The sequence below is a fragment of the Astyanax mexicanus genome, chromosome 21 (assembly GCF_023375975.1).
Source record: "Astyanax mexicanus isolate ESR-SI-001 chromosome 21, AstMex3_surface, whole genome shotgun sequence".
NCBI classification, from domain to species: domain Eukaryota; kingdom Metazoa; phylum Chordata; class Actinopteri; order Characiformes; family Acestrorhamphidae; genus Astyanax; species Astyanax mexicanus.
This window is the reverse complement of record NC_064428.1, coordinates 36,210,932-36,283,020: the sequence shown is the minus strand read 5'-3', so window position 1 is coordinate 36,283,020 and position 72,089 is coordinate 36,210,932. Positions and strand designations below refer to the sequence as shown.

At 38.0% G+C, this 72,089-nt stretch overlaps 1 protein-coding gene and 2 long non-coding RNA genes across 5 annotated transcripts in view; 1 reads left to right on the top strand and 2 right to left on the bottom strand.

Annotated features, from left to right (window-relative positions):
- Positions 1-9,326, bottom strand: part of LOC125785815 (B-cell receptor CD22-like) — an 18,101-nt gene extending 8,775 nt beyond the window's left edge. The window contains exons 1-2 of the mRNA XM_049469987.1: positions 9,235-9,326; positions 8,754-8,909 (exon numbers count right to left, since the gene is read on the bottom strand). Of these exons, the coding sequence (XP_049325944.1) occupies positions 8,754-8,909; positions 9,235-9,289 (211 nt within the window). The 5' untranslated portion in view covers positions 9,290-9,326. The remainder of the gene's footprint in view (positions 1-8,753; positions 8,910-9,234) is intronic.
- Positions 9,327-22,581: 13,255 nt separating this feature from the next.
- LOC125785819 (uncharacterized) lies at positions 22,582-43,631 on the bottom strand. The gene is made up of 3 exons (XR_007428165.1): positions 43,577-43,631; positions 22,971-23,036; positions 22,582-22,616 (listed from the first exon to the last, which is right to left on the bottom strand). It is a non-coding gene; the product is annotated as an uncharacterized LOC125785819 (long non-coding RNA).
- LOC107197582 (uncharacterized) lies at positions 26,222-34,124 on the top strand. Of its 3 annotated transcripts, none has more exons than XR_007428162.1 (2): positions 26,222-26,405; positions 33,743-34,124. It is a non-coding gene; the product is annotated as an uncharacterized LOC107197582 (long non-coding RNA). The 3 variants fall into 3 exon arrangements; XR_007428160.1 differs by lacking the exon at positions 33,743-34,124 and adding an exon at positions 26,522-26,903; XR_007428161.1 differs by lacking the exon at positions 26,222-26,405 and adding an exon at positions 33,370-33,626.
- Positions 43,632-72,089: the final 28,458 nt, after the last annotated feature.

Here is a 72,089-nt window from a genome sequence, read left to right as displayed (position 1 = left end):
AGCACAGATAGATTTAGATCTGTAAGTCACATCCCATTTTTCCTGAGCTCCAACTCCTGCAATACAGAATCCAGAAGAGAGTAAATGGTGAGTCTGTGGGGGTCAGTCAGTAAAAATGCTGCAGAAAGTTTCACTTCAGCTCATTTCTAAACCTGTTCATTTCAGCTGAGTGTGGAATAATCAGCAGCAATAAGCTGAGATCATTTGGAGCTAAAAACACAAAGTGAGAAGCTCCACACACACAGCATGACACAGTGCGTACAGTAAAGTCACATAATTAAATTTTTTAAAGCTTTGTGTAGAAATGTCTCATTATGAACACAGACTCACCATTAACTATGAGAAGAATAATGAGAGTGGGCGGGGTTATTTGAAGTGACATCATCATTGCAAAGTCTATGAACACAACATGCAATGCAATTTATGTTTTTGTTGTTTATTTTTATGAACAACTGCAAATATAATCAGAAAATTAATCCCGGATTCAACCAATTAAACCCCCTCTCTCCTTCTGCTGAACTACAAGCATAATTCCTGCTTTACACTCAAACTGCAGCCCTTAAACACACTTTTTCAAAACATTATACATAATTTTCATTAAAAACATCTGTTTTTCACAACTCTAAAATTAATTACCCCACTATACATACTATGAGGGAGAGTGTGTGCGAGAGAGACAGAGTGTGTATGAGAGTGTGTGTGACAGAGTGTGTGTGTGAGAGAAAGAGAAAGTGTGTGTGTGTGTGTGTGTGTGTGTGAGAGAGAGAGAAATTGTGTATGTGAGAGAAAGAATGTGCTTGTGTTAAAGAGAGTGACACGGTGTGTGTGTGTGAAAGAAAGATAGAATGTGTGTGTGAGAGAGACAGAAAGATGTGTGTGTGTGTGTGTGTGTGAGAACGTGTGTGAGTGTATGTGTGTGTAACAGAGACAGAGAGTAAGTGTGTGTGTGTGTGTGAGAGAGAAACAGATGGAGTGTTTGTGTATGAGAGAGCGTGTGTGTGAGCATGTGTGTAAGAAAGCAAGGGTGTGTGAGAGAGTGTGTGCATGAAAGAATGTGTGTGAAAGAGTGTGTGAGAGTGTGTGTCAAAGAGTGTGTGAGAGACTGTGTGCATGAGAAGGAGAGAGTGTGAGAGAGAGAGTGTGTGTGTGAGAGAGTGTGTATGTTTTTGTCAGAGAGAGGATCTTAGGGAGAGGGGCCCATGAAAATCCTGATTTTTATGTTTTTGCTCACGTTCCTTGTGTACTGGCATGGATAGGGGACCACTGACATTGAGAGTGTACAGGGCCCAGATTTTTCTGCTATGACCCTGTGTGTGTGTTTGCGTGTGTGTGTGTAAAAGAGTGAGCCAGAGAGTGTTTCTGTGTGAGAGAGAAAGAGTGTGTGTCTGTGTCTGTGTGTGTACACACCCCAAAAAATATCAAGATAAGCATCTAGCAGTGTCATAGCAACCACACAGCGTCTACCTTCAATAGTACAGCATCCACCTACCAACAGCCTACACTCTATTCAGCAGCACAATCAGCCCCTCAGTGTGTCTCCATTAATCCCCCTATGAGTGAAGCTGAATGTACAGAGTGTGTTCAGGTGGGTCTGTCCTGCTCTCCATATGAGCTCTTATCTACCAGAGTATCTAACTTAATGTTTTATAGTAGAAACTTCCACTGGAGACCAACAGTCCAACTCCACTTCTTAACCCAGTTCATTTCTACACTCTTTAGGCCTTAATCACCAACTGTTCTTAAGAAGACATTTAATAAACATCATGAATCTGATAGAAACTGACTTTTTTAAGACAATATCGGTTAATAAAGTGCATTAATCTAAATTCCTGACTCTGTACTAAATCTAAAAGCACTGAGAGAGTTCTCCTACCTTCATCAAGCGACGATCATCTCCTGAACCCAGAGGACGAATGCAGAGAACTGGAGGGGCTTCACCAGTTTAAACTGGCAGGCGGGATGTGGTTAAGATGTCGTCGTTGGGTACGGTCAGTGTCAGTGACTTCTGCCCCCTTTCTCACACTACATCTTATTTTATACCTGATCTACTCTGACCACGTCTCTCTAGATGATCAGATAAGGCCGGCCAGGTGCTGAGAGTCAACGCTAAAACCACACTACAGCTCACACACTCTTATGGGTCAGAGGTGAAAAGGACTCTATTCAGATTCTCCAGTGATGATGAGCACTAAAACCTGAAAATCATCATTATCATCATCCTTATCTTCATCAGTGACTGAGGAAGATGAAGATGAAAGTGGGCGTGTCCTTCCAGAGAGCTGCAGTAATGGTTCAATCATTGTTTACATGCAGAAGCTATGACGTTTTTAGTTTTGCACTGATGTCACTGTGTGTGTGGAGCGCAGACGTAGCCTGATTTAAATTTAGAGCGTGGGAGAAGCAGAGGCTAGAACAGGCCTCAACACAGCAGATAGAAATCACACTCAGTATAAAGTTATAAAGCTTAGCATCTGTACCAATGTAGCCTACATATAAATTACAATAAAGTATTTATTACCTGGTTAATACAAGTCTCCTAAATTCTTACTGTGTGAACAGCAAATAAACAATGCAGCAATCAGCAGCTTTATAGTGCAACACTTTCTGTATGTTCTTATCATCATATCATCAGCCTATTTAAGAATTATTATATAAGATGCCTTTAGAAGTTGTTGCTTCATGGCAAAAGAAAAAAAAGAGGAACATCTGACTCTACAATCTTTAAATATAACTGGTGGCTAATGACAGCAATACCAATAGACATTGAGTAGCCATAACATTAAACCCACTGACAAGGGAAGTGAATAACATGGATGACCTGGTTTTAATGGCACATTATATATTATAAGGGCTGTAATACAATAAGCAGAGCATCTCCAAAAGTAGTTAAGTGTTTTTTTAATGTTATGGTTCATATACTGGTGCATAGAGGAAGGTCATGTTCATTATTTTTAGTAACAGGTCCTTAAGCCCAAATGGTCAGAAAAAGAAAGAGCTGACCTTCACAAACTGATGTACGCATGATGCATTTATTCCTTACTCTTCTTGTTTATTTATCTTATTTAGTCCATAAACAAAGCTAATTAAATTATTTATTTAAAATAATATAAATATAAAATATAATTTCCCATATGTATTCTTGTCCCTTCAAGTGGCTCCAAACTCTGCTTAATCTTTAATTGATTCATGTATAAGAACAAAGCACTGTATATTAATACTAATCATGTTTTTAGGCTAAAGCTGTTTGAGTTTATTGATATTCTAATGAAATATAGCCTAATTACAGTCAATATAATTAATACTTTTATTAATTGAGGTTGGGGCATTTTTTACCTGATGAGGTGAATGAAGTGTGTCTGATAAAGGGGTAAATAGTAAATAACGTTATTATACATTTATTACAGCAGTGAATGGAGATACTGGGTTTTTTGTAATCAAGGTTTACGTGTACCGAGACTGCCCTCTTGTGGCTAAAAGCTCTACATTAAGAGATTCTTTAAATCAGATCAAATCTGATTTAAAGTTAATTTGTTACATGCAGTCAGACACTGTGTAATTAATAAGCAGGCAAATATAATTAAAACTGTCCTGTCAAACAGAAAATAAAAATAATGTTAAATATAAACACAATTTAACCTACTTAGTTTGGATTTTGTCATAAAATGATCCTCTTAATGGTCTCTGATGATGAATTTAAAGTTATTATTTTAAACTACCTTAACAGAAATGCTAGCATCTGTACTGCTTAAAGCTGCTCGTTTACTGTAGAAACACTAACAAATTTAGACGTTTTCTTTGCTGTTTATCGAAATACATAATTTTACATTCTAAAATTAAAGGATTATTCTAGTTAAGTGTAGAGTAACTATTTTTAATTAGTGTTTTTAGCCGTTTAGCTCCATTCACCCCCATTCATTTTGGTCTCTCTCGCGGGCTCCCTCTAGCGTTCTGCAGTGATTTAGTGTGAGGAATTCTTCCCCATAAACTCTGTAGAACAGGTGAGGCATTTCAGGCAGGTGTGTTTGAGTGAGCTGATCTTATATGGAGAGAAAAGCGGCTCTGAATCTGAGAGGATTTGCTGTGGAAAGTCGTGTTGTTTGGAGCTAACCTGCTCTGAATCTTCACCATTAGCCTACAGGCAGCTGCTTTCCCGCGCTTTATCAGCCGCGCGCGCGGCGCCGTTGCTCAGCAACCGAACTCGCACCTCCTGACAGGACATCAGTAATGGAGGAAATGTGAGTGATTTAGAGAGTTTTCTGTAAATATTAACCACTAAAAGTCTGTCAGAACCGCGCTGTGAACTGCTGACCGCTTTACACAAAGCTTACAAAACATCATTTCAACTTTCTGACGGAATTTCTCTCCTCCTACAGTGTAAACATGGAACTGGGCTAGTTAGCTAACGCTAATCTCCTCAGCTTCCATCCTGAACGAGTGGAAGAAGAACTAAAATAATCATCAGATTAGCTCTTTAATTCTCTTCATAATGCACATTTTAGGAGAGATAGAAGTGATAGAAGTTAATCATAATACTGCCGTGTGAAAAAAAAATCTAAATAAAGGAGAATAAACTGTTAGAACACATAAATGAAGGTAATCTACCGTCAGTTAAAAGAGCTCTAATTATACGGTCACTTTTAAAGCGTTTTTGTAGAAGGTATTTTCCACAAGAAGGTAACAAGTGAATGCTGTTTTGATAAATTGTATAAAAGATCCTGCTTTATTTCGTTTAACACATTTCAGAGTGAAGAGAAATTTAATTATATTAATATTAGCCTACTTACAGTTACATTTGCAGTATTCAGTGTAACCCTGACAGAGGACATTAAATGCTCATAGACAAGAATATAAATGTGTAGTTTAAAAAAAGTAACCATAAATTATATTAAAACAAAATCTGGTCTAAAAAGTAAATCCTGTGAGAAAATTAAATAAGGCACAAAAGCATGATTGATTTTATGAGTATATGGAAATGATTCATTTTTTCCCCTCATACAAAACACTTAAATATAAAATAAGATAAAACGCATTTTATTAAAAAAAAAACATGTTTTTTTTTTAATCACAAAGGCACAAAAATATGATTTTAACATGATTTTAATATATAATATATATGTTTTAAACAATAAAGAAGAAATAGCATTTTAAAAAATCCAAATAACTTCTTAAATTTGTTTAGCTAATTGGCTGAGAGAATACTCCACAATCTGCCAGCATGAGCAGTTCCCAAGGTCACCTGTAGTACGCACTGTTTTTATAGGAATTTATAATTTATTCTGTTTAACATGGATACACTTGTTAAAAGCTTAGTATATTTTAACTGGTTATAGTAATGAACTCATGCACTCTTAAAATTACCCAGCTCTGCTTATGAAGTAGAGGCCTTCACAGCTATGTAAATTATTTGTTTTTTTTATTCAACACAGTAAACATAAAATATAAAATGTAAAAAAGATGAAAAGCATTAAAAACCCAACCACCACTTAAACACATTTAATAAACATTTAAAACGAATACTAATTTAGTGCTCTACTACCTCCCAAGTTTGCTAACTTGAACAGTTCCCAAGGTCACCAGTAGTAGGCACTGTTTAAGCATTTATAATGATATAATGATTGTTTAGTTGGTTGGCCAGCATGCCCAGGCTTGTTGACTATTGCAAATAATGACCATGCTGGTTCAGCTGGCCAAAATGACAAAAGGGCTGGTCCATCAAATTCAAATGAGCCTAGGTGTTGACCTCAAAATGATGTTTAATTTGAGCTTGATGGTCTAGCTGGACTAACAACGTGTGGTCTGGCCAAGCTTGTTGACAAGCATGACCAAGGTGGTTGACCAGAATGGCTAATGAGGTCAACCAGCATATTAATCTTGTTTTTTTCTGGTCAACCAGCATGTTAATGTTAGTCAACCAGAATGTAAATTCACTGTAAATTGAGGTCATAGCGTGAGCCATGAAAAGATCTTCAGGTGATTATTTCACCCCACTGTAGATCACAGAGGGATCCTCAGGTGCAGTAGACCTGTAAACCAGAAATGATCTGATTGTGATCTAGAAGCATATTAAAGATCTCTATGTTTAGGTTCATATTCAGGTATTTGTTGTTTTAACTCACCTGTAATCCGGAGTAGTACAGGAAAAGCTGACACTAGCATACTGAACATCATCTTCTCCTCCAGTCTTTTCCACTTGTTGAACATGGTGGTGCTGGATGGTACTGTACTGAACTTCCTCATGGGAAACTGCAGAGCACTCTTCGGTCCTGGATTTCTGGGGTCTGAGGAGTTCTACTCTAGAATAAAGACCATCATCTTGATTGGCTGCATCTGCTGGTGGGTCATTTGATGTTGCTTCAACTTCTACACTGCTGTTGATGTTTTCCTGAGATTTGAGAAAATAATACAGGGGACAGCACAGTGGGTGGTACTGACGAGTGAAAAAAAACACATCCACATTTAATATAGGAGACCCTACACATGTCCCACAGGTCAATACAGCATTCATTAACTTCCAATGGATGTAGTACCAGTCCTATATCCTGTGACATAAGGTATATTAGTTTATATAACCAGATAATCAGTGATATTCAATTTAACGTCAATGGTTTTATTGTTATTGCTGATCAGTGTGTATAATGCTAATGATGATTGCAATGATGTGCTGAAGTCTTTGAGACTTACCTCTTTTGTTTTGGGGTCTTCAGTTACAGGACCTCTTCTCTTTCTCCTGAAAAAAAAAATCAGCAACAGCAACATTAGAGAAGTAATTATACTTAAGCTTCTTGTGTAGCATCTATTAATCAAAAGTTCATTATAATATACTTAAAATAAGAGCAAACTCTACCAAAGTATATATGAGGTACAGTGCTCTCTAGTATAGAACATGTACTCACCTTATAAACAAAACGACATGAAGGAGGATCAAGCCTACACCCCCGACCACGACTCCACCAATCACATACAGAGTAACACTCGGATTCGCTGTGTAAGAAACAATCATTACTGTTCCATATTTAATACTAACATTCTAATATTAATAATGTTGTATTAAATAGGAGTGATCAATCAATCATACCTTTGAAACTAAGCAGCACTGCTTCTGATATTTTAGACCCGTGTTCATCCTGAGCCTCACAGTAGTACTGACCACTGCTTTTAGAGTCCAAGGTAAAGCTGTAACTGTGTCCAGATCCTACAGGTGAGCTTCCACCATCTTTAAACCAGGTGTATTTCTGTACAGGTGGGTTTCCATCACTGCTGCAGGTCAGAGTCACTGAACTGCCCTCCACTATTTCACCAGAGGGACTGATGGACACTGAGACGTTCTTTGGAGGACCTAGAAAAAACAAAATATCAGAATATACAAGAGATCTGTGAGTGTTCCCTAAAGATAAATGACAGTTAGTGAGTTTTCAATTACTGAAAATCAATGAATTACTCACACAAAACATTCAGAGTAACAGTATCAGAGTATTTTACTCCATGTTCATTAATGCATTTACACTTGTATTCTCCACTGTTCACAGAGCTGATGTTGGTCAGTGTGAAGGTCTCTCCTTTAGTTACTAATGATTTTCCTTTAAACCAGTTATATTCTACAGGTGGGTTTCCATCACTGCTGCAGGTCAGAGTCACTGAACTGCCCTCCACTATTTCACCAGAGGGACTGATGGACACTGAGACACTCTTTGGAGGATCTTGAGGTAAAATAACACATTACACTTCACAAGTGAATTCCTGCAGAACTATGTGAAACTTTATATTACATATTTGTCATTAACAGGATGTGAACGAAACTGTGGTACTGTTAAATTGTAGGGTAAATTTCAGCAAATTACTTTTATCGAGTTAAAAATTATTAGATTAAGATGAGTAATACAAATACATTAAAAATATCTATTTTTTTTACTATTAAATCAGGAACAACAAGTAATTAATACTTACATAAAGCACTTAGAGTGACTTCAGGAGACTGAAGTTTCTGATCCAGTACAGCACAGCTATACCTGCCTGCATCCTCCCTGCTGACCGACTGCAGGTAGAGTTGTTCAGTACTGGAGGATAAAGAAGCTCCATTTCTGTACCAGGTGAATGATGGACTGTCAGTCAGATTGCAGGTAGTTTTACATGTGAGAGTGACTTTATCTCCCTCCATCACTCTCTCAGGAACCTCCACCTGGAGACCTGCCAACAAGAGATAACACACTTCTACTGTACCGTCCTCACATTAGCTGAATGAATGCTTAGTCTTAATCAGCAGGAGTTCATTAACACTGAGAATTTACTAGAATGCAGCTAAATCTGATCTGATATTCAGTGAGAATACTGATCTAGGATCAGATCCAGTCCTGATTATGAAGATCTCAGTCCCAGAAACTGACCCTAGATCAGCACTCTTACTCTGAAATGCTGTGTGGATTCTGGATCTGCAGTTCTAAGCAGTGTTCTTCAGGTGTGGTTTGAAGGACTGATGTGATTATATTACAGAACTGCTGGAGGAATCCTGTTCAGCAGTGAATGAAGTACAGTGTGTTATTTCTGCTGATGGAGCTTACCTGTTACTGAAAGATACACTCCATCTGTACCCTGATACTTTCCTCCTCCTTTATCTGTTATAAATCTGAAGTAGTAATTACTCTGGTCGCTTTCTCTCACATCTCTGAGGCTGAGGCTGCAGTTGTGTTGATTATTTCTAATATACTGAGCCCTGCTTTTGTACTGTTCTTCCTTTAACAGATCAGGGGGTTCTACACCTGCAGCTGGTGGCAGGGATTTTGTCCAGAAAGCTGTTTTGACTGTGTGACCCGCTGGATATGAGTAAGTGCAGTCCATGATCACTGTAGACCCCTTTAGAGCACAGATAGATTTAGTTCTGTAAGTCACTTCCCACTCATACTGAGCTCCAACTCCTGCAACACAGAATCCAGAAGAGAGTAAATGATGAGTCTGTGGGGGTCAGTCAGTAAAAATGCTGCAGAAAGTTTCACTTCAGCTCATTTCTAAACCTGTTCATTTCAGCTGAGTGTGGAATAATCAGCAGCAATAAGCTGAGATCATTTGGAGCTAAAAACAGAAAGTGAGAAGCTTCACAGATCTTGCAGTAGAGTGGAGGAGGAGCTGAGAATTATAAAAATAGACAGAGAACAGCCGAGCACAGTGCGAACAGTAAAGCCATATTTTGAAATATTTTTAAAGCATTGTGCAGAAATATCCGGTAATGTAACAAAGACTCACCATTAACAATAAGTAGACCAATGAGAAGGGGTGGAACTAATTTAAGTGACATCATCGTTGCAAAATCTATAAACACAGCAGGGAGAGAAATTCTTTAGATTTTTTTTTTTTAAAGAAAACTGTACATTTACCATAGCATACACCATTTATCATACACTGCAAATACAGTATCAACACCATATATCAGCCACCAATCAAGTACCTCCCTAACTTCTAACTCTCTTCTAGATTTGATTTAACCAGTCAAACTCCTCTCTAGCTCTGTTTCATATTGTCCCAGCTAATCAGACACATCTTAACCTTGACCTCTTAACACCACCCCTTCATCGTCTTTCTTCCAGATTATCATCACCCTTTCCCCAGCTCTCTTCCAGATTAACACCACCCCTTATCCAGATTTCTTCTAGATTATCACCACTCTGTCCCCAGCTCTCTTCTAGATTAAATCCTAACTCTTCCCAGCTCTATTCTAGATTAACACCACCCCTTATCCAGATTTCTTCTAGATTATCACCACTCTGTCCCCAGCTATCTTCTAGATTATCACCACTCTGTCCCCAGCTCTCTTCCAGATTAACACCACCCTCTCCATAGCTCTCTTCTAGATTAAACCCAACTCTTCCCAGCTCTATTCTAGATTAACACCATCCCCATCCCCAGCGATCTTCCAGATTAAATCCCAATCCTTCCACAGCTCTATCCTAGATTAACACCACCCTCTCTCCAACTCTCTTCTAAATTAACACCACCCTCTCCACAGCTCTCTTCTAGATAAAATTACAACTCTTTCCAGCTCTATTCTTAATTAGCAACACCCCATCCCCAGCGCTCTTCCAGATTAACACCACCCCTTTCCCCAGCTCTTTCCCAGAATAAATTCCAACCCTTCCCAGCTCTATTCTAGATGAACACCACCCTCTCCTCAACTCTCTTTCAGATTTACACCACCCCCTACTCAGATTTTCTCCACCCCTTCCTTAGCTCTTATTTATATTATCTCCACCCCTTCCCTAGCTCTCTTCCAGATTAACTCCATCCCTTCCCCAGCTCTCTTCCAAATTAATTTAGCTAATTTGAACACGATCACAATGACTCCCTTTAAAGACTCTAGATTAACTCAACCAATCAAACATAATCAGTGTTGAGCAAATAATTGCACATTAACTTCTCGATATGACAACCATAATCTCCAAATACAGTAAAACAGCTCAAACAGTCAACAGACAGAAAAGCAGAACCCTAAATTTTAAATTTAAATAATTATACGTTTGGATTATCATAAATAATAAAGTATTTCACACCTGGATGATGGCGATCTCCTCACTACTTACTGTAGCAACTAGAAGCAGCTTTGAGGTTTTCAACTGCAATATACAACACACACACACACACACACACACACACACAGTTTTAGCATTGCTCTTCTGCTTTTCACTGCATCAGTCCTGTTCTTTGCTGTCACACACCACTCTACCAGCAGATACACATTTTCAAATACATTACAAAAGTTAGAAAGTCAGCTGCCTTTAGGTGGCGCTGTGTCTTGGTCAGTAATGTAGAAAAAGGGAAAGAGCGTGATTGACATACAGGCTAACAAACAGGAAAATAAAGTAATGAGACAAAGAGAGAGTAGAAGAGAGTCATGAAGAAAAAGGAAGTCTGGATAAAGACACCCCCTCCCCCCCCCCCCACCCACTAACATAACCCACCGCAACCCACATCCCACACGGATACACACTACTGTTGAGACAGACCCTTGGCAGGGGGGGTTAGTCATGTTGCCATAGAGATGCAAGCAATGTACAGGCCTTTAGGCCTTCTGTGTAATCGATCATTTACAGTTCATCTATATAGTTCACTTTAACCATGTACCCTCTTTATATCACCATGTTTGAATAAAGTTATGAATGTTATTGTATAAAAATGTTCACTACAATAGAAAACAATACACTAATGAGAGTTTAACCCTCTAGTGCCTGGCATTAGGCATCTTCCAGATACTGTGATGCATCATGAGAAAAAATAAACACCTAGCAGCATTCTAGTAGCCACCTATGCGATCATAGCAACCACTGTTACCTTCAATAGTAAAGCACCCACCAACCAACATCCTACACTCTAGTCAGCAGCACACGAGCAGCACAATGAATAGACAGGAGTGTGTTCGGGTGGGTCTGGCCTGCTCTCCATATGAGCTCTTATCTACCAGAGTATCTAACTTAATGTTTTATAGTAGAAACTTCCACTGAAGACCAACAGTCCAACTCCACTTCTTAACCCAGTTTATTTCTACACTCTTTAGGCCTTAATCACCAACTGATCTTAAGAAGAAATTTAATAGACATCATGAATTTGATGTAAACTGACTTTTACCAACGAGAGGTTCTTAAGTAAATAAAGTGCATTAATCTAAATTCCTGACTCTGAATCTAAAAGCACACCTAAAGTTCTCCTACCTTCATCAAGCGACGATCATCTCCTGAACCCAGAGGACGAATGCAGAGAACTGGAGGAGCTTCACCAGTTTAAACTGGCAGGCGGGATGTGGTTAAGATGACGTTGTTGGGTACGGTCAGTGTCAGTGACTTCTGCCTTCTTTTTTTATCACTGGTCTACTCCGACTACGTCTCTCTAGATGATCAGATAAGGCCGGCCAGTTCAAAAACACACTACAGCTCACACACTCTTATGGGTCAGAGGTGATAATGACTCTCTTCAGATTCTCCAGTGATTATGAGCACTGAAAACTGCACCGTCCTCTATTCTGTTCATCATCACCGCAATCGTTATCATCCTCTTCATCATCATTATTATCCTCGTCTTCATCAATATCATCTTCCTCATCCTATTCATCATCATCATCATCCTCCACATCATTATCACCTTTATCATTATCATCGTCCACATTCTCATCAACCTCCTCACCCTTATCATCCTCATCTTAATCATTATCCTCTGCATTCGAATTATCTTCCTCATTCTAATCATCATCCTCCTCCTCATTCTAATCATCATTCTCCTCATCCTAATCAACCTCCTCCCTATCCTAACCATCATCCTCCTCCTCATTCTAATCACCCTCCTCCCTATCCTAACCATCATCACCCTCCTCATTCTAATCACCCTCCTCCCTATCCTAACCATCATCATCCTCCTCATTCTATCATTCTAATCACCCTCCTCCCTATCCTAACCATCATCATCCTCCTCATTCTAATCATCTTCCTCATCTTAATCATCATCTTCTTCTTCACCCTTATCATCATCATCCTAATCATCACCATCACCTTCTTCACCCATATCATCATCCTCCTTATCATCATCATCCTCATCCTAATTATCATAAACTTCATCTTCATCAGTGACTGAGGAAGATGAAGACAGAAGTGAGCGTGTCTTCTCTGGACAGTAGAGACAGTTACTCCATTAAATTTAAACATACATAAAATTACATAAATTTAATTATTTTTATTTCAGAAGAAACAGTTTAACAGCAGGTGTCCCATTACTTTTGTCCATATAGAGTATGAAGCTCTTCTGATTTTACTGTTTTCTCTTTCTGTCTGCTTCTCCTTTTTTCTGTTGTTCTGTTCTGATTGGTCGCTGTAGTGATTATGTCAGAGCTGGGTTGTGATGTACGGTTGGTTGATGCTGCCCTCTAGAGGACTGTAGTTATAATTACATGCAGACTGTCCATCAGACCATCACTGACTGACTGATATCTGGAGCTCTGTAGTGAATCACCTGACTCTTCATCATCTTCCTCTTCTGCCGGCTCATATTTCAGTTATTAATGAACAGCACTGTCTCTGTTTCAGTAATTAATGAATTAAATGTGTCTGTAGGGAACTTGTAGATTCTTGGGTGAGATTTTCCTCTAATCTAATCTAAATGTCCTGCTAAACTAATCTAATCTAAATAATTTAATATGTGTATTACATGATTCCTTACTGAGGTTCTGATCTGGTGCATTATTTTATATATTGTTTTGTATTGTCTGTAAGCCGTGCTGTTTAATTCTATTCACCAGTGTTAATGTTTATACTGAAAAGTACAGACCCAAGAACTGAGCCCTGGGGAACACCATAAGAGAGAGAGATGTTCTTCACTTCTTAAAGAAAGACTCCTGGTGAAAATGAACAATGTCTTTATTTATGCAAACCAGACAGTAGTTCCTACAGTAGATAATAACACTTACATAATAAAAAAAGTACAAATTAAAGATCACAAGGATAATATAACCATAAACATAATATGACCAATGTATAGAAGTCTATATAAGTATATATTAACAAAAAGAATTTAAAATACATTTTCAGAGGATTACTTATCGTTTTATTCACTTTTGATTACAAATAAATGTAAAATGTACAAAATAACAAAAATACCTTTTTTAATAATATTTTGTACTACTACTACTACAAACAATAATAATAATAATAATAATAATAATAATAATAATAATAATAATAATAATAATAATAACATTTTATTTAAACATTTTATTTCAACCTCACTGTTCAAAAAGAAAAAAATATATATTATTAGTATTGGTGAAATAATTAAAATGCGCACTGTCAAATTAAAACTCAAAAACATAAATTTCCAAGTGAAATTATTAAGCAAAATATTTTGCATCAGGATAAAATTGTAAATTGATTTTTCCCTAAGGTTTACAAAAAAAAATTAAAAAAGAAAAACATAAACATACATACATGTTATTGTATAATATAGTAAAACTACTACAGATATTAGTTTCTGGTTAAAATAGTAAATAAAAAAATACTAAAACACTAAAAGAAAATAACTTTAACACTACATTTTAGAATAACAACTCTTAACAAATCTACACACACTGATCACACTAAACATAATAAGAAAGAGAATATTTAAAAGAAATGATTTCTGATTTGTAAGTTATTTATTATCTGTAACTGATAAGTGTGTGTATTAATTTTAATATTAATGAAATACATTAGAGAAAGAAGATGTCCAAAGCAGATCTCTAAAAGATGAACTCTAAAAGCTCTTAAAGCTACTTAATTTATCTTTTACATTTTCTACCCAGTAAATCACTGCAAACCCCCATAATCTCTTTTCTTTCTCAGTGTGCTACACTGTGGATCAACATGCTGGACTATAAAGTAAAGGGGTTTAGGGAAGCGTCTGCAGGTTTAGACTCCCAGTCCTGGATTTGAACTGGTGATCTCCAACAAGTTGTTCCAGTTAAGTGAATTCAGTCACTGCTAGAGTTTGGTACTCAGGAGATCTGCTCTGAGGATCCAGAGCTGTGTACACATCACCAGAAGGACTGGAATGAACAGTCTGTTTGAGGGAAAGACAGAATGAAGCAGAAATGAAGACTATTAGAGTTTGTAGGAGTTCTTTCTTTATCTAAATTATTGAAGATCTAGATCTACTTACTGCAAGTGTGTCGTACACATCATTAGAGGATCTGGTCATGGGGTTAAGAGCTGTGTACGTGTCGTCCTGAGCTTTAGAGTCAGTGTTCTGGAGAGAAAGGAGGGTTAGAGAACAGAAACAGTTTTAGTTTTCACTGATTAACTAAAGATACATTGTGAGTTTAAGTCCCAAAATTTCCTCCTGTATTATCTGAATCTCCCTCTTGGTGTCTGTGTTAAACATAGACTGTATATAAGTATGGACAGGACGTCCCCATTCACTCTCATTAAGGAGTTTTGAAGCCAAAATATGGTAAGTAGAGGCAAGTTGGAGCCAGAACTGTAACGCAAGGCAGGTAGGAGTGACGCTTGCCGAAAAAATGGTAAAGACTGGTTTATTTACAGAACCGTAAACAGAATAACACAGCCAGGTTGAACAACACTCACAGTGTAAACAGGAGACGTAGTACAGAAAACAGTCCAAGATCCGAAGCAAGAGAGACAGTCCGATAATACAACAAATCCGATAAGGGCAAATACAAAAGGCAAAATCCGTAATACAGAAAAATGGGTCATAACAAAAAGGCAGACAGAAAAGGGTTTGGAAAAAACGCTCAGCACGCAACATGAGTCGACAATACCTCGCAAAGAACAGACGCTAACAGAACCCTATATATACAAAACCTAGAATTACTATGAACCGGAACTTCCTAGAATACAGGTGACTCTGAACGGGGGAGCGTAACGCGATTGGGTGAGGGTGAACGGCTGACGGTGACGTCATCGCCAGTGGGATTTTGGGAAATGGAGTTCGGGAGTGTGAAAGGAGAGCCTAGAGACAAGAACTGGCGCAGCAGAGGTGGAAGGCAGGGCCGTGTGACTGCCAAAACCCCGCCCTCTCCCTCAATTACTCTTTGCGTTTCACCGTCATTTTTACCAAACAAGTTACTTAACTTAGCTAACCTGAGTTGGCTAACTTGGTTAACTAGTTAGTTAGCGTTAAGTAGCTAACGCTGGGTTAAAAACCTAACCTAGATGCTAAAATGAGTGAGAAGAACAAAGTATGAATACTAATGAGTTGATGGAAGGAAATTATCCACTTACAGAAAAAACTGCAGAGAACGTTTCCCTGAGGCTCTGTTACAACAGTTAACTGCTAAATAAGTCATTGCTTTACTTCAGAAATGTCATTTTTAAACTTTAAAATCTGAATGTCAGAAAGATCTGACTGTGAGCTCCGCGACCGAGCCACAGTGGCGGTGCGCGTTCACACTCTCAGGCGACCTGTCAATCAACCTGCCCTCAGCTGTCAATCACCACATCGCCACACCCCTTTAAATATCACAGAATAACTTCTATAAAACGTATTAACTGTAAAGAAAAACACTGGGGGTTATTAACACAGGAGAATTGCAGAATGTAAAGAACCCAACTTCCAAAAAAAATCCTGAATGTGTAATTTTAGATTAAAGATTACGCCATCTTTCATTAAGTTGAATGGAAATAGGCAGGGTTTAAAGTTGTACTGGAGCCAGCCACCAGAGGGCGTTAGAGATGTAGTGGCTTCACTTTTCAACCCCTGTCTGCTGTCCATACTTATATACAGTCTATGGTGTTAAAGCCCTGATTAAATCACATAAACGACTCACAGTGAGAGCCAATCAGACTAAAGACCAGCCTCCACACCGGATGGTTAGTTTAATACAGTGGTAAATAATAATAGAAGATATTTCTGCTTCATGTGAATTTAAAACAAACCCAAACATTTTACTGTTAAAATGCTGTCACATTTAACCCCACTTATTGGGTTAAAATTAACAATTAACACAGCTCTTCCCAAATACCACAAAAGCTACAACAGATTCAGAGCTCAGAGGAAGGAACGGTGTGTCTTACTGCATTAAGTGTGTCGTAAACATCATTAGAGGATCTGGTCATGGGGTTAAGAGCTGTGTACGTGTCGTCCTGAGCATTAGGGTCAGTGTTCTGGAGAGAGAGGAGGGTTAGAGAACAGAAACAGTTTAAACACAGAACTAAATAAATTCACTCCTTCATTAAATCAGAATATTAATCAGAATATCCTCCTTTAACCAAAGCCTAGTTCTTCTGATCTGTTCTTCATTAAGTCTGCTTAATATCAGCACCTTGGACAGAGCTCTACTCTACACCTGTGCTTCTCTACACACAGGTCTTAGATCAGTACTGCCATCTACAGGTGAAGATCTGTAATGACTCCAGCTGCTGGAGTTCCTCTACACTGCAGAGTGGAGGGTTTACCCTGCTCTAACCCACTGAATCAACTCAACAGATCAGAAACAAACCCTTCAGGATCTCAGTCAGATCAGAGAACTCTACAGCTTCACTCCAACAGCAGCAAATCTTTAACAGCTCACCTGGTAGTCGTGTTCATCCTTCTTTCTTCTCTTGTTCTTCTTCTTCCTGCTTTCAGAAAAAAGGTCATCACTACAGGAAGGAACACTGACAAATAACTGATTAAAATATAATAAAATAACACAGGAAAACATGTACTCACCTTATAAACAGAATGACAGGAACAGGGATCAAACCTATACACCCGACCAAGACTCCACCAGTGATATACAGAGTAACACTCGGATTCCCTGTGTAAAAAACATTCATAACTGTTATAAATTTAATATTATTGATTATGAAACTTTATGTTATAGTAGTTCTCTCTCAATCATACCTTTGAAACTAAGCAGCACTGCTTCTGATATTTTAGATCCGTGTTCATCCTCAGCCTCACAGTAGTACTGACCACTGCTTTCAGAGTCCAAGGTAAGGCTGTAACTGTGTCCAGATCCTACAGGTGAGCTTCCACCATCTTTAAACCAGGTGTAGTTCTGTACAGGTGAGTTTCCATCACTGCTGCAGGTCAGAGTCACTGAACTGCCCTCCACTATTTCACCAGAGGGACTGATGGACACTGAGACGCTCTTTGAAGGATCTAGAAAACATAGAAAAACAAGAATTGAGAGTATCATCACAGACCCTTTAAAGCTCACCTTCCGCGAAAATCCGATTTTTCTTGTTTTTTGTGGAATACAGTAGGTCTCTCCGAGTTGAATGTGTACACCTGCACATTAAACTGTTTTGCAGCCCCCATTGTCTGCAGGAGCTAAGCAAAGAAATCCCCCCTCCCCCCCCTCCGAAAAACGGGTGAATTTTGAATTATCTTTCTGCCTACGTAGGCAGAAACTCACAGACCAGCCCACCTTGGCTCGAGAAACTCCCAGAGGCGGAGCTGAAGCGACACAACATCACCGCTCATCAGTTAGGAGGTGGAAGGCAGTGAGCGGCAGAGCGGTGGAGGGGCGTCGCAGTGCTCCTAGCCAATCAGAGGAGAGATATTTGCATGCTGTTTGCATGTATGAATATTCATGAGCAAAGCTGGAATCCGGTCATTTTGGACACACCCCTAAAACAGTCCATTAAAAAAGAGCTATACAGAGACACCTGAGCACTTTTTTTTTACAAAAACGGCTCACATGTCATTCATTCATACTAGAGACCACAACTAGACATTTTAAAATGAAAGAAAAAACGACGGAAGGTGACCTTTAAAGTAACGAGCTGTTATAACAAGATACGAAATAAAATCAATAACTACAACAAGTAAAAAGAACTCACACAGAACATTCAGGGTTACAGTTTCAGAGTATTTCTCTCCATGTTTATTACTGGATCTACACTTGTATTCTCCACTGTTCACAGAGCTGATCTTGTTCAGTGTGAAGGTCTTTCCTGTTGCTACTAATGATGATCCTTTATACCAGGTATATTCCACAGGTGGGTTTCCATCACTGCTGCAGGTCAGAGTCACTGAACTGCCCTCCACTATTTTACCAGAGGGACTGATGGACACTGAGACGCTCTTTGGAGGATCTACAGGCAGATTGACACATTGCAGTTATTGAGTCTGGTACCAGATTTCCTGATACAAATACATGAGATTTTAATTATTTTTTATTTTAATTAGAAAAAAAACATTTGTGAATATGCACCATCTTAATATTTAGTAATTACTGATCTTAATTTGTAAAATGTCTACATTAGAAACAAAGAATAAGAACTTACATAGAACAGTTAATGACTTGTACTCTGATGATTGAGACCCTTGTGTGTTGGTTGCCATGCACAGATATTCTCCACTGTCTGCAGATCTGATGTTTGTGATGCTGTAGATCTGACCGGTCCATTTCTGCTGAACGTCTTTATCTACCTTCTTAAACCAGGTGTATTTCTGTACAGGTGGGTTTCCATCACTGCTGCAGGTCAGAGTCACTGAACTGCCCTCCAATATTTCACCAGAGGGACTGATGGACACTGAGACGCTCTTTGGAGGATCTAGAAACCAGAGAACAACAACAGTGAGAGTATAATCACTGACTGTTAGACACTTGAAGTAAAGCTGGTATAGAAAACAGAATCAATAACTGAAACAAGTAAAGAAGCACTCACACAGAACATTCAGAGTTACAGTATCAGAGTATTTCTCTCCATGTTTATTACTGGATCTACACTTGTATTCTCCACTGTTCACAGAGCTGATCTTGTTCAGTGTGAAGGTCTTTCCTGTTGCTACTGATGATGATCCTTTATACCAGGTATATTCCACAGGTGGGTTTCCATCACTGCTGCAGGTCAGAGTTACTGAACTGCCCTCTACTATTTTACCAGAGGGACTGATGGACACTGAGACGCTCTTTGGAGGATCTAGACAAAAATAACAATGTAGACCATCTTAACATACAGAGATGAAATTGTCTAATTTATACATTAGAAACAAAGATAGAGAACTAACGTTGAACAGTTAATGACTTGTACTCTGATGATTGAGACCCTTGTGTGTTGGTTGCCATGCACTGATATTCTCCACTGTCTGCAGATCTGATGTTTGTGATGCTGTAGATCTGACCGGTCCATTTCTGCTGAACGTCTTTATCCACCTTTTTAAACCAGGTGTATTTCTGTACAGGTGGGTTTCCATCACTGCTGCAGGTCAGAGTTACTGAACTGCCCTCCACTATTTCACCAGAGGGACTGATGGACACTGAGATGCTTTTTGGAGGATCTACAGGCAGATTGACACATTGCAGTTATTGAGTCTGGTACCAGATTTCCTGATACAAATACATTAGATTTTAATTATTTTTTATTTTAATTAGAAAAAAAACATTTGTGAATATGCACCATCTTAATATTTAGTAATTACTGATCTTAATTTGTAAAATGTCTACATTAGAAACAAAGAATAAGAACTTACGTAGAACAGTTAATGACTTGTACTCTGATGATTGAGACCCTTGTGTGTTGGTTGCCATGCACTGATATTCTCCGCTGTCTGCAGATCTGATGTTTGTGATGCTGTAGATCTGACCGGTCCATTTCTGCTGAACGTCTTTATCCACCTTCTTAAACCAGGTGTATTTCTGTACAGGTGGGTTTCCATCACTGCTGCAGGTCAGAGTCACTGAACTGCCCTCCACTATTTCACCAGGGGGACTGATGGACACTGAGACGCTCTTTGGAGGATCTAGAAAAAATATAAAGTTTGTAGAGTATCTTAAAATATAGAGGTGACTGATTTTTATATTTTAGAATTTATACATTAGAAACAAAAAACAAAAACTTACATAGAACAGTTAATGACTTGTACTCTGAGTATCGAGACCCTTGTGTGTTGGTTGCCATGCACTGATATTCTCCACTGTCTGCAGATCTGATGTTTTTGATGCTGTAGATCTGACCAGTCCATTTAGGCAGAGATTCTTTTTTCTCGTTCTTAAACCAGGTGTATTTCTGTACAGGTGGGTTTCCATCACTGCTGCAGGTCAGAGTCACTGAACTGCCCTCCACTATTTCACCAGAGGGACTGATGGACACTGAGACGCTCTTTGGAGGATCTAGAGGTAAAAAGACACATTACACTTACTGAGTCTGCTGCCAAATTGTAAAATTTATTTGAGGTATTTTCTATTTATTTAGTTCTTAAAAAACATAGTGTTTTATTGCAGATATTCAAAATTAACTTCAGCATATGAATATTATTGTACTGCTGTTTTAGCTTCACAATTCATTTCACCAATTAACTAAAATCTACAGTCGACAGTAAAAATGTGTTTTTACTGCATGAGACAGGAAATCATGATGACACTAAACAGTTACCATATTTATAGGATTTATTGACTTATTTATTACAGGTTAAATAAATATTGATGAAGTAACTGAAGCTGCAGTAATTTTGGGTTTTATTAGACCACAATTAGTTCATCATGAATCCAGAATCTGTACTTACATCTGACATTAAGAGTGACCTCAGGAGAGTGAAGGTTCTGATCCAGTACAGCACAGCTATACCTGCCTGCATCCTCCCTGCTGACCGACTGCAGGTAGAGCTGTTCAGTTCTGGAGGATAAAGGAGCTCCATTTCTGTACCAGGTGAATTTAGTTGTGGAAGGCAGAGTTGAGCTTGGTTTACATGTGAGAGTGACTTTATCTCCCTCCATCACTTCCTCAGGACCCTCCACCTGCAGATCCACCTTCAGATCTAGAGTAAACAGAAAACAGAGGACAGTGCACTGTGTAAATCAGCTCAGACCTGATCATTAATTCCAGTTCTAGACTCTTTATACTTCTTAGAATCGGCTCTAGATGATTGTAGATCAGATCTACTCCCTGTTAAATATGTTAACAGTTTTACTGTTCTTTAGGACTAAGTAAATTGATTAATACTTACCTAAAACATTAAGAGTGACCTCAGGAGAGTGAAGGTTCTGATCCAGTACAGCACAGCTATACCTGCCTGCATCCTCCCTGCTGACCGACTGCAGGTAGAGCTGTTCAGTTCTGCAGGATAAAGCAGCTCCATTTCTGTACCAGGTGAATGATGTTCTGTCAGTCAGTCTGCAGGTAGTTTTACATGTGAGAGTGACTTTATCTCCCTCCATCACTCTCTCAGGACCCTCCACCTGGAGACCTGCCAACAAGAGATAACACACTTCTACTGTATCATCCTCACATTAGCTGAATAAAGAGAATTTATACAAGGGGATCTTTGGGTAGTGTGAGAATCATGTGAAAAATTATTTTGATATAGGGATGTGCTCTATTGAATCATACATGATAATATAATAATTTTATTTGAATTAACTGTGATAATAATCTTGACAATTATATACGTTACAATTCCAGCAAAATTAAGAAAAAATCAGATTACTGAAAGCTTAATACTGTTATATGATATAAAACTTCATCCTATATATTATATAATTAATAAGAGTAAATAAATATTATTCCGGGTTTTGGCAGATAGCCAAGAATATTGTTTTCGCAAAAGAAAATGTCCTAAAAAATTGTGATATTATTGTAGAGCCATTCATTTTCTGTAAAATTAAATTTTTAATCCTGCTTATGAAGATCTCAGTCCCAGAAACTGATCCTAGATCAGCACTCTTACTCTGAAATGCTGTGTGGATTCTGGTTCTGCAGTTCTAAGCAGTGTTCTTCAGGTGTGGTTTGAAGGACTGATGTGATTATATTACAGAACTGCTGGAGGAATCCTGTTCAGCAGTGAATGAAGTACAGTGTGTTATTTCTGCTGATGGAGCTTACCTGTTACTGAAAGATTAACTTCATCTGTACCCTGATACTTTACTCCTTTATCTGTTATAAATCTGAAGTAGTATTTACTCTGGTCGTTTTCTCTCACATCTCTCAGGCTGAGTCTGCAGGATTTATCTCTGTGGTACTGAACCCTGTCTCTGTACTCTGGATCATCTAACAGATCAGGAGGTTCTACACCTGCAGCTGGTGGCAGGGATTTTGTCCAGAAAGTCTTTTTAACTGTGTGACCCCATGGACTTATGTAATCGCAGTCCATGATCACTGTAGACCCCTTTAGAGCACAGATATATTTATTGTAGTAAGTCACTTCCCACCCATACTGAGCTCCAACTCCTGCAACACAGAATCCAGAAGAGAGTAAATGATGTGTCTGTGGGGGTCAGTCAGTAAAAATGCTGCAGAAAGTTTCACTTCAGCTCATTTCTAAACCTGTTCATTTCAGCTGAGTGTGGAATAATCAGCTGCAATAAGCTGAGATCATTTGGAGCTAAAAGCACAAAGTGAGAAACTTCACAGGTCTTGCAGTAGAGTGGAGGAGGAGCTGCAGAGAAGCAGAAATCAACACACTGTGCACAAACTGATAAACACACACACACACACAGCATGGCACAGTGCGTACAGTAAAGTCACATTTTTAAATAATTTAAAGTTTTGTGTAGAAATGTCTCAGAATGAACAAAGACTCACCATTAACTATGAGAAGAACAATGAGAATGGGCGGAGTTATTTGGAATGACATCATCATTGCAAAGTCTATAAACACAACAGGTAATAAGTGCAGTTTATGATTTTGTTGTTTATTTTTATAAACAAACTGTTTTATCATACATACAGCAAATATTGTATAATCAGATAATTAATCTCAGATTCCCTTTTAGATTAACTCCACCAATCAAACCCCTCTTTTATAGATTATCTCGGCCAATCACACACCTCCCTCTGCCCACTCTATTTCAGATTAACTGAACCAATTAAACCCCCTCTCTCCGACAGACTGTCTAATTCAATTACACACCTCCCTCTTCCTAACACTCTTTCAGATTACAGTTTTCTCCATTGTTTAAACACAAGTATCGGTACTTGAGACACAATGACCACAACATATAACTCATTTACCCCTAAACCAGTTCTGCTAAACTACAAACACAATTCCTGCTTTACCCTCAAACTGCAGCTCTAAAACACAAATTTCATTAAAAAATCTGTTTTTCACAAGAAACACACTGTTAATTACGTTAATTACCGTTAATTACCCTACTATACACACTACACTCTAAAAAACAGAGGTACGATATGAGTACTTTTTTGTACTCAGAGGTACACTCTTAATAATTGTACCCTCAAAGGTACAATACTGGTCTTTACAGGGTCAGATTTGTTCCCTCTGAAGTACAAAGTCATTTCTAACAGCAATAAGTACAAATTTGTACCATTTAACCTGCAGCCAAAAGGTACATTCAGTATTCTGTATCACTGCACTAATAAACAATATTTATTTTAATTGCACATGTTTTTTGAAAGCCAGTAAATTACGGATCATTAAGTTCTTGACACATATTTAGTTGATGATAATGTTTATAAAATTTATAATCTTTACTGGCACAAAAAACATGGTTACAAAAATTTACTTTTTATTTAAAGGTACTTTTTTGTACCTCAATATAAGGTACAGCCCCAGCGAAAAGCTCTGTACTCCTTTAAGTACAAATCTGTACTTATTTTTCTTAGTGTGTATGAGAGAGTTTGTGTACATGTGAGAGAGTGTGTGTGTGTGTGTGTGTGAGAGAGAGAGAGAGAGAGAGAGAGAGAGGGTGTGTGTGTGTGAGAGAGTTTGTGGGTGCGCTGTAAAAAAAAAACATTTTTTTTAACCAAAAATAACAGTAGAAAAAAAAATATGTATTTTATGTTAAAAAAAGAATATACCTGAAAATCACTGTAAAAACATCTGTTTCAATAAATCCTCTGTAAAAGCTCAGTTGAAATCTGTAAATTTAAATGACAAGAATCCCTGTTTTTAAACTCAACTGTACAATTTTTTAAGGGGGTTGAATGTTAATTTATGGGGTTTCAGCGTAAAAACACTTACTGATGTATAAACGCAGACTGTGGTGTAAATACAGAGCAGTAAAGTAGTTTTATATTTTTTACATTAGTTTTTATGGTTGCCGTGGCCCCTTTTATAGAGGTACTCGTCCACTGGCACTTTTCTTTAACTCATGTTTCTGTGCAGGATCTCTCAGCTTACCGCCTGTTGGAGTGTCTGTGATGTTTTTAATTCAAGTGAACCAACAGAAGAAGTCAATTAAAAGTTTAATATTTTAACATTTTAATCAGCCTCACTGTAATCTATAGTTCTATAAATCCACATTCCGCCATTTTCAGCTTCTCTGTTAAAAAGAGCTTCTGAAGGTGCAGTCTAACATTGCTTTTTCTAGATGATTGCCACAGTGTATGTTGATTAAAATACATGTTAAATACATGGTTTAGAAAGCTTGTGAGTTAAAAGACAAATAAATGAGATTCCTTTTGTTGAAAAAATGTTATTTATCTTTAAATGTAAAGAAAAAAGACCCTTATTGACAAATTATTGTAAATTTATTTTAATTTACTTCAAGATATATGTAATTTAACATTTTCATTCTTGTAAAATTAATAATTATTCTGTTTTATATAGAGTATGATACTTTTTTAAGATTTAAAATCTGTTGAAAGTTAAAGATTTCATGTAAATACAGGAGAAGTTCTCGTAAAATGACAGGAATAGTTGTTAATTATAGTAAATACAAGAACTTTTTTTAAAATGTGACAGTATTTTTCAGTTTTTTTTACAGACATATTCTGGCGTCCCCCTGCTGCCAGAAAATTACTGTTTTTTTTTACACTTTTTTAACAGTGTGTGTGTGAGAGTGTGTGTGTGTGTGAGAGTGTGTGTGTGTGCGTGGGTGAGAGTGTGTGTGTGTGTGTGTGTGTGTGTGCGTGGGTGAGTGTGTGTGTGTGTGTGTGTGTGTGAAAGAGAGAGAGATAGAGAGTGTGTGAGTGTGTGTGTGAGACAGACTGTGTGTGTGAGAGAGAGAGAGACAGTGTGTGTGTGTGTGTGTGCACTTAAAACCAAACAGAATTTCAAGATACACAACTAGCAGTATCATAACAACCACCTTTACAACCACATCATCTACCTTCAATAGTACAGCATCCACCTACCAACATCCTACACTCTATTCAGCAGCACAATCAGCCCCTCAGTGTGTCTCCATTAATCCCCCTATGAGTGAAGCTGAATGTACAGAGTGTGTTCAGGTGGGTCTGTCCTGCTCTCCATATGAGCTCTTATCTACCAGAGTATCTAACTTAATGTTTTATAGTAGAAACTTCCACTGGAGACCAACAGTCCAACTCCACTTCTTAACCCAGTTCATTTCTACACTCTTTAGGCCTTAATCACCAACTGATCTTAAGAAGAAATTTAATACACATCATGAATCTGATAGAAACTGACTTTTTTAAGATAATATTGGTACATAAATTCCATTAATCTAAATTCCTGGCTCTGTACTAAATCTAAAAGCACTGAGAGAGTTCTCCTACCTTCATGAAGCGACGATCATCTCCTGAACCCAGAGGACGAATGCAGAGAACTGGAGGAGCTTCACCAGTTTAAACTGGCAGGCGGGATGTGGTTAAGATGTCGTCGTTGGGTACGGTCAGTGTCAGTGACTTCTGCCCCCTTTCTCACACTACATCTTATTTTATACCTGATCTACTCCGACCACGTCTCTCTAGATGATCAGATAAGGCCGGCCAGGTGCTGAGAGTCAACGCTAAAACCACACTACAGCTCACACACTCTTATGGGTCAGAGGTGGACTCTATTCAGATTCTCCAGTGATGATGAGCACTAAAACCTGAAAATCATCATTATCATCATCCTTCATTGTAAATGACAGCTGAATATTTTATTTATTTATTTATTTTTCTTTGGTAAATGATGCAGTTCTACCACTCTACATTTTGGGCTTTTATTTTGAAGAGCTCCGCTCTTATTCTACTACCTCCTGTTATTACTGACGCTAAACCTTCTGTTCGAGTTCTCACCATAATGCTGTGCACGTTGCTCCAGAAACGGTAAAAACATGAGAACAAATTAATTATTTATTATTTTCTGTGTTGACACTTTTGAAAGATATTTTATTGTAGTTTGCTCCGTTTTTTTTTTTGTGTCATTTGTATGTCACGCATAGACTGTCACTGAGAGGTGTGTGGAAGATAGGCTGTTGGCAGACAAAGCTCAAACTTAGCGCCCTTGGAAGCAGAAGGAGGTATGAAGAGACAAATTGTGCATTAATTCAAATGAGTGATTTATTTCATTTAAGACAAAGAGAAATGGTTATTATTATTTTATTTTCAGTAGGAACTGTAACTCATAATAACTTAAAAGGTTAAATTCATGTGGAAGTTTGCTAAGAATTACTAATTTAAAAGTTTAAATACTGTTCTATTCATTATCTGTGAAATATGGTACTATGGCATTTGTGTTTTGTATCTGTTATGTAGTTTTCACGGTGTCAAAACGTCTGTGGTGAGAAGAGGAGAGAAATAAAGTTGCACCAGTAGAAGCTCCGAGCATTGTCTTGTGATTAATCCAAGTGGGCCGCTACAGTGAAAACTCCTTCACTACAAGAGACCATCAGAGAAGCTGACACCTCATCTGAGATCCAGCTACCCAACTGATACCAGCCAGCTGATTCCGCTCACACCAATATCCTGCACAGGCAAGATTAAAAAGGGACAGCACACTTAAGGTACAATTACGGATTCTGAAAAGGACATTGAGTGCTAAAGAGCAAAGAGAACTATTTACAAATTGTATGTGTTTTCGTCTCAAAAAAAAAAAAAAAAAAAAAAAACGCTGAAGCTATTAATGTTTACAATGATTGTTTATGACACTTGTTACTGTTTCATGCTAAAATTCCTTTGAATGTCCATGATTTGTAAATGCTTGATATAGATTTACTCTGTGGTAAAAGATAACTACAGCTCATAGGTGTGAATTCAGGCATAGGGTAATCAAAGCCACGCTAGACGTGAAACAGTTGCACAAAGATGTCACTCCCAACAGAAGTAACAGACAAGCCCATAGACATGCCACTCAGGTCTAGCTCACGAGAGAGAAAGCTAACAGAAAAAGGCCAAGAAATGTATGACCAAGATACTAAAAAACGGGAAAAAACATTTAACAAGGCCTATGACTCTTGGAAGCTAGCAGCAAGGGAGATTAGGACAAAATTAAAAACCTTCTGCTTATTAGAAGACCTCAATAAACTGCACGAAGATATTCAAGCAAAGTATGATGCTGTTAAACTGCAGTATGAACCTATTCTACGTAACTGTAACACCACGCCAGAGATTGTAAAAAAAATGGACGCTTGTGTTGTGCTGACAAAGGAAATTTGTGACCTCATAAGCAACCGTCAAGAAGCTATTGATGAAGATTATAATGATCAACTTGAAAAAGAAAGAGTAAGAGAAATGTTGAACAAAAAGGAATATGGGTCGGTCTTTGGCTTAACTAAAACTGAAACTGTAAGTTCATCAGAGTCACCAGAGAAATCAAGCAAACTCTCCAGCTCAACCAGTATCCATAACAGTAGAGTAGATGCAGAAGCAGAGCTTGCTGCTAAGCTGGAACAGTCAAAGGCCATGGAAGAAATTCAAGCACAACGAGCACATCTTCACAAGTTAGAAAGCGAATGGAAACTCAAAGAGGCAAAAATGTTGTCAGAAATTAAACAAAGAAAAGTGGAAATGCGACAACAGTTGGAACAAGAGAGAGCAAAACTGCAGCAGTTGCAAGCAACAAAAGAGGTCGCTATAGCCGCAGCTCGTGTCAGAGCATATGACAGTTTTGAAGAAGAAATTGACAGCAGAACTAGCTCAGCTCATAACAGAACACAAACAGAGCCTCGGTTGAATCCAGATGCTGCCTCGTTCCGACCTCACCAAGCAGTGCCTGAGGTGACTATGACACAAGAGTCGGCCAGCTTAGCACAAGCAATTGCTAGTTCACTGAGTATGAACCGCTTGCCAGTCCCTGAACCCACCACATTTAGTGGTGACCCTTTAAGGTTTACAGATTGGAAAATGTCATTCATGACTCTGATTGACAGAAAACCACTTCCAGCAAGTGAGAAAATTTTTTATCTTAAAAATTATCTTGCTGGAGAGGCCCGTAAAGCTGTTGAGGGTTTCTTTTATAGAGATTCAGAGGATGCATACAATGGAGCATGGAAAGTTTTACAAGACAGATATGGTAACCCTTTCATCATACAGAAAGCTTTCCGTGATAAGCTCATGAAATGGCAGAAGATCAGCACAAATGACCCGCTAGCACTACGAGAGTTCGCCGACTTCCTCCAAAGCTGCACTGAGGCAATGCCATACGTCAAAGGATTAGCTATTCTTAACGACTGTGAGGAAAACCACAAGTTGCTCAGAAAACTGCCAGAATGGATTGTTCGAAAGTGGAGTCGAATTGTTGTAGATGAACTTGACACATCTGGCAGCTATCCAGATCTTGCATGCTTCACAGGGTTCCTTAGCAGAGAGGCACGGATAGCTTGTAACCCTATTGCTTCTCCACTGGTGATAAATTTCAAACCTGTAGATGATAGAATTCCAAAGAGAGCCAAAGCTTTCAATACAAGCATACAACCAAACAGTTTTGTTAAAGAGAAACAAGAAACTAACAGTAGCAAACCAAAATTGCTTTGCTCTGTCTGTAAAAGTGAAACTCATGGCATCACAAGGTGTCCCACTTTCACAGCAAAGAGTGTTGAAGATAAAAGGGCATTCATTCATGAAAATCGGCTTTGCTTTGGATGCTTAAGAAAGGGTCATATGACCAAGGACTGTAAGAGGCGACACACATGCAACACCTGCAATCGTCGTCACCCAACCTGCTTGCACGAAGACAGGAGCCAAAGACCTGTGGAAGCAATAACGAACCGCTCCACTTCCACAGAAGAACGTGCAAGCCAGGAAACACACAAGGTCGTGTCCCATACATCAACACAACGCTCTTCTGCTACCTCAAGTATCGTTCCAGTCTTTGTATCATCAGTACAAGAACCACACAGAGAAATACTTACATATGCAATACTTGACACACAGAGTGACTCATCATTTGTCCTAGAAGATGTAGTTGATAAGCTCAATGTGGATGTTCAGCCAGTAAAGCTGAAACTTAGTACCATGACAGCCATCGACACAATCATATCAAGCAAGAGTGTTCATGGTCTACAAGTTCGAGGACTCTACTCTGAGAGTTGTATTCAACTACAGCAGGCCTACAGTCGTGACTTCATCCCGGTGGATAAGTCCTACATTCCAACGAAAGAAACAGCATTTCTGTGGCCTCATCTCAGAAATTTGGCAGACAAGTTGCCACCCCTTCAAGACTGTGATGTAGGGCTCCTAATAGGATATGACTGTCCTTCAGCCCTGGCTCCTCTTGAAGTTGTCTTAGGTGACAAAAATCAACCATTTGCACAGAGATCAGAACTAGGATGGAGTGTAATAGGCTCGACAAACCCCCACCTAGACAGACAAGGAAGTCAAAGCTTTGTACATCGGCTAACAGTAAAAGAACTGCCAATGCCATCTGCAACAGATGTTCTAAAGACCTTGGAATCAGACTTTATTGAGAGAACCTATGAGGATAAATATGTGTCACACGATGATGTTCATTTCATACAGTTCCTTAGTGACCACATCAGGCAGAAAGAAGACGGGCATTATGAGATGCCCCTCCCTTTCAAAGGCAAAAGTCCACCCAACCTGCCAAATAACAAGAGGTTAGCCACAGTTCGCCTACAGTGTCTTAAGAAAAAATTAAAAGCCAACAAACAATACTATGATCAGTACAAAACATTCATGGAGGAAACCATTAACAAGGGTGATGCAGAGCTTGTCCCTACAACATCTGAGGGAAAGACGGAGTGGTACCTTCCGCATCATGGTATCTACCACCCCAGAAAACCGGATAAGCTGAGAGTTGTTTTTGATTGTTCGGCCAAATTCCGTGGTATTTCTCTGAATGACACCCTGCTAACTGGGCCTGATCTAATTAATCCACTGATAGGAGTGCTTTGTCGCTTCAGAAAAGAAGCTGTGGCCATTATCTGTGACATTGAACGAATGTTCTATCAGTTCTCTGTCACGCCTGAATCCAAGAATTATCTAAAGTTCCTCTGGTGGAAAGGTGGAGATTTGGAGAAGGAACCACAGGAGTACAGGATGACTGTCCACCTCTTCGGAGCTGCTTCGTCTCCAGGATGTGCCAATTTTGGTCTGAAGCATTTAGCGCGACAACACAAAGCTAACTATCCTCTGGCATCAGCGTTTGTGGAGAAAAATTTTTATGTTGACGACGGGTTAGTCAGCGTCTCCTCAGTTGAAGAAGCCAAGAAACTGATAACTGAGGCCCAGGAGCTGTGCAAAAGAGGAGGCCTACGCCTTCACAAATTCAACTCAAATGAAGAAGCTGCTCTGTCATGCTTAGACCCCTCTGAAAGAGCAGCAAACATTGAGCCTCTGGGATTCGATCCAACACCATCAGAAAGTGCTCTCGGCATTCAGTGGTTGATAAAGGATGATACTTTCAGCTTTAACATCAGTTTGAAGGATCAGTCCTCAACCCGTCGTGGGTGTTTGTCTGTCATCGCCTCTCTTTATGATCCACTCGGATTCATTGCTCCTTTCAGCCTAAGTGGAAAACGTATCCTTCAAGAGCTTTGTCACAGAGGCATCGAATGGGATGACCCACTTCCAGAAGATATAAGGCCACGGTGGGAGGAATGGATAAATGGTCTTGTCAAGCTAAAGGAGGTCTCAATCCCGAGATGTTATCACCCACATAACTTCCATAGCATTGTCAGCGTAGAACTACACCATTTTTCAGATGCCAGCTGCATTGGATATGGTGCATGTTCTTATCTCCGGTACAAAAATGACAAAGATGAAGTCCATTGCAGTCTCGTGATGGCAAAAGCAAGGGTTGCTCCCTCAAAGGTCACAAGTATCCCGAGATTGGAACTCGCAGCGGCGGTGGTTTCTACAAAAGTAAGCGTCGTGTTAAAGGGTGAGCTTGACATGAAAATTGATCAGGAATTCTTCTGGACTGATTCGCAAGTTGTGCTCGGGTACATCAACAATGATGCCCGTAGATTCCACATATTTGTTGCAAACCGTGTTCAACTGATCAGAGATAATAGTGATCCTAATCAATGGCATTATGTGGACACCTCAGAAAACCCGGCGGATCACGCATCCCGAGGTCTTAATGCTTCAGACATTCACTCAACGAACTGGCTGCGAGGACCAAAATTTCTCTGGGAGCGTGAATTACATCTAACACCCAGGAGTCCAGCAGACTTACTTGTTGGTGATCCTGAAGTAAAGAAAATCCAGGTTCTTGCAACCGAGACCAATAGCTGCAATGACATCCTCCAGCGTCTGAGTCGGTTTTCTTCATGGACAACACTCGTAAAGGTGGTTGCAAGAATCAAGAGACTTGGGTCTAAACAAAAACAGCATAGTGAACATGTAACTGTCGAGGAGCGTGTGAAGGCTGCAGAGACTGTGATTAAGATTGCACAACAGCAAGCCTTTCCCCAGGAGATAAAGATACTTCAAGGTCAAAAGGAACTTCCAAGCTCAAGCTCTCTCTTCAATCTTAATCCCATCTGGTCAGAAGGACTACTCTGTGTTGGTGGGAGATTGAAACAGTCATCTCTCTGTCACAAAGTCAAGCACCCAGTCATTTTACCAAACAATAGTCCTGTAACTAAACTCATAGTGTCTCACTACCATGCTAAGACATGCCATCAAGGTCGAAACCAGACACAAATGGAGCTTAGGGCCAATGGATTCTGGGTCATTGGTGGGAGCAAGCTGGTCAGTAAGCTGATACACGCATGTGTGCTTTGTAGGAAACTTCGACGGCCGACAGAGAACCAGCAAATGGCTGAACTACCTAAAGAACGTCTTGAAGCCTCAGCACCTTTCACGTATAGTGGCATGGATTGCTTTGGCCCATTTATTGTCAAGAAAGCCCGCAAAGAATACAAAAGATATGGACTCATTTTCACATGCCTGTACTCTAGAGCTGTCCATATTGAGATGCTCGAAGATTTGTCGACAGACTCCTTCATCAACGCATTGAGATGTTTCATCAGTCTCAGAGGAGCTGTTAGACAACTTCGTTGCGACCACGGCTCCAATTTCATTGGTGCCAGAAATGAATTTAAGGAAGCCCTTAAACAGTGCGACACCAAACTACTGGAAATCTTCATGACTGAAAGGCAGTGCGAATTTGTCTTTAATTCCCCCTCTGCCAGTCACGCAGGTGGTGTCTGGGAACGGCAAATTAGAACCATTAGAAACGTGCTAAATGCTACTTTTGCACAATGCCCAGGTCGACTTGATGACGCTTCTCTTAGAACACTGTTCTATGAAGCCACGGCTATCGTTAACAGCCGCCCATTAACAGTAGATGGAATAAATGATCCTCAAGCTATGGAACCTTTAACACCAAATCACCTCATCATGATGAAATCGAAAGTTGCACTTCCTCCCCCTGGAGTATTTGTTAAGGAGGATTTGTATGCCACAAAGAGATGGAGGAGAGTTCAGTATCTCATTGAACAATTTTGGGGTCGTTGGAAAAGGGAGTATCTGCTCAACATATCCATAAGACAAAAATGGCACTTACCTCAACGCAATCTCAAAGTCAATGACATTGTCATTATTAAAGATGACAACTGCCCAAGAAATCATTGGCAACTAGGACGGGTAGTGGAAACTGTTCAAGAAAGTGACGGCTTGGTACGCCGAGTCAAAGTCCAAGTAGGAGAACGAAAGCCTCACAGAAAACAAGATCCTCACTCTAAACCTTCAGTTATTGAGAGGCCTATACAAAAATTAGTACTTCTCCTTGAGAATTAATTGAAGCAGACACTGCTTGATTGATTGTGATATACAGTTCACCTGTATACTTCTGATCACTTCTGTCCTTTATTAGAGTCAAGAAATCCTGTACAATTCATCTAGTTTTGTTTATGTATTATTTTATTCATTGTAGCAGGATTTGGTGGGAGTGTAAATGACAGCTGAATATTTTATTTATTTATTTATTTTTCTTTGGTAAATGATGCAGTTCTACCACTCTACATTTTGGGCTTTTATTTTGAAGAGCTCCGCTCTTATTCTACTACCTCCTGTTATTACTGACGCTAAACCTTCTGTTCGAGTTCTCACCATAATGCTGTGCACGTTGCTCCAGAAACGGTAAAAACATGAGAACAAATTAATTATTTATTATTTTCTGTGTTGACACTTTTGAAAGATATTTTATTGTAGTTTGCTCCGTTTTTTTTTTTGTGTCATTTGTATGTCACGCATAGACTGTCACTGAGAGGTGTGTGGAAGATAGGCTGTTGGCAGACAAAGCTCAAACTTAGCGCCCTTGGAAGCAGAAGGAGGTATGAAGAGACAAATTGTGCATTAATTCAAATGAGTGATTTATTTCATTTAAGACAAAGAGAAATGGTTATTATTATTTTATTTTCAGTAGGAACTGTAACTCATAATAACTTAAAAGGTTAAATTCATGTGGAAGTTTGCTAAGAATTACTAATTTAAAAGTTTAAATACTGTTCTATTCATTATCTGTGAAATATGGTACTATGGCATTTGTGTTTTGTATCTGTTATGTAGTTTTCACGGTGTCAAAACGTCTGTGGTGAGAAGAGGAGAGAAATAAAGTTGCACCAGTAGAAGCTCCGAGCATTGTCTTGTGATTAATCCAAGTGGGCCGCTACATTCATCAGTGACTGAGGAAGATGAAGATGAAAGTGGGCGTGTCCTTCCAGAGAGATGCAGTAATGGTTCAATCTGTGTTTACAAATAGAAGCTATGATGTTTATAGTTTTGCACTGATGTCACTGTGTGTGTGGAGAGCAGACGTAGCCTGATTTAAATTTAGAGCGTGGGAGAAGCAGAGGCTAGAACAGGCCTCAACACAGCAGATAGAAATCACACTCAGTATGAAGTTATAAAGTTTAACCTCTGTACCAATGTAGCGTACATATAAATAACAATAAAGTATTTATTTCCTGGTTAATATGAGTCTCCTCAGTTCTTACTGTGTGAACAGCAAATAAACAATGAAACAATCAGCAGATTTATAGTGCAACACTTTCTGTATGTTCTTATCATCATATCATCAGCCTATTTAAGAATTATTATGGAAGGTGCCTTTAGAAGTTGCTGCTTCATGGCAAAAGTCAAAGAGGAACATCTGACTCTAAAATCTTTCAGTATAATTGGTGGCTAATAACAGCAATACCAATAGACATTGAGTAGCCATAACATTAAAACCACTGACAAAACCTCGTTTTAATGGCACAGGATATATTATAAGGGCTGGGATATATTAGGCATATCCCAGCCCTTATAGACTTAAAAATAGTTAAGTGTTTTTAATGTTATGGTTCATATACTGGTGCATAGAGGAAGGTCATGTTCATTATTTTTAGTAACAGGTCCTAAAGCCCAAATGGTTAGAAAAAGAAAGAGCATACCTTCACAAACTGATGTACAACTAAGCTAAATGCATAATGCATTTATTCCTTACTTTTCTTGTTTATTTATTGTATTTAGACCATTATCAAAGCTAATTAAATTATTAATTTAAAATAATATAAATGTAAAATATAATTTCCCATATGTATTCTTGTCCCTTCAAGTGGCTCCAAACTCCAAACTTTATCTTTAACTGATTCATGTACAACAACAAAGCACTGTATATTAATACTAATCATGTGTTCATGGCAAAGTTGTGAGAGTTTATTGATGTTCCAATGAAATATACCCTAACTACAGTCATTATAATTAATGCCATTGCTAAATAAAAGTTGGGGCTTTACCTGATGAGATGAATGAAGTGTGTCTGATAAAGGGGTAATTAGTAAGTAACATTATTAAATATTTATTATAGCAGTGAATGGAGATACTGGGTTTTTGAAATTAAGGTTTAAGTGTACAGAGACTGCCCTCTTGTGGCTAAAAGCTGTACATTAAGAGATTCTTTAAATCAGATCAAATCTGATTTAAAGTTAATTTGTTACATGCACAGTCAGACACTGTGTAATTAATAAGCAGGCAAATATATTTAAAACTGTCCAGTCAAACAGAAAATAAATATAAATATGTATAGATTCTACTTAATGTTGAATATAAACACACTTTCACCTACTAGTTTTGGATTTTGTCTTAATTGCTACTTTTAATGGTCTCTAGTGATGAATTTAAAAGTTAAAATGTTAAACTACCTTAACAGAAATGCTTTAATATTAAGCAACCAGTCAATCAGCTCACAGTAGCAGCAATGCTAGCGTCTTTACTACTTAAAACTGCTTGTTTAGTGTAAAAACACTCACAAATTTTAGAATTTTCTTTGTTTTTAACCAAAATACATCATTTTACTTTCTAAAATTAAATGAATATTCGAGTTAAGTGTAGAGTTACTATTTTTAATTAGTGTTTTTAGCCGTTTAGCTCCATTCACCCCCATTAATTTTGGTCTCTCTCGCGGGCTCCCTCTAGCGTTCTGCAGTGATTTAGTGTGAGGAATTCTTCCCCATAAACTCTGTAGAACAGGTGAGTCATTTCAGGCAGGTGTGTTTGAGTGAGCTGATCTTATATGGAGAGAAAAGCGGCTCTGAATCTGAGAGGATTTGCTGTGGAAAGTCGTGTTGTTTGGAGCTAACCTGCTCTGAATCTTCACCATTAGCCTACAGGCAGCTGCTTTCCCGCGCTTTATCAGCCGCGCGCGCGGCGCCGTTGCTCAGCAACCGAACTCGCAGCTCCTGACAGGACAGCAGTAATGGAGGAAATGTGAGTGATTTAGAGAGTTTTCTGTAAATATTAACCACTAAAAGTCTGTCAGAACCGCGCTGTGAACTGCTGACCGCTTTACACAAAGCTTACAAAACATCATTTCAACTTTCTGACGGGATTTCTCTCCTCCTACAGTGTAAACATGGAACTGGGCTAGTTAGCTAACGCTAATCTCCTCAGCTTCCATCCTGAACGAGTGGAAAAAGAACTAAAATAATCATCAGATTAGATCTTTAATTCTCTTCATAATGTACATTTTAGGAGAGATAGAAGTGATAGAAGTAAATCAGAATACTGAGAATAAACGATTAGAACACATAAATGCGGGCACAACTACCATCAGTTAAAATAGCTTTAATTATACAGTCAATATTAAAGTGTTCTTGTTGAAGGTATTTTCTACAAGAAGGTAAGAAATAAATACTATTGGGATAAATTATGTAAAAGTTCCTGCTGATTTAGGTTAAACACACACCAAAGTAAAGAGTAATTAAATTATATTAATATTAGCCTACTCATATTACATTTAGAGTATTCAGTGTAACCCGTACAGAGGACGTTAAATGCATATACACACGAATATAACTGTGTAGTTTACAAAAACGAATCTAAATTATATTAAAACTAAATCTGGTATAAAAAGCAATACCTGTGCGAAAATAAAATAAAGCAAAAAAACACGAATGATATTATGAGTATATGGAACTGATTTATTTTTCCCCATACAGAAAATCTAAAATCTAAAATATGAAATAATATAATTATAAATAATTATTAAGATAAAACGAATTTTAGAAACTAACAATATCTGTTAATAAACAAATAATAAACACCAACATATATATTTTACTTCAATCAAAATAAGGCACAAAACATGATTTTAACAATTTTTAGTAAAAAAATAAAATAAAAATAAGGAAGAAATAGCATTTTTTAAAAATCCAAGAAACTCCTTGTACACATTTAATAAAGATTTGTATAACTAATTTGCTGCTCTATTACCTCCCTGATCTGCCAACATGAACAGTTCCCAAGGTCACCAGTAACAGGCACTATTTAAGAATTCATTATTTATACTGTTTGAATATGGATAAACCTGTAAAAAATTAAGTATTAAAATTATATTTTATATATTTTATTATATTTTTATAATGATCAGATGTACTATCAAAATTACCCAGTTCTGCTAATGAACTAGAGCCACAGCTATGTAAATTGTTTCTATCTTTTACTCCACACAGTACACATAAAATATGTAAAAGAATTTAGATTAAAAGGCATTTAAAAAATCCAACAACCTCTTAGACACATTTTGATAATCATTTTATATTAATCTTAATTGCTAATTGATAATTGCTGCTCTACTACCTCACAAGTCTGCCAGCATGAGCAGTTCCAAAGGTCACCAGTAGTAGGCACTGTTTAAGCATTTATAATACTGTTTAAATGTGGAAACATCTGTAAAAAAAAAACTGGCGCAGTACTTCAGGTGAGAACGAGGGGTGTTGCTGGCGGAATATGAAATAAAATAGCGCGTGCATCGCGTGGGGGACAAAAACTTTACAATGTGTCCCAATTTAGGGGCTGCATCCTTCAGAGGCTGTATTCGAAGACAGATTGCGTCACAGCTGCGCAGTAATACACCGCCTCTGTGGGTCGCATCCTTCAGAGTATGCTGCCTGTGAATTGGGACACACCCCGACACGAGCTGACTCTGGAAAGGAAATATGCACGTGAGGCGCAATATTTTGACGGCACCCCCGATGAAGCCAGACGGCACGGTTGAGAAACACTGGCGTAAGTCATAAAAAAATCTTCAGCTGATTATTTCACCCCACTGTAGATCACAGAGGGATTATCAGGTGCAGCAGACCTGTAAACCAGAAATTATCTGATTGTGATCTAGAAAGCAGATAAAAGATATTTATGCTTAGTTCAAATTAAGGTATTTGTTGTTCCAACTTACCTGTGATCCGGAGTAGTACGGGAAAAGCTGACACTAGCATACTGAACATCTTCTTCTCCAGTCTTCTTTGCCTCTTTAACATGGTGGTGCTGGATGGTACTGTACTGAACCTCCTCCTTGGCTGCATCTGCTGGTGGGTCATTTGATGTAGCTCCAGCTTCTACAGGACCTTTTCTCTTTTTCCTGAAAAAAATCAGAAACAGCATCATTAAAGAAGTAAATATACTAAAGCTTCTTAAGTAGAATATATCAATAAAAGTTAATCATAATATACTTATAATACGAACAACCTCTACCAAAGTATATATGAGGTACAGTGCTCTCTAGTACAGTACATGTACTCACCTTATAAACAAAATGACAAGAAGGAGGATCAAGCCAACACCCCCGACCACGACTCCACCAATCACATACAGAGTAACACTCGGATTACCTGTGTAAGAAACAATCATTAGTGTTCCATATTTAATACCAATATTATAATAATAGTGTTGTATCAAATAGGAGCAATCAATCATACCTTTAAAACTAAGCAGCACTGCTTCTGATATTTTAGATCCGTATTCATTCTGAACCTCACAGTAGTACTGACCACTGCTTTTAGAGTCCAAGGTAAAGCTGTAACTGTGTCCAGATCCTACAGGTGAGCTTCCACCATCTTTAAACCAGGTGTATTTCTGTACAGGTGGGTTTCCATCACTGCTGCAGGTCAGAGTCACTGAACTGCCCTCCACTATTTCACCAGAGGGACTGATGGACACTGAGACGCTCTTTGGAGGATCTAGAAAACAGAAAATATCAGAATAAATGAGAGATCTGTGAGTGTTTCATAAGGATAAATGACAGTGAGTTTCCAGTTACTGAAAATCAATTAATTACTCACACAAAACATTCAGAGTTATATTATCAGAGTATTTCTCTCCATGTTCATTAATGCATTTACACTTGTATTCTCCACTGTTCACAGAGCTGATCTTGTTCAGTGTGAAGTTTTCTCCTTTGTATACTAACGATGTTCCTTTAAACCAGTTACATTGAACAGGTGGGTTTCCATCACTGCTGCAGGTCAGAGTCACTGAACTTCCCTCCACTATTTCACCAGAGGGACTGATGGACACTGAGACGCTCTTTGGAGGATCTAGAAAACAGAAAATATCAGAATAAATGAGAGATCTGTGAGTGTTTCATAAGGATAAATGACAGTGAGTTTCCAGTTACTGAAAATCAATTAATTACTCACACAAAACATTCAGAGTTATATTATCAGAGTATTTCTCTCCATGTTCATTAATGCATTTACACTTGTATTCTCCACTGTTCACAGAGCTGATCTTGTTCAGTGTGAAGTTTTCTCCTTTGTATACTAACGATGTTCCTTTAAACCAGTTACATTGAACAGGTGGGTTTCCATCACTGCTGCAGGTCAGAGTCACTGAACTTCCCTCCACTATTTTACCACAGGGACTGATGGACACTGAGACGCTCTTTGGACGATCTAGAGGTAGAATAACATATTACAATTCACAAGTGAATTCCTGCAGAACTATGTGAAACTTTATATTAGATATTTGTCATTAACAGGATGTGAATAAAACTGTTGTACTGTTAAATTTTAGGATTAATTTCAGCAAATGACTTTTATCAAGTTAAGCATTATTAGATTAAGATGAGTAATACAAATACATGAAAAAAATCTATATTATTTTAGTATTAAATTAGAAACAAGTAATTAATACTTACATAAGGCACTAAGAGTGACTTCAGTAGAGCGAAGGTTCAGATCCAGTACAGAACAGCTAAACCTGTCTTTATTCTCCCTGCTGACCGACTGCACGTAGAGTTTTTCAGTACTGGAGGATAAAGTAGTTCCATTTCTGTACCAGGTGAATGATGGACTGTCAGTCAGTCTGCAGGTAGTTTTACATGTGAGAGTGACTTTATCTCCCTCCATCACTCTCTCAGGACCCTCCACCTGGAGACCTGCCAACAAGAGATAACACACTTCTACTGTATCATCCTCACATTAGCTGAATGAATGCTTAGTCTTAATCAGCAGGAGTTAATTAACACTGAGAATTTACTAGAATGCAGCTAAATCTGATCTGATATTCAGTGAGAATACTGATCTAGGATCAGATCCAGTCCTGTTTATAAAGATCTCAGTCCCAGAAACTGATCCTAGATCAGCACTCTTACTCTGAAATGCTGTGTGGATTCTGGTTCTGCAGTTCTAAGCAGTGTTCTTCAGGTGTGGTTTGAAGGACTGATGTGATTATATTACAGAACTGCTGGAGGAATCCTGTTCAGCAGTGAATGAAGTACAGTGTGTTATTTCTGCAGATGGAGTTTACCTGTTACTGAAAGATTAACTCCATCTGTACCCTGGTACTTTCCTCCTTCTTTATCTGTTATAAATCTGAAGTAGTATTTACTCTGGTCGCTTTCTCTCACATTTCTTAGGTTTAGGCTGCAGTTGTGTTGATTATTTCTAATATACTGAACCCTGCTTTTGTACTGTTCTTCCTTTAACAGATCAGGAGGTTCTACACCTGCAGTTGGTGGGAGGGATTTTGTCCAGAAAGCTGTTTTAACTGTGTGACCCTCTGGATATGAGTAAGTGCAGCCCATGGTCACTGTAGACCCCTTTAGAGCACAGATAGATTTATTGTAGTAAGTCACACCCCAATCAGACTGAGCTCCAACTTCTGCAACACAGAATCCAGAAGAGAGTAAATGATGAGTCTGTGGAGGTCAGTCAGTAAAAATGCTGCAGAAAGTTTCACTTTCAGCTCAAAAGACAAAGTGAGAAACTTTACAGATCTTGCAGTAGAGTGGAGGAGGAGCTGATAATCATAACATTAGACAGAGAACAGCCGAGCACAGTACAAAGAGTAAAGCCATATTTTGAAATATTTTTAAAGCATTGTGCAGAAATATCCCGTAATGTAACAAAGACTCACCATTTACAATAAGTAGGCCAATTAGAAGGGGTGGAACTAATTTGAGTGACATCATTGTTGCAAAATCTATAAACACAGCAGGGAGAGAAATTCTTTAGATTTTTTTAAAAAAGAAAACTGTACATTTACCACACCATGCACCATTCATCATACACTGCAAATACAGTATCAACACCATATATCAGCCACCAATCAAGTACCTCCCTAACTTCTAACTCTCTTCTAGATTTGATTTAACCAGTCAAACTCCTCTCTAGCTCTGTTTCATATTGTCCCAGCTAATCAGACACATCCACCTCTTAACACCACCCCTTCAGCGTCTTTCTTCCAGATTATCATCACCCTTTCCCCAGCTCTCTTCCAGATTAACACCACCCCTTATCCAGATTTCTTCTAGATTATCACCACTCTGTCCCCAGCTCTCTTCTAGATTAAATACTAACTCTTCCCAGCTCTATTCTAGATTAACACCATCCCTTCCCCAGCTATCTTCTAGATTATCACCACTCTGTCCCCAGCTCTCTTCCAGATTAACACCACTCCTTATCCAGCTCTCTTCTAAATTAACACCACCCTCTCCACAGCTCTCTTCTAGATTAAATCCCAACTCTTCTCAGCTCTATTCTAGATTAACACCATCCCCATCCCCAGCGATCTTCCAGATCAAATCCCAATCCTTCCACAGCTCTATCCTAGATTAACACCACCCTCTCTCCAACTCTCTTCTAAATTAACACCACCCTCTCCACAGCTCTCTTCTAGATAAAATTACAACTCTTTCCAGCTCTATTCTTAATTAGCAACACCCCATCCCCAGCGCTCTTCCAGATTAACACCACCCCTTTCCCCAGCTCTTTCCCAGAATAAATTCCAACCCTTGCCAGCTCTATTCTAGATTAACATCACCCTCTCCTCAACTCTCTTTCAGATTTACACCACCCCCTACTCAGATTTTCTCCACCCCTTCCTTAGCTCTTATTTATATTATCTCCACCCCTTCCCTAGCTCTCTTCCAGATTAACTCCATCCCTTCCCCAGCTCTCTTCCAAATTAACTTAGCTAATTTGAACACGATCACAATGACTCCCTTTAAAGACTCTAGATTAACTCAACCAATCAAACATAATCAGTGTTCATAACTTCTCGATATGACAACCATAATCTCCAAATACAGTAAAACAGCTCAAACAATCAACAGACAGAAAAGCAGAACCCTAAATTTTAAATTTAAATAATTATACGTTTGGATTATCATAAATAATAAAGTATCTCCTCACTACTTACTGTAGCAACTAGAAGCAGCTTTGAGGTTTTCAACTGCAATATACAACACACACACACACACACACAGTTTTAGCATTGCTCTTCTGCTTTTCACTGCATCAGTCCTGTTCTTTGCTGTCACACACCACTCTACCAGCAGATACACATTTTCAAATACATTACAAAAGTTAGAAAGTCAGCTGCCTTTAGGTGGCGCTGTTTCTTGGTCAGTAATGTAGAAAAAGGGAAAGAGCATGATTGACATACAGGCTAACAAACAGGAAAATAAAGTAATGAGAGAAAGAGAGAGTAGAAGAGAGTCATGAAGAAAGAGGAAGTCTGGATAAAGACACCGCCCACCCCACCCACTAACATAACCCACCACAACCCACATCCCACACGGATACACAGTACTTTTGAGAAAGACCCTTGGCAGGGGGGGTTAGTCATGTTGCCATAGAGATGCAAGCAATGTACAGGCCTTTAGGCCTTCTGTGTAACCGATCATTTACAGTTCATCTATATAGTTCACTTTAACCATGTACCCTCTTTATATCACCATGTTTGAATAAAGTTATGAATGTTATTGTATAAAAATGTTCACTACAATAGAAAACAATACACTAATGAGAGTTTAACCCTCTAGTGATTGGCATTTGGCATAGGTTAATGTTTTCTTCCAGATACTGTAAAGCATCATGAGAAAAAAATAAACATCTAGCAGAATTCTAGTAGCCACCCATGCGATCATAGCAACCACTGTTACCTTCAATAGTAAAGCACCCACCAACCAACATCCTACACTCTAGTCAGCAGCACACGAGCAGCACAATGAATAGACAGGAGTGTGTTCGGGTGGGTCTGGCCTGCTCTCCATATGAGCTCTTATCCACCAGAGTATCTAACTTAATGTTTTATAGTAGAAACTTCCACTGGAGACCAACAGTCCAACTCCACTTCTTAACCCAGTTCATTTCTACACTCTTTAGGCCTTAATCACCAACTGATCTTCAGAAGAAATTTAATACACATCATGAATTTTATGTAAACTGACTTTTACCAGAGAGAGGTTCTTAAGTGAATAAAGTCCATTAATCTAAATTCCTGACTCTGTACTAAATCTAAAAGCTCTGAGAGAGTTCTCCTACCTTCATCAAGCGACGATCATCTCCTGAACCCAGAGGACGAATGCAGAGAACTGGAGGCGCTTCACCAGTTTAAACTGGCAGGCGGGATGTGGTTAAGATGACGTTGTTGGGTACGGTCAGTGTCAGTGACTTCTGCCTTCTTTTTTTATCACTGGTCTACTCCGACTACGTCTCTCTAGATGATCAGATAAGGCCGGCCAGTTCAAAAACACACTACAGCTCACACACTCTTATGGGTCAGAGGTGATAATGACCCTCTTCAGATTCTCCAGTGATTATGAGCACTGAAAACTGCACCGTCCTCTATTCTGTTCATCATCACCGCAATCGTTATCATCCTCCTCATCATCATTATTATCCTCGTCTTCATCAATATCATCATCTTCCTCATCCTATTCATCATCGTCATCATCCTCCACATCATTATCACCTTTATCATTATCATCGTCCACATTCTCATCAACCTCCTCACCCTTATCATCCTCATCTTAATCATTATCCTCTGCATTCGAATTATCTTCCTCATTCTAATCATCATCCTCCTCCTCATTCTAATCATCATTCTCCTCATCCTAATCAACCTCCTCCCTATCCTAACCATCATCATCAACCTCATTCTAATCACCCTCCTCCTTATCCTAACCATCATCATCTTCCTCATTCTAATCACCCTCCTCCCTATCCTAACCATCATCATCTTCCTCATTCTAATCACCCTCCTCCCTATCCTAACCATCATCATCTTCCTCATTCTAATCACCCTCCTCCCTATCCTAACCATCATCACCCTCCTCATTTTAATCACCCTCCTCCCTATCCTAACCATCATCATCCTCCTCATTCTAATCACCCTCCTCCCTATCCTAACCATCATCATCCTCCTCATTCTAATCACCCTCCTCCCTATCCTAACCATCATCATCCTCCTCATTCTAATCACCCTCCTCCCTATCCTAACCATCATCATCCTCCTCATTCTAATCACCCTCCTCCCTATCCTAACCATCATCATCCTCCTCATTCTAATCATCTTCCTCATCCTAATCATCATCTTCTTCTTCACCCTTATCATCATCATCCTAATCATCACCATCACCTTCTTCACCCATATCATCATCATCCTCCTTATCATCATCATCCTCATCCTAATTATCATAAACTTCATCTTCATCAGTGACTGAGGAAGATGAAGACAGAAGTGGGCGTGTCTTCTCTGGACAGTAGAGACAGTTACTCCATTAAATTTAAACATACATAAAATTACATAAATTTAATTATTTTTATTTCAGAAGAAACAGTTTAACAGCAGGTGTCCCATTACTTTTGTCCTTATAGAGTATGAAGCTCTTCTGCTTTTACTGTTCTCTCTTACTGTCTGCTTCTCCTTTTTTCTGTTGTTCTGTTCTGATTGGTCGCTGTAGTGATGATGTCAGAGCTGGGTTGTGATGTACGGTTGGTTGATGCTGCCCTCTAGAGGACTGTAGTTATAATTACATGCAGACTGTCCATCAGACCATCACTGACTGACTGATATCTGGAGCTCTGTAGTGAATCACCTGACTCTTCATCATCTTCCTCTTCTGCCGGCTCATATTTCAGTTATTAATGAACAGCACTGTCTCTGTTTCAGTAATTAATGAATTAAATGTGTCTGTAGGGAACTTGTAGATTCTTGGGTGAGATTTTCCTCTAATCTAATCTAGATGTCCTGCTAAACTAATCTAATCTAAATAATTTAATATGTGTATTACATGATTCCTTACTGAGGTTCTGATCTGGTGCATTATTTTATATATTGTTTTGTATTGTCTGTAAGCCGTGCTGTTTAATTCTATTCACCAGTGTTAATGTTTATACTGAAAAGTACAGACCCAAGAACTGAGCCCTGGGGAACACCATAAGAGAGAGAGAGATGTTCTTCACTTCTTAAAGAAAGACTCCTGGTGAAAATGAACAATGTCTTTATTTATGCAAACCAGATTGTTCCTACAGTAGATAGTAATACTTACATAATAAAAAAGTACAAATTAAAGGATAATATAAACATAAACATAATATGACCAATGTATAGAAGTCTATATAAGTATATATTGCTTAACAAAAAGAATATAAAATAAATTTCCAGAGGATTACTTATCGTTTTTTCACTTTTGATTACAGATAAATGTAAAATGTACAACTAATAAGAAAAATAACAAAAATACCCTTTTTAATAATATTTTGTACTACTACTACTACTACTACTACTAATAATAATAATAATAATAATAATAATAATAACATTTTATTTAAACATTTTATTTCAACCTCACTGTTCAAAAAGAAAAAAATATATATTATTAGTATTGGTGAAATAATTAAAATGCGCAATGTCAAATTAAAACTCAAAAACATAAATTTCCAAGTGAAATTATTAAGCAAAATATTTTGCATCAGGATAAAATTGCAAATTGCTTTTTCCCTAAAGAATTGTAAAAAAGAAAAACATAAATATACATACATGTTATTGTATAATATAGTAAAAGTACTAAAGATATTAGTTTCTGGTTAAAATAGTAAATAAAAAAAATACTAAAACACTAAAAGAAAATAACTTTAACACTACATTTTAGATTAACAACCCTTAACAAATCTACACACACTGATCACAATAAAATAAAAAGAAAGAGAATATTTAAAAGAAATGATTTCTGATTTGTAAGTTATTTATTATATGTAACTGATAATTGTGTGTATTAATATTAATATTAATGAAATACATTAGAGAAAGAAGATGTCCAAAGCAGGATCTCTAAAAGATAAACTCTAAAAGCTCTTAAAGCTACTTAATTTATCTTTTTAATTTTCTACCCAGTAAATCACTGCTAACCCCACAATCTCTTTTCTTTCTAAGTGTGCTACACTGTGGATCAACATGCTGGACTATAAAGTAAAGGGGTTTAGGGAAGCGTCTGCAGGTTTGGACTCCCAGTTCTGGATTTGAACTGGTGATCTCCAACAAGTTGTTCCAGTTAAGTGAATTCAGTCACTGCTTGAGTTTGGTACTCAGGTGATCTGCTCTGAGGATCCAGAGCTGTGTACACATCATCAGAAGGACTGGAATGAACAGTCTGTTTGAGTGAAAGACAGAATGAAGCAGAAATGAAGATTATTAGAGTTTGTAGGAATTCTTTCTGAATTCTTTCTAAATTATTGAAGATCTAGATCTACTTACTGCAAGTGTGTCGTACACATCATTAGAGGATCTGGTCATGGGGTTAAGAGTTGTGTACGTGTCGTCCTGAGCATTAGGGTCAACGTTCTGGAGAGAGGAGGAGGGTTAGAGAACAGAAACAGTTTGAGTCACTGATTAACTAAAGATACATTGTGAGTTTAAGTCCCAGAATTCCCTCCTGTATTATCTGAATCTCCCTCTTGGTGTCTGTGATAAACATAGACTGTATATAAGTATAGACAGGATGTCACAGTGGTGGTGCGCATTCACACTCTCAGAATAACTCCTATAAAACATATTAACTGTAAAGAAAAACACTGGGGTTTATTAACACAGGAGGGGGGCTTGCAGAATTTAAAAATACTTCCAAAAAAAATCCTGAATGTGTAATTTTACATTAAAGATGCCGCCATCTTTCATTATGTTGAATGGAAATAGGCGGGGTTAAAACTGTACTGGAGCCAGCCACCAGAGGGCGTTAGAGACGTAGTGCCTTCACTTTTTTTTAACCCTTGTTGTGCTGTCCATATTTATATACAGTCTATGGTGTTAAAGCCCTGATTAAAATCACATAAACGCTCACAGTGAGAGCCAATCAGACTAAAGACCAGCATCCACACTGGGGGGGTTAGTTTAATACAGTGGTAAATAATGAAAATAGATATTTCTCCTTCATGTGAAATAAAAACAATATAAAATATGTTACTGCTACAACTCTGTCACACTTAACTCCACCTATGTGGTAAGAATTAACACAGCTCTCCTCAACAACACGATTCCAGGAGCTACAACAGATTCAGAGCTCAGAGGAAGAAACGGTCTGTCTTACTGCATTAAGTGTGTCGTAAACATCATTAGTGGATCTGGACATGGGGTTAAGAGCTGTGTACGTGTCGTCCTGAGCATTAGGGTCAGCGTTCTAGAGAGAGAGGAGGGTTAGAAAACAGAAACAGTTTAAACACAGAACTAAATAAATTCACTCCTTCATTAAATCAGAATATTAATCAGAATATCCTCCTTTAACCAAAGCCTAGTTCTTCTGATCTGTTCTTCATTAAGTCTGCTTAATATCAGCACCTTGGACAGAGCTCTACTCTACACCTGTGCTTCTCTACACACAGGTCTTAGATTAGTACTGCCATCTACAGGTGAAGATCTGTAATAACTCCAGCTGCTGGAGTTCCTCTACACTGCAGAGTGGAGGGTTTACCCTGCTCTAACCCACTGAATCAACTCAACAGATCAGAAACAAACCCTTCAGGATCTCAGTCAGATCAGAGAAACACTAAACTCTACAGCTTCACTCCAACAGCAGCAGTCTTTAACAGCTCACCTGGTCGCCGTGTTCCTCCTCCTTTCTCCTCTTGTTGTTCTTCTTCCTGCTTTCAGAAAAGAAGTTTATCACTACATGAAGGAACACTGACAAATAACTGATTCAAATATAATAAAATAACATAGGAAAACATGTACTCACCTTATAAACAGAATGACAGGAACAAGGATCAAACCTACACACCCGACCACGACACCACCAATGATATACAGATTAACACTCGGATTCGCTGTGTAAGAAACAATCATTACTGTTATACATTCACTACCTATGATTATGACATTGTATGTTATAGTAGTTGTCTGTCAATCATACCTTTGAAACTAAGCAGCACTGCTTCTGATATTTTAGATCCGTGTTCATCCTGAACCTCACAGTAGTACTGACCACTGCTTTCAGAGTCCAAGGTAAAGCTGTAACTGTGTCCAGATCCTACAGGTGAGTTTCTACCATCTTTAAACCAGGTGTATTTCTGTACAGGTGAGTTTCCATTACTGCTGCAAGTCAGAGTCACTGAACTGCCCTCCACTATTTCACCAGAGGGACTGATGGACACTGAGACGCTCTTTCGAGGATCTAGAAAACACAAAATATCAGAATAAATGAGAGATCTGTGAGTGTTTCATAAAGATAAATGACAGTGAGTTTCCAGTTACTGAAAATCAATTAATTACTCACACAGAACATTCAGAGTAACATTATCTGAGTATTTCTCTCCATGTTCATTAATGCATTTACACTTGTATTCTCCACTGTTCACAGAGCTGATGTTGTTAATTCCTGCAGAACTATGTGAAACTTTATATTAGATATTTGTCATTAACAGGATGTGAATAAAACTGTGGTACTGTTAAATTGTAGGGTAAATTTCAGCAAATTACTTTTATCGAGTATCAAGCATTATTAGATTAAGATGAGTAATACAAATACATTAAAATATCTATATTATTTTAGTATTAAATTAGGAACAACAAGTAATTAATACTTACATAAGGCACTTAGAGTGACTTCAGGAGAATGAATTTTCTGATCCTGTACAGCACAGCTAAACCTGTCTTTATTCTCCCTATTGGCCGACTGCACGTAGAGTTTTTCAGTACTTGAGGATAAAGTAGTTCCATTTCTGTACCAGGTGAATGATGCTCTGTCAGTCAGTCTGCAGGTAGTTTTACATGTGAGAGTGACTTTATCTCCCTCCATCACTCTCTCAGGAACCTCCACCTGGAGACCTGCCAACAAGAGATAACACACTTCTTTTGTATCATCCTCACATTAGCTGAATGAATGCTTAGTCTTAATCAGCAGGAGTTCATTAACACTGAGAATTTACTAGAATGCAGCTAAATCTGATCTGATATTCAGTGAGAATACTGATCTAGGATCAGATCCAGTCCTGTTTATGAAGATCTCAGTCCCAGAAACTGATCCTAGATCAGCACTCTTACTCTGAAATGCTGTGTGGATTCTGGTTCTGCAGTTCTAAGCAGTGTTCTTCAGGTGTGGTTTAAAGGACTGATGTGATTATATTACAGAACTGCTGGAGGAATCCTGTTCAGTAGTGAATGAAGTACAGTGTGTTATTTCTGCAGATGGAGCTTACCTGTTACTGAAAGATACACTCCATCTGTACCCTGGTACTTTCCTCCTTCTTTATCTGTTATAAATCTGAAGTAGTATTTACTCTGGTCGCTTTCTCTCACATTTCTTAGGTTTAGGCTGCAGTTGTGTTGATTATTTCTAATATACTGAGCCCTGCTTTTGTACTGTTCTTCCTTTAACAGATCAGGAGGTTCTACACCTGCAGCTGTTGGCAGGGATTTTGTCCAGAAAGCTGTTTTGACTGTGTGACCCTCTGGATATGAGTAAGTGCAGCCCATGATCACTGTAGACCCCTTTAGAGCACAGATAGATTTAGGTCTGTAAGTCACTTCCCACCCATACTGAGCTCCAACTCCTGCAACACAGAATCCAGAAGAGAGTAAATGATGAGTCTGTGGGGGTCAGTCAGTAAAAATGCTGCAGAAAGTTTCACTTCAGCTCATTTCTAAACATGTTCATTTCAGCTGAGTGTGGAATAATCAGCTGCAATAAACTTGAGATCATTTGGAGCTAAAAAGCTTGAGAGAAGCTTCACAGGTCTTGCAGTAGAGTGGAGGAGGAGCTGCAGAGAAGCAGAAATCAACACACTGTGCACAAACTGATAAACACACACACACACAGCATGGCACAGTGCACAAAGTCACATTTTTAAATAATTTAAAGCATTTTGTAGAAATATCGCATAATGAACACAAACTCACCATTAACTATAAGAAGAACAATAAGAGAGGGTGGAGTTATTTGGAGTGACATCATCATTGCAAAGTCTATAAACACAACAGGTAATAAATGCAGTTTACGTTTTTGTTTATTTTTATGAAGAAAATGTTCATGATTATATACTGCAAATACAGTATAGTCAGATAATGAATCACAGAATCTCTTTCAAATTAATTCAACCAATTAAACACCCTCTCTCTGATAGATTATCTCGGCCAATCACACACCTCCCTAATCCTAACTCTCTTTTAGATTAACTCAATCAAACACTACTTCCGTAAATAAATGTACTTACAAGCTGTGTCCCAATTCAGGCACTGCATCCTTCGAAGGTGTCACGTCTGGTGCTGAAAGCGCTCCTGTTCCTCCCACACTCAGCCTAACAAATACACTACCCAGAACGCACCACCAGCTGACATCACACACACCCGATCACGTGACACATCACCTGCCTTCTCCAGGAAGTCACGAATACTGATTATCTGCATTATAAAAGAACACACCACACACACACCTGTGTCGAGTATTGCTGGTTCTACCTCGTTATTCTGCCTGTTTCTCTGATATTGGATTTACCGTGTTTGACCTAGATTGTTTATCGTTTTTTGCCTATTGGATTATCTTTGCTGCTGGATTCCCTGTGCATGATTTTCTGGACAGTCCCTGTTTATGGTATGCTTTTGTCTATGTGGTTCCTGTTTGCTGCAATTACACTTTTTCTGTCTTTGACCAATCCTGTAACGTTGTTATTTTTAATAAACAAATTATCTGTATCTGTACATGTCTGAGTCCTGTCCCAACTATGACAGAAGGACACAGCCTACAAAGGTGTGTCCTTCGAAGGATGGGTAGGCATATCAAGCATATCAGTCTGAAAACTACATAAAACTGTCTGATAAACACAACCTAAAAATGTTCATGTTGGTGCACTTGTAATTGGACCTAATTGGCCTTCAAGTGAGTCCTTCCAAGGATGCAGCCCCTAAATTAGGACACAGCTACAGTTTTTTCAGTTGCTAACACACTAATGATCATTTAATCTAATTTAAACTGACAGAGTTTTTCCTTTACACACATTTTACAGTTTAAAACAGCACTTTCAGAGCATCCTTAGCTGATCATCTCATCAACTATGGGCGAGTGCAACTTGATCTGTTTTATTATGGCCAGCAGTGTGTTACAGTTTATTAGAAAAAAATCTGGTAATTAAATGTTTGAAGCTATTTGGTGCAAAACTTTGATTTTGATAATACTGTAAATACTTTTTTCGATTATTTAACTGATTAATTAATTAATGCTTTGGCAACACTATAGTTCTGCCAATACAGCTTCTATGAATTGAGAGACAGACTGTGTGTGTGTGTGAGAGAGAGAGAGAGAGAGAGAGAGAGAGACTGTGTATGTGTGTGAGTGAGAGAGAGAGAGTGAGAGACAGAGTGTGTGTGTGTGTGTGTGAGAGAGAGAGTGAGAGAGAGAGAGAGACTGTATGTGTTCTTAAGAGAGACAGAGTGAGTGTGTGTGTGTGTGAGAGAGAGAGACTGTGTATGTGTGTGTGTGTGTGAGACAGGGAGAGTGTGTGTGCGAGAGAGAGTGAGAGACAGAGTGTGTGTGAAAGAGACAGTGTGTGTAAAAGAGACAGAGTGAGTGTGTGTATGTGTGAGACAGGGTGATAGAGAGTGTGCGTGTGTCAGAGAGTATGTGCATGTGTATATGAAAGAGAGTAAGACAGATAGTGAGTGTGTGTGAGAGGGAGACAGAGTATGTGTGTGTGTGAGTGAAAGAGAGAGACAGACTGTGAGTGTGTGTGTGTGTGTGTGTGAGAGAGAGAGATAGAGAGAGAGAGAGTCAAGCTTCTAGCTAGTCCACACAGCATCTACCTTCAATAGTACAGCATCCACCTACTAACAGCCTACACTCTATTCAGCAGCACAATCAGCCCCTCAGTGTGTCTCCATTAATCCCCCTATGAGTGAAGCTGAATGTACAGAGTGTGTTCAGGTGGGTCTGTCCTGCTCTCCATATGAGCTCTTATCTACCAGAGTATCTAACTTAATGTTTTATAGCAGAAACTTCCACTGGAGACCAACAGTCCAACTCCACTTCTTAACCCACTTCATTTCTACACTCTTTAGGCCTTAATCACCAACTGATCTTAAGAAGAAATTTAATAAACATCATTCATCTGATATAAACTGACTTTTTAAAGACAATATGGGTGAATAAAGTACATTAATCTAAATTTCTGACTCTGTACTAAATCTAAAAGCACTGAGAGAGTTCTCCTACCTTCATCAAGCGACGATCATCTCCTGAACCCAGAGGACGAATGCAGAGAACTGGAGGAGCTTCACCAGTTTAAACTGGCAGGCGGGATGTGGTTAAGATGTCGTCGTTGGGTACGGTCAGTGTCAGTGACTTCTGCCCCCTTTCTCACACTACATCTTATTTTATACCTGATCTACTCCGACCACGTCTCTCTAGATGATCAGATAAGGCCGGCCAGGTGCTGAGAGTCAACACTAAAACCACACTACAGCTCACGCACTCTTATGGGTCAGAGGTGAAAAGGACTCTATTCAGATTCTCCAGTGATGATGAGCACTAAAACCTGAAAATCATCATTATCATCAACCCTATCTTCATCAGTGACTGAGGAAGATGAAGAAAAAGTGGCCGTGTCCTTCCAGAGAGCTGCAGTAATGGTTCGATCTGTGTTTACAAATAGAAGCTATGACGATTTTAGTTTTGCACTGATGTCACTGTGTGTGTGGAGCGCAGACGTAGTCTGATTCAAATTTAGAGCGTGGGAGAAGCAGAGGCTAGAACAGGCCTCAACACAGCAGATAGAAATCACATTCAGTATGAAGTTATAAAGTTTAGCATCTGTACCAATGTAGCTTACATATAAATTACAGTAAAGTATTTATTACCTGGTTAATATGAGTCTCCTCAGTTCTTACTGTGTGAACAGCATATAAACAAAGCAGCAATCAGCAGCTTTATAGTGCAACACTTTCTGTATGTTCTTATCATCATATTAACAGCCTATTTAAGAATTATTATATAAGATGCCTTTAGAATTTGTTGCTTCATGGCAAAAGAAAAAAAAAGAGGAACATCTGACTCTACAATCTTTCAGTATAACTGGTGGCTAATGACAGCAATACCAATAGACATTGAGTAGCCATAACATTAAAACCACTGACAAAGGAAGTGAATTGCATGGATGACCTGGTTTTAATGGCACATTATATATTATAAGGGCTGTAATACAATAAGTAGAGCATCTCCAAAAGTAGTTAAGTGTTTTTTTAATGTTATGTTTCATATACTGGTGCATAGAGGAAGTTCATATTCCTTACTTTTAGTAACAGGTCCTTAAGCCCAAATGGTCAGAAAAAGAAAGAGCACACCTTCACAAACTGATGTACAACTAAGCTAAATGCATGATGCATTTATTCCTTACTCTTCTTGTTTATTTATCTTATTTAGTCCATAAACAAAGCTAATTAAATTATTTATTCAAAATAATATAAATAGAAAATATAATTTCCCATATGTATTCTTGTCCCTTCAAGTGGCTCCAAACTCAGCTTAATCTTTAATTGATTCATGTATAACAACAAAGCACTGTATATTAATACTAATCATGTTTTTAGGCTAAAGCTGTGTGAGTTTATTGATGTTCTAATGAAATATAGCCTAATTACAGTCAATATAATTAATACTTTTATTAATTGAGGTTGGGGCATTTTTTCACCTGATGAGATGAATGAAGTGTGTCTGATAAAGGGGTAATTAGTAAGTAACATCATTATATATTATAGCAGTGAATGGAGATAATGGGTTTTTGTAATCACTGTTTAAGTGTACAGACACTGCCCTCTTGTGGCTAAAAGCTCTACATTAAGATATTCTTTACAACAGATCAAATCTGATTTAAAGTCAATTTGTTACATGCACAGTCAGAAACTGTGTAATTAATAAGCAGAATTAATAAGCAAACAAATATATTTAAAAAGTCCAGTCTAACAGAAAATAAATATAAATATGTATAGATTCTAGTTAATGTTGAATATAAACACACTTTTACCTACTTGTTTTGGATTTTGTCATAAAATGATTCTCTTAATGGTCTCTGGTGATGAATTTAAAAGTAAATATTTTAATCTACCTCAACAGAAACGCTTTAATATTGACCAACCAGTCAATCAGCTCACAGTAGCAGCAATGCTAGCATATTTACTGCTAAAAACTGCTCGTTTACTGTAGAAACACTGACGAATTTAGATGTTTTCTTTGCTTTTTATCGAAATAGATCATTTTACTTTCTAAAATTAAATGAATATTCGACTTAAGTGTAGAGTTACTATGTTTAATTAGTGTTTTTAGCCGTTTAGCTCCATTCACCCCCATTCATTTTGGTCTCTCTCGCGGGCTCCCTCTAGCGTTCTGCAGTGATTTAGTGTGAGGAATTCTTCCCCATAAACTCTGTAGAACAGGTGAGGCATTTCAGGCAGGTGTATTTGAGTGAGCTGATCTTATATGGAGAGAAAAGCGGCTCTGAATCTGAGAGGATTTGCTGTGGAAAGTCGTGTTGTTTGGAGCTAACCTGCTCTGAATCTTCACTATTAGCCTACAGGCAGCTGCTTTCCCGCGCTTTATCAGCCGCGCGCGCGGCGCCGTTTCTCAGCAACCGAACTCGCAGCTCCTGACAGGACAGCAGTAATGGAGGAAATGTGAGTGATTTAGAGAGTTTTCTGTAAATATTAACCACTAAAAGTCTGTCAGAACCGCGCTGTGAACTGCTGACCGCTTTACACAAAGCTTACAAAACATCATTTCAACTTTCTGACGGAATTTCTCTCCTCCTACAGTGTAAACATGGAACTGGGCTAGTTAGCTAACGCTAATCTCCTCAGCTTCCATCCTGAACGAGTGGAAGAAGAACTAAAATAATCATCAGATTAGATCTTTAATTCTCTTCATAATGCTCATTTTAGGAGAGATAGAAGAGGTAGAAGTAAATCAGAATACTGAGAGTAAACGATTAGAACACATAAATGCGGGCACAACTACCATCAGTTAAAATAGCTGTAATTATACAGTCAATATTAAAGCGTTTTTGTTGAAGGTATTTTCTACAAGAAGGTAAGAAATAAATACTATTGGGATAAATTATGTAAAAGGTCCTGCTGATTTAGGTTAAACACACACCAAAGTAAAGAGAAATTAAATTATATTAATATTAGCCTACTCATATTACATTTAGAGTATTCAGTGTAACCTGTACAGAGGACATTAAATGCATATACACACGAATATAAATGTGTAGTTTACAAAAACGAATCTAAATTATATTAAAACTAAATCTGGTCTAAAAAGCAATACTTGTGTGAAAATAAAATAAAGCAAAAAAACACGATTGATAATATGAGTATATGGAACTAATTTATTTTTCCCCATACAGAAAACCTAAAATATAAAATATGAAATAAAGTAATTATGAATAATTATTAAGATAAAACGAATTTTAAAACCCAACAAAATTTGTTAATAAACAAATAATAAACACCAACATATATATTTTACTTCAGTCAAAATAAGGCACAAAACATGATTTTAACAATTTTTAGTAAAACAAAAAATAAAAAATAAGGAAGAAATAGCATTTTTTTTAATCCAAGAAACTCCTTGTACACATTTAATAAACATGTAATAAAGATTTGTATAACTAATTTGCTGCTCTATTGCCTCCCTGATCTGCCAACATGAACAGTTCCCAAGGTCACCAGTAACAGGCACTGTTTAAGAATTCATTATTTATACTGTTTGAACATGGATAAACCTGTAAAAAATTAAGTATTAAAAGTATCATTTATATATTTTATTATATCTTTATAATGATCAGATGTACTATCAAAATTACCCAGTTCTGCTAATAACCTAGAGCCACAGCTATTCAAATTTTTTTCAGCTATGCAAATTGCAAATCTTTTACCACACACAGTACATATAAAATATATAAAAGAATTTAGATTAAAAGGCATTTAAAAAATCCAACAACCTCTTAGACACATTTAATAATCATTTTATATTAATCTTAATTGATAATTGCTGCTCTACTACCTCACAAGTCTGCCAGCATAAGCAGTTCCAAAGGTCACCAGTAGTAGGCACTGTTTAAGCATTAATAATACTGTTTAAATGTGGAAACATCTGTAAAAAAAAAAAAAAAAGTAAAAAAAAACTTTATCAACCTGGATAAGCTTATTTGCAGTTCACTACATGTTTTCATTTGAGTTTGATTTAATGGTTTAGGTGGATAGCCAGTATGACCAGGCTTGTTGACTATTAGGGCTAATGACCATGCTGGTTCAGCTGTTCATACTGACAAAAAGAGCTATCAAAGCTATCAAAATTATGTTTTATTTGAGCTTGATGGTCTAGCTGGACTAACATGTGTGGTCTGGCCAAGCAAGTGAGTCATAAAAAACATCTTCAGGTGATTATTTCACCCCACTGTAGATCACAGAGGGATCATCAGGTGCAGCAGACCTGTAAACCAGAATTGATCTGATTGTGATCTAGAAAGCAGATAAAGATCTTTATGTTTAGTTCACATTAAGGTATTTGTAGTTCCAACTTACCTGTAATCCGGAGTAGTACTGGAAAAACTGACACTAGCGTACTGAACATCTTCTTCTCCAGTCTTCTTTGCCTCTTGAACATGGTGGTGCTGAATGGTACTGTACTGAACCTCCTCATGGGAAACTGCGGAGCACTCTTCGGTCCTGGATTTCTGGAGTCTGATGAGTTCTACTCTAGCATAAAGACCATCATCTTGATTGGCTGCATCTGCTGGTGGGTCATTTGATGTTGCTTCAACTTCTACACTGCTGTTGATGTTTTCCTGAGATTTGAGAAAATAATACAGGGGACAGCACAGTGGGTGGTACTGATAGATAAACAACTGGAACATTTACTTCCACATTCAATATAGGAGACCCTACACATGTCCCACAGGTCAATACAGCATTCATTAACTTCCAATGGATGTAGTACCAGTCCTATAACCTGTGACATAAGGTATATTAGTGTATATAACCAGATAATCAGTGTTATTCAATTTAACGTCAATGGTTTTATTGTTATTGCTGATCAGTGTGTAAAATGCTAATGATGATTGCAGTGATGTGCTGAAGCCTCTGAGACTTACCTGTTTTGTTTTGGGGTCTTCAGTTACAGGACCTCTTCTCTTTCTCCTGAAAAAAAATCAGCAACAGCAACATTAGAGAAGTTATTATACTTAAGCTTCTTGTGTAGCATCTATCAATCAAAAGTTCATTATAATATACTTATAATAAGAGCAACCTCTACCAAAGTATATATGAGGTACAGTGCTCTCTAGTATAGAACATGTACTAACCTTATAAAAAAAAATGACAAGAAGGAGGATCAAGCCAACACCCCCGACTACGACTCCACCAATCACATACAGAGTAACACTCGGATTCCCTATGTAAGAAATAATCTTTACTGTCGCAAATTTAATACTAATGTTATGATAATAGTGTTGTATCAAATAGGAGCAATCAATTAATACCTTTGAAACTAAGCAGCACTGTTTCTGATATTTTAGATCCGTGTTCATTCTGAGCCTCACAGTAGTACTGACCACTGCTTTCAGAGTCCAAGGTAAAGCTGTAACTGTGTCCAGATCCTACAGGTGAGCTTCCACCATCTTTAAACCAGGTGTATTTCTGTACAGGTGGGTTTCCATCACTGCTGCAGGTCAGAGTCACTGAACTGCCCTCCACTATTTCACCAGAGGGACTGATGGACACTGAGACGCTCTTTGGAGGATCTAGAAAACAGAAAATATCAGAATAAATGAGAGATCTGTGAGTGTTTCATGAGGATAAATGACAGTGAGTTTCCAGTTACTGAAAATCAATTAATTACTCACACAAAACATTCAGAGTTATATTATCAGAGTATTTTACTCCATGTTCATTAATGCATTTACACTTGTATTCTCCACTGTTCACAAAACTGGTCTTGTTCAGTGTGAAGGTCTCTCCTTTAGTTACTGATGATTTTCCTTTAAACCAGTTACATTGAACAGTTGGGTCTCCATCACTGCTGCAGGTCAGAGTCACTGAACTGCCCTCCACTATTTCACCAGAGGGACTGATGGACACTGAGACGCTCTTTGGACGATCTAGAGGTAGAATAACACATTACACTTCACAAGTGAATTCCTGCAGAACTATGTGAAACTTTATATTAGATATTTGTCATTAACAGGATGTGAATAAAACTGTAGTACTGTTGAATTTTAAGGTTCATTTTAACAAATGAATTTTATCGAGTTAAGCATTATTAGATTAAGATGAGTAATACAAATACATTACAAATATCTAAGTTTTTTTAGTATTAAATTAGGAACAACAAGTAATTAATACTTAGAGTGACTTCAGGAGAGTGAAGTTTCTGATCCAGTACAGAACAGCTAAACCTGTCTTTATTCTCCCTACTGGCCGACTGCACGTAGAGTTGTTCAGTACTGGAGGATAAAGCAGCTCCATTTCTGTACCAGGTGAATGATGGACTGTCAGTCAGTCTGCAGGTGGTTTTACATGTGAGAGTGACTTTATCTCCCTCCATCACTCTCTCAGGACCCTCCACCTGTAGACATGCCAACAAGAGATAACACACTTCTACTGTATCATCCTCACATTAGATCCTCACTGATTAAATGCTTAGTCTTAATCAGCAGGAGTTCATTAACACTGATAATTTACTAGAATGCAGCTAAATCTGATCTGATATTCAGTGAGAATACTGATCTAGGATCAGATCCAGTCCTGTTTATGAAGATCTCAGTCCCAGAAACTGACCCTAGATCAGCACTCTTACTTTGAAATGCTGTGTGGATTCTGGTTCTCCAGTTCTAAGCAGTGTTCTTCAGGTGTGGTTTGAAGGACTGATGTGATTATATTACAGAACTGCTGGAGGAATCCTGTTCTGCAGTGAATGAAGTACAGTGTGTTATTTCTGCTGATGGAGCTTACCTGTTACTGAAAGATACACTCCATCTGTACCCTGATACTTTCCTCCTTCTTTATCTGTTATAAATCTGAAGTAGCAATTACTCTGGTCGCTTTCTCTCACATCTCTGAGGCTGAGGCTGCAGTTGTGTTGTTTATTTCCAATATACTGAGCCCTGCTTTTGTACTGTTCTTCCTTTAACAGATCAGGAGGTTCTACACCTGCAGCTGGTGGCAGGGATTTTGTCCAGAAAGCTGTTTTGACTGTGTGACCCTCTGGATATGAGTAAGTGCAGTCCATGATCACTGTAGACCCCTTTAGAGCACAGATAGATTTAGGTCTGTAAATCACACCCCAATCAGACTGAGCTCCAACTCCTGCAATACAGAATCCAGAAGAGAGTAAATGATGAGTCTGTGGGGGTCAGTCAGTAAAAATGCTGCTGAAAGTTTCACTTCTGCTCATTTCTAAACATGTTCATTTCTGCTGAGTGTGGAATAATCAGCTGCAATAAGCTGAGATCATTTAGAGCTAAAAACAGAAAGTGAGAAGCTTCACAGATCTTGCAGTAGAGTGGAGGAGGAGCTGAGAATCATAAAAATAGACAGAGAACAGCCGAGCACAGTGCGAACAGGAAAGCCGTATTTTTTAATATTTTTAAAGCATGGTGCAGAAATATCCCATAATGTAACAAAGACTCACCATTAACAATACGTAGACCAATGAGAAGGGGCGGAACTAATTCGAGTGACATCATTGTTGCAAAATCTATAAACACAGCAGGGAGAGAAATTCTTTAGATTTTTTTTTTAAAGCAAACTGTACATTTACCATACCATACACCATTTATCATACACTGCAAATACAGTATCAACACCATATATCAGCCACCAATCAAGTACCTCCCTAACTTCTAACTCTCTTTTAGATTTGATTTAACCAGTCAAACTCCTCTCTAGCTCTGTTTTCATATTGCCCTTCATCATCTTTCTTCCAGATTATCATATCCCCTTCCCCAGCTCTCTTCCAGATTAACACCACCCTCTCTGCCAGATTAACACCACCCCATCCCCAGCGCTCTACCAGATTAAATCCCAATCCTTCCCCAGCTCTTTCCTAGATTAACACCACCCTCTCCCCAACTCTCTTCTAAATTAACACCACCCCTTCCCCAGGGCTCTTCTAGATTAACACTACCCTCTCCACAGCTCTCTTCTAGATTAAATTCCAACTCTTCCCAGCTCTATTCTTAATTAGCAACACCCCATCCCCAGCGCTCTTCTAGATTAACACCACCCCTTTTCCAGATTTTTTCCATATTTTCTCCACCCCTACTTAGCTCTTATTCATATTATCTCCACCCCTTCCCTAGCTCTCTTCCAGATTAACTCCATCCCTTTCCCAGCTCTCTTCCAGATTAACACCACCCCTTCCCCAGCTCTCTTCCAGATTAACACCACCCCTTTCCCATCTCTCTTACAGATTAACACCACCCCTTCTTTAGCTCTGTTACAGATTAACACCACCCCTTCCCCAGCGCTCTTCCATATTAACACCACCCCTTACTCAGCTCTTTTCCAGATTTTCTCCACCCTTTACTTAGCTCTTATTCATATTATCTCCACCCCTTCCCTAGCTCTCTTCCAGATTAACTCCATCCCTTCCCCAGCTCTCTTCCAGATTAACTCCACCACTTCCCCAGCTCTTTTTCAGAATATCACCACACCCTATTCCAGATCTTTTCTAGATTAACTCTACCCCTTCCCCAGCTCTCTTTCAAATTAACTCAGTGAGTTAAACACAATCCCAATGCCTCCCTTTAAAGACTCTAGATTAACTCAACCAATCAAACATAATCAGTGTTGAGTAAATAATTGCACATTAACTTCTCGATATGACAACCATAATCTCCAAATACAGTAAAACAGCTAAAACAGCCAACAGACAGAAAAGCAGAGCCCTTAATTTTAAATTTAAATAAATATATATTTGGAATATCATAAATAATAAAGTATTTCACACCTGAATGATGGCGATCTAGAACTAGAAGCAGCCTTAAGGTTTTCAACTGCAATATACTACACACACACACACACACACACACACACACACAGTTTTGCTGTTTACTGCATCAGTCCTGTTCTTTGCTGTCACACACCACTCCACCAGCAGATACACATTTTCAAATACATTACAAAAGTTAGACAGTCAGCTGTCTTTAGGTGGCGCTGTTTCTTGGTCAGTAATGTAGAAAAAGGGAAAGAGCATGATTGACATACAGGCTAACAAACAGGAAGAGAGAGTAATGAGAGAAAGAGAGAGTAGAAGAGAGTCATGAAGAAAGAGGAAGTCTGGATAGAGCCCCCCCCCTCCCCCCACTAACATAACCCACCATAACCCACATCCCACACGAATACACACTACTGTTGAGACAGACCTTTGGCAGGGGGGGTTTGGTCATGTTGCCATAGAGATGCAAGCAATGTACAGGCCTTTAGGCCTTCTGTGTAACCGATCATTTACAGTTCATCTATACAGTTCACTTTAACCATGTACCCTCTTTATATCACCATGTTTGAATAAAGTCATGAATGTTATTGTATATAAATGTTCACTACAATAGAAAACAATACACTAATGAGAGTTTAACCCTCTAGTGCTTGGCATTAGGCATGGTGCCAATAGGTTAATGTTCTCTTCCAGATACTGTGATGCATCTTGAGAAAAAGATAAACACCTAGCAGCATTCTAGTAGCCACCTATGCGATCATAGCAACCACACAACTGTTACCTTCAACAGCATCCACCAACCAACATCCTACACTCTAGTCAGTAGCACAAGAGCAGCACAATAAATACACAGAGTATCTAAATTAATATTTTATAGTAGAAACTTCCACTGGAGACCAACAGTCCAACTCCACTTCTTAACCCAGTTCATTTCTACACTCTTTAGGCCTTAATCACCAACTGATCTTAAGAAGACATTTAATAAACATCATGAATCTGATAGAAACTGATTTTTAAAAGACAATATCGGTGAATAAAGTGCATTAATCTAAATTCCTGACTCTGTACTAAATCTAAAAGCACTGAGAGAGTTCTCCTACCTTCATCAAGCGACGATCATCTCCTGAACCCAGAGGACGAATGCAGAGAACTGGAGGAGCTTCACCAGTTTAAACTGGCAGGCGGGATGTGGTTAAGATGACATCGTTGGGTACGGTCAGTGTCAGTGACTTCTGCCTTCTTTTTTTATCACTGGTCTACTCCGACTACGTCTCTCTAGATGATCAGATAAGGCCGGCCAGTTCAAAAACACACTACAGCTCACACACTCTTATGGGTCAGAGGTGATAATGACCCTCTTCAGATTCTCCAGTGATTATGAGCACTGAAAACTGCACCGTCCTCTATTCTGTTCATCATCGCAATTGTGCTCCTCATCATTATCATCCTTGTCTTCATCAATATCATCATCTTCCTCATCCTAATTATCCTCCTCCTCACCCTTATCATCATCTTCATCATCGTAATTATCCTCATCCTCTTTCTCATTCTAATCATTATCTTCCTCACACTAATCCTCATTATCCTTATCCTCACCCTTATCATCTTCATCAGCCTCATTCTAATCATCATTCTCCTCCTTCTTTTCCTGTCATCATCCTCCTCCTTCTAATCATCATCTTTCTCACCCTTATCATCCTAATCATTATCTTCCTCATCCTAATCATCACCCTCTTCTTTACCCTTATCATCATCCTCCTTAACCTAATTATCATCTTCCTTACCCTAATCATTATTATCATTCTCTTTTTCACCCTTATCAACATCATCCTCCTTATCATCATCGTCCTAATCATCATCGCCATCACCCTCCCTATCATTATCATCGTCCACATTCTCATCATCCTCATCTTAATCATCATCCTCTGCATTCTAATTATCGTCCTCATTCTAATCATTATCCTCCTCACCCTAATCATGATCATCCTTCTCCTCATCTTCCTCAACCTAATTATCCTCCTCATCCTAATCATCATCTTCATCATCCTCATCCTAATCATCTTTCTCACCCTTATCACCTTCATTAACCTCATTCTAATCACCCTCCTCCTTATCCTAACCATCATCATCCTCCTCATTCTAATCATCTTCCTCATCCTAATCATCATCATCTTCTTCTTCACCCATATCATCATCATCCTAATTATCATAAACTTCATCTTCATCAGTGACTGAGGAAGATGAAGGCGGAGGTGGGCGTGTCTTCTCTGGACAGTAAAGACAGTTACTCCATCAAAAGCAGCATAAACTATTTTTAAATATCTTTATTTCAGAAGATACAGTTTAACAGCAGGTGTCCCATTACTTTTGTCCATATAGAGTATGAAGCTCTTCTGCTTCTACTGTTCTCTCTTTCTGTCTGCTTCTCCTTTTTTCTGTTGTTCTGTTCTGATTGGTCGCTGTAGTGATGATTTCAGAGCTGGGTTGTGACGTACGGTTGGTTGATGCTGCCCTCTAGAGGACTGTAGTTATAATTACATGCAGACTGTCCATCAGACCATCACTGACTGACTGATATCTGGAGCTCTGTAGTGAATCACCTGACTCTTCATCATCTTCCTCTTCTGCCGGCTCATATTTCAGTTATTAATGAACAGCACTGTCTCTGTTTCAGTAATTAATGAATTAAATGTGTCTGTAGGGAACTTGTAGATTCTTGGGTGAGATTTTCCACTAATCTAATCTAGATGTCCTGCTGAACTAATCTAATCTAAATAATTTAATATGAGTATTAAATGATTCCTCACTGAGGTTCTGATCTAATGCATTATTGTATATTTCAGGGGTGGGTGACATGGCCCTAAAATAATATCATGATATTTTTGCGATAATGATACTCTTGGCGATATGGTAAAAAAAGTTCAAGAATACACTACTGCAACAAAATAAATATTATATTTTATTATTGTGTACGATATGATAAGCACACCCCAAACTGAGATACTAAAAAATAATGTTATTAGATTTGCAACAGAAGTCGGTGATCCAGAATGCACTTCATATATCTCCATATATCCAGGATTAAAGTAAAATAAATGATACTGAAGAGATATAATCTGTCTCTAGTAGATATATAATGGGAAATAAGAAAAGTGTAATTTATTTCTTTTGCTAAAACAGTAAAAAATGTAGTACCTTGATGTGATAATTAGGGGTGGGCGATATGGTACAATATGTCACAGAATAATATCGTTCACGATATTCAAAAATATTGGCGATATTATCACGTACGTTACGTTATGGCACACCCCTAGTATACATTGCTTTGTATCGCCTGTAAGGCCGTGCTGTTTAATTCTATTCACCAGTGTTAATGTTTATACTGAAAAGTAAAAGACCCAAGAACTGAGCCCTGGGGAACACCATAAGAGAGAGAGAGAGAGATGTTCTTCACTTCTTAAAGAAAGACTCCTGGTGAAAATGAACAATGTCTTTATTTATGTAAACCAGATTGTTCCTACAGTAGATAATAACACTTACATAAAAAAAATTACAAATTCAAAATCACAAGGATAATATAACCATAAACATAATATGACCAATGTATAGAAGTCTATATAAGTATATATTGCTTAACAGATAAATTTAAAATGTACAACTAATAAAAAAATAACAAAAATACCCTTTTTAATAATATTTTGTACTACTACTACTACTACTACTAATAATAATAATAATAATAACATTTTATTTAAACATTTTATTTCAACCTCACTGTTCAAAAAGAAAAAAATATATATTATTAGTATTGGTGAAATAATTAAAATGCGCAATGTCAAATTAAAACTCAAAAACATAAATTTCCAAGTGAAATTATTAAGCAAAATATTTTGCATCAGGATAAAATTGTAAATTGATTTTTCCCTAAGGTTTACAAAAAAAAAATTAAAAAAGAAAAACATAAACATACATACATGTTATTGTATAATATTAGTAAAACTACTACATGTCACGTCTTGGCCTCGTCTCGTGTCTGTGTGTCTTCCCCACGTGACCTGTGCTCCCCTGTGTCTCCCGTCTCAGTACTTTTCCACCTGTTTCTCATTTGTAGCTCCGCCCCTTCCCCAGGTGTTTCCTATTCTTGTGTGTTACATGTTACTATAAATAGCCCTCCTCTGCCACTTTGTCTCGGTCGGTCTTTGCACCTTCCCCCGTTGTCTGTCACGTCACGTTATTGCTTTCTCCACGTCATTGTTTTCTTATTTACTCGCTCTTGTTTATTTATCGGTCACGTTATTTCTAGTTACGTTTATTTTCCTGTTTGTTTCTTTGTTTACTTTGTTTACATATTTATCCTCGTGTATATCCTCTGCCCTGTTTAGTTATTATCAGTCTAGCTTTGCTTTTGTTGTTCTTACTGTTTGTTTGTTAGTTTATCTCTCGTTTGTTATTGTTACCCCTCGCTTGTTTTGGTTTTCTTCTCTGTTCTATGTTTACTTGTTTATTTGCTTATTTGTTTAATAAATCTTGTCTTACCCGCTTTTACGTCCGCCTCCCGTCTGGTCCCGCGTTACACTACAGATATAAGTTTCTGGTTAAAATAGTAAATAAAAAAAATACTAAAACACTAAAAGAAAACAACTTTAACACTACATTTTAGATTAACAACTCTTAACACATCTACACACACTGATCACACTAAAAATAATAAGAAAGAGAATATTTAAAAGAAATGATTTCTGATTTGTAAGTTATTTATTATATATAACTGATAATTGTATTAACATTAATATTAATGAAATACATTAGAGAAAGAAGATGTCCAAAGCAGGATCTCTAAAAGATGAACTCTAAAAGCTCTTAAAGCTACTTAATTTATCTTTTACATTTTCTACCCAGTAAATCACTGCAAACCCCCATAATCTCTTTTCTTTCTCAGTGTGCTACACTGTGGATCAACATGCTGGACTATAAAGTAAAGGGGTTTGGGGAAGTGTCTGCAGGTTTGGACTCCCAGTCCTGGATTTGAACTGGTGATCTCCAACAAGTTGTTCCAGTTAAGTGAATTTAGTCACTGCTAGAGTTTGGTACTCAGGTGATCTGCTCTGAGGATCCAGAGCTGTGTACACATCATCAGAAGGACTGGAATGAACAGTCTGTTTGAGGGAAAGACAGAATGAAGCAGAAATGAAGACTATTAGAGTTTGTAGGAATTCTTTCTGAATCTGAGTTATTGAAGATCTAGATCTACTTACTGCAAGTGTGTCGTACACATCGTTAAAGGACCTGGCCATGGGGTTAAGAGCTGTGTACGTGTCGTCCTGAGCATAAGGGTCAGTGTTCTGGAGAGAAAGGAGGGTTAGAGAACAGAAACAGATTGAGTTTTCACTGATTAACTAAAGATACATTGTGTGTTTAAGTCCCAGAATTCCCTCCTGTTTTATCTGAATCTCCCTCTTGGTGTCTGTGATAAACATAGACTGTATATAAGTATGGACAGGACGTCCCCATTCACTCGCATTTAGGAGTTTTGAAGCCAAAATATGGCAGAAATTGAAGCAAATCAGAACTGAGTCAGAACTGGCGCAGCAGAGGTTGAAGGCAGGGCCATGTGACTGCCCAAGCCCCGCCCTCCCCCTCAATTACTTTTTACGTTTTACCATCATTTTCACAGAACAAGTTACTTAACTTAGCTAACCTGAGCTGGCTAACCTAGGTAACTAGTTAGTCAGCGTTAAGTAGCTAACGCTGGGTTAAAAACCTAACCTAGATACTAAAATTAGGAAGAAGAACAAAGTATAAATACTAATGAATTGATGGAGGGAAATTATCCACTTACAGTAAAAACTGCAGAGAACGTTTCCCAGAGGCTCTGTTACAACAGTTAACTGCTGGACAAGCCATTGATTTATTTCAGAAATGTCATTTTTATTTTTTATAATCCGAATGTCAGAAAGATCTGACAGTGAGCTCCGCGACTGAGCCACAATGGCGGTGCGCGTTCACGCTCTCAGGCGACCTGTCAATCAACCTGCTCTCAGCTGTCAATCACCACACACCACACCCCTTTGAATATCACAGAATAACTCCTATAAAACGTATTAACTGTAAAGAAAAACACTGGGGGTTATTAACACAGGAGAATTGCAGAATGTAAAGAACCCAACTTAAAAAAAAAAACTTGTATGTGTAATTTTAGATTAAAGATACCTCCATCTCTCATTCAGTTGAATGGAAATAGGCAGGGTTAAAATTTGTACTGGAGCCAGCCACCAGAGGGCGTTAGAGACGTAGTGCCTTCACTTTTCAACCCCTGTCTGCTGTCCATATTTATATACAGTCTATGGTGTTAAAGCCCGGATTAAAATCACATAAACGCTCAGAGTGAGAGCCAATCAGACTAAAGACCAGCCTCCACACCAGGGGGTTAGTTTAATTCAGTTGTAAACAACGAGAAAAGATATTTCTCCTTCATGTGAATCTAAAACAAAACAGAATATTTTACACTTAAAATGCTGTCACACTTAACTCCACCTATGGGGTAAGAATTAACACAGCTCTCCTCAACAACAAGATTCCAGGAGCTACAACAGATTCAGAGCTCAGAGGAAGGAACGGTCTGTCTTACTGCATTAAGTGTGTCGTAAACATCGTTAGAGGATCTGGACATGGGGTTAAGAGCTGTGTACGTGTCGTCCTGAGCATTAGGGTCAGTGTTCTGGAGAGAGGAGGGTTAGAGAACAGAAACAGTTTAAACACAGAACAAAATAAATTAACTCCTTCATTAAATCAGAATATTAATCAGAATATCATCCTTTAACCAAAGCCTAGTTCTTCTGATCTGTTCTTCATTAAGTCTGCTTAATATCAGCACCTTGGACAGAGCTCTACTCTACACCTGTGCTTCTCTACACACAGGTCTTAGATCAGTACTGCCATCTACAGGTGAAGATCTGTAATAACTCCAGCTGCTGGAGTTCCTCTACACTGCAGAGTGGAGGGTTTACCCTGCTCTAACCCACTGAATCAACTCAACAGATCAGAAACAAACCCTTCAGGATCTCAGTCAGATCAGAGAAACACTACAGCTTCACTCCAACAGCAGTCTTTAACAGCTCACCTGGTCGCCGTGTTCCTCCTCCTTTCTCCTCTTGTTCTTCTTCTTCCTGCTTTCAGAAAAGAAGTTTATCACTACATGAAGGAACGCTGACAAAAAATATACAAGAAAACATGTACTCACCTTATAAACAAAATTAAAAGAACGAGGATCAAGCCTACAAACCCGACCACGACTCCACCAATGATATACAGAGTAACACTCGAATTCCCTGTGTAAGAAACAATCATTACTGTTATACATTTTATACCTATGATTATGACACTGTATGTTTTAGTAGTTCTCTGTCAATCATACCTTTAAAACTAAGCAGCACTGCTTCTGATATTTTAGATCCGTGTTCATTCTGAGCCTCACAGTAGTACTGACCACTGCTTTTAGAGTCCAAAGTAAAGCTGTAACTGTGTCCAGATCCTACAGGTGAGCTTCCACCATCTTTAAACCAGGTGTATTTCTGTACAGGTGGGTTTCCATCACTGCTGCAGGTCAGATTCACTGAACTGCCCTCCACTATTTCACCAGAGGGACTGATGGACACTGAGATGTTCTTTGGCGGATCTAGAAAACAGAGAACAGCAGCAGTGAGAGTATAATCACAGACTGTTAGACACTAGAAGTAAAGCTGGTATAGAAAACAGAATCATTAAGAGAAACAAGTAAAGAAGAACTCACACAGAACATTCAGAGTTACAGTATCAGAGTATTTCTCTCCATGTTTATTACTGGATCTACACTTGTATTCTCCACTGTTCACAGAGCTGATCTTCTTCAGTGTGAAGGTCTTTCCTGTTGCTACTGATGATGATCCTTTATACCAGGTATATTCCACAGGTGGGTTTCCATCACTGCTGCAGGTCAGAGTCACTGAACTGCCCTCTACTATTTTACCAGAGGGACTGATGGACACTGAGACGCTCTTTGGAGGATCTAGAGGTAAAAAGACAGGAATTGCACCTACTGAGCCTGCTACCAGATTTACTTATACAAATCAGTTTGATTTAAAGTATTTTCTATTTTAATTAGCTGTTAAAGAATATAGTGCTTTATTGCAGATATCCTACATTAACTTTGGCATGAAGATTACTGTACTGCTATAATATTTTCACAATTCATTTCACCAAATAACTCAGAATTACTGCCATTTAAAACTTCTCATCACTTTAGATAAACCAAAAGTATGACAGTACCGTGAATCTCCAGTACTGCAATTAAGATTTTTACCAGTTTTACAGTAAAAGTGTGTTTTTACTAAAACAGTCAGGAAATCATGGTGACACTAAACAGATACCATATTCATAGGATTATTTTACTTATTTATTACAGATTAAATAAAGATTAATGAAGTTACTGAAGCTGCAGTAGCTTTGGGTTTTATTAGACCACAATTAGTTCAGCATGAATCCAGAATCTGTACTTACATCTGACATTAAGAGAGACCTCAGGAGACTGAAGGTTCTGATCCAGTACAGCACAGCTATACCTGCCTGCATCCTCCCTGCTGACCGACTGCAGGTAGAGCTGTTCAGTTCTGGAGGATAAAGGAGATTTATTTCTGTACCAGGTGAATGTAGTTGTGGAAGTCAGAGTGAGGCTTGGTTTACATGTGAGAGTGACTTCATCTCCCTCCATCACTTCCTCAGGAACCTCCACCTTCAGATCTAGAGTAAACAGAAAACAGAGGACAGTGCACTGTGTAAATCAGCTCAGACCTGATCATTAATTTCAATTCTAGACTCTTTATACTTCTCAGAAGCGGCTCTAGATTATTGTAAAGCTGATCTTAGCTCAGATCTACTTCCTGTTAAATATGGTAAAATTTTTACTGTTCTCTAAGTTAATTAATACTTACATAAATCATTAAGAGTGACCACAGTAGAGTGAAGGTTCAGATCCACACCACAGCTATACCTGCCTGCAACCTCCCTGCTGACCGAATGCAGGTAGAGCTGTTCAGTACTGGAGGATATAGCAGCTCCATTTCTGTACCAGGTGAATGATGGTCTGTCAGTCAGTCTGCAGGTAGTTTTACATGTGAGAGTGACTTTATCTCCCTCCATCACTCTCTCAGGACCCTCCACCTGGAGACCTGCCAACAAGAGATAACACACTTCTACTGTATCATCCTCACATTAGCTGATTAAAGGGAATTGCTACAAGGGAATCTTTGGGTAGAGTCAGAATCATGTTTGTAAAAGATGTGAAAGCGTTAAAAACTTTTAAATTGGTTTAAAAAGAAAATGGTAAAATAAGAAAATGGATTTTGATCTATTGTATATACACAATAATATTATTATTATTATTATTATTATTATTATTATTCCAGTCATTTGCCAGAACACATCACTTCATTGATGAATATAAAGAACAGTGATTATCTGACTCGCTCTAGTAATTGGATCAGCTGCCAGGTTCCAAATGTTTTTAGTGAACTGGGAAAATCAGCTTTTAGCTACAGAGCACCAGTGAGCTGGAATTCACTACAGGAAACTCTAACACTCACTAAAGCTCACTGGTGTCACTAAATCATTTAAACTTTTAATATCTAACCACCTTCAGACAGCCTGTACCTGTTTTACTTAATCTTATTTATTCTTAACTTTTAGTTCTCCTCTTAGGGATTTATTTCCTTTTTATTTCTTTCCTTATTTCTTTTTTTTTTTTTTAGTTTTGTATTATTGCTTTTTAACTTATTTTGATTTTCTTTTATTATTACTATTATTTTATTATTATTATTGATTTTATTTTTTAAGTTCATTTATTTATTTGTATTTTTATAGCACTATGTAAAAGTTAGTTTAAGCTTAATTTTAACTATTTTTTGTTGAATTAATCTTATTTCTTTTGATCTTAATTTCTCATCAATTATACCAAGTTTTGTTATAATTATTGTTTTTATTTTCATCTTTTTTATTTTTATCCATTTTCATATTTTATTTACTGTTATTTTAAAATGATTGAATTTAGTTATTATTTTCTTTGTCATGTCAATCCCTGTTTTAGTAAATGCTCGGCTACACTGAAAATAAGGTTTGACCACAATGTACTTCCGAGTCATAATAAAGGATGATTGATTGACTAATCATAATTTTATTTTAATTAATCATGACAATTTTATGTTACAATAACAAAAAAGTGAGAAACGTTTACAGATTACTGAATGTTTAAAACTGTTAGATGATATAAAAGTGTATATTCTATAGTTTTATGGTAGTATATTAAATTAATTAAAGTATTAAAATATTCTGTGTTTTGCCACATGGTCAAGAATATTGTTATCCCAAAAAATACCCTAAAATATTGTGATATTATTGTAGAGCCATACATTTTTTTTAAATACAGTTTTTAATCCTGTTTATGAAGATCTCAGTCCCAGAAACTGATCCTAGATCAGCACTCTTACTCTGAAATGCTGTGTGGATTCTGGTTCTGCAGTTCTAAGCAGTGTTCTTCAGGTGTGGTTTGAAGG